The following is a 72,089-nucleotide window of genomic DNA, read 5'->3' as shown; positions in this document are numbered from 1 at the left end:
AATGCTTTTGTAAGAAGATATTTTGAGAAATATTTTGTTTTTACTATAGTTTCTCAACCTTGGCTCTTTTAACATTTGGGGATGGATGATTCTTGCTTGTGGAGGACTATCTGTGCATTGCCGATGTTTAGTGGCATTGCTGACCTTTACCTACAAAGTGCCCATAGCTCCTGCCCTCCCTGCCAAGAGGTGACAACCAAAAATGTCTTCAGTGTTTCCAAATAGTCACTGGGGTGGGACAAAGCCACCCCTGGTTGAGAGTCAGTGGTTTATACTAATGTGAAGCTTTCTACTCATGTTGAAGAGCATAGACTTTGGAGTCAGACATGTCTGAGTACCATTTATTACTGGATGCCTTACTTTACTTCAGTTGCCTGGTGTTTAAAATGAGGATAAAAATACCTGCATCACAGGGGATGCTGGAAGATTTTAAAGAAATAAAATTGATATAATGATGAAAATTCTTTGCATTTGTCCCTGTTGGCTGGGATGCTGATAGTGAGGCACAGATTTTCAGAGCAGCAAGATTACGATAATATAGGCTTAGTGAAACTACTAGGTATAATTTAATGCTTTTCATTTAGATCATATTTTAAATATGCATGTCTGAAGGCCAGATCATACTTCCGGATAATTAAGTGCCAAATGGCAAAACTGTTGAAATTGAGACAGAATTTTTGTCTCAAATTTGAGCATGAAATAATATATTGTTAAATAAAAATGGTTCAACTCTAAGGTGTAAACAAATGTAATTTCTAAATGTGGCAAAGGCAGCCAAAAAAGATCAGGAAGCCAGTGCTAGAAATTCAGCTGTTTTTCTTGCTGGTATTCCTGATGTATAAATCATATGGGATTTGTTGTTTTTCTACTTACATGATTTTTCTAAATTTTTAAACTATTTAGAGGGGAAAAAAGTCATCCTAAGATAACTGCAGAGAAAGTAGCATTTCCAGAGTTAATGAAGCACTGAGAAATAAATTTTAGTCCAGTTAACCAAGGACTAAGTTCTCGATCAGTATGCTTCTTGGGGTGTAGGACCCTCAACATTGCCAGTATGGGTCTTTATGGCACAGAACCTTTTGCATTCTAATTGTTCAGCATGCTCAGTATATCTTCTTGATGAGTTTGACCTTTATCCCCAGTTCTTAACTCTAATTTGCATATTGCATAGTAAATGCTGAATAAATTTTTGGAAGGGGCGTTATGGGCGTGTGTCATGTGTTTCGTAAGACGATTGGCCTGATTTCTTCCAAGAAGACAATATCAAGAGAAAAAGGGTGAGTGAGTACATGTGGTGATGGAAAATTCTGCATAGGGCTTAAAAAGATAACTTGTGCAAATAAAGACTAGGTGAACTGACTCACTAAGAGCCAACACAGAAACAACCTAGTTACTATACAAGCCCAGAGCAGTGGAGAAGCATTGGAGAAATACATTTCTAAAGCCCTCCTCAGAGATTCCGAGTAGATTCAGGTAAGGTCCGTGGGTCTGTGTCTCTCCCAGGTTATTTTCAATAATCACCCAAACTTGGGAACTTGTGAATTGTTTGGAAAACTGTGCAGATGACTGGTGTCCATGCTCCGTCACTTGTAGAATGTGTTTTCTTGAGCTTCACGAACTTTTGAGTCCACCTTCAGTGAGACCAAACTTATATATCTTGGCCTAATTTGAACATCAAAATAATATTTCAGAATTTAGGGAAACCTACTTGGGTAAATAAAGCAGCATATCTTAGAAGATTTAATTTTTAGTGAAAAAAATTGTTTTAGATGACATTAGGTCAGTTGTTTTCAAGCCTCTGAAAAAGATTAGTCTCCCGAACAGACCCGGTCATTTATGATTAATTCTGTGTATAGTTGTATTAGTTTGCTGGGGCTGCCATAACAAAGTACTACAAATTGGGTGACTTAAAAAACAGAAAGTTACTGTCTCACAGTTCTGGAGGCTAAAGATCTGAGAGCAAGGTTATGGTAGGATTGGTTCCTTTGCCAAAAAAGTTTGAAGTCTAGTTAGTGGATTTACAATATTGATTTCAGGCGTACAGCACTGTGCTTCAGTATTTTTTTAATAGATTATACTCCATTCAAAGTTATTATAAAACAATGGCTGTATATACATGTGCTGGATGATAAATACTTGTAAGCTTATTTTATACATAATAGTTGGTATCTCTCAATCCCATACTCCTCTCCTCCCCCTCTCTGCTGATAACCACAAGTTCTATATTTGTGAGTCTTTTTGTTTTGCATATATATTCACTTGTATTAGTTTTTTATTCCATGTGCAAGTGATATCATACAGTATTGATCTTTCTCTGACTTAATTCACCAAGTATAATATTCTCCAGGTCCACCCACATTGCTGCAAATGGCAGAATTTCATTCTTGTTAATGGATGAGCAGTATTCCATTATATATATATATATGTGAGATTATATATATATATAAATTATGAAATTTTATATATATGGATATAGATATATATGGTGGTGGTTTAGTTATGTCCCACTCTTTGTGACCGCATAGACTGTAGCCCACCAGGCTCCTCTCTCTGTGGGATTTCCCAGACAAGAATACTGGAGCAGGTTGCCATTTCCTTCTCCACATCTTAATCAATCATCTGTTGATGGGCACTTGGGTTGCTTCCATGTCTTGGCTATTGTAATAGTGCTGTTATGAACATTAGGGTACACTTATCTTTTCAAATTTGTGTTTTCATTTTGTTTGACTGTATACTCAGGGATGGAATTGTTGGATCACACGGCAATTCTGTTTTTAGTTTTTGAAGAACTTCCATACTATTTTTCATAGTCAGTTCAATCACTCTGTCGTGTATGATTCTTTGCAACCCCGTGGGCTGCTGCATGCCAGGCTTCCCTGTCCATCACAAAGTCCCAGAGCTTGCTTAAACTCATGTCCATCAAGTCGGTGATGCCATCCAATCATCTCATCCTCTTTCGTCCCCTTCTCCTCCTGCCTTCAGTTTCCCAGCATCAGGGTCTTTTCCAATGGGTTGATTCTTTGCATAAGGTGGCCAAAGTATTGGAGCTGCAGCTTCAGCATCAGTCCTTGCAATGAATATTCAAGGTTGATTTCCTTTAGAATTGCCTGATCTCCTTGCAGTGCAAGGGACTCTCAAGAGTCTTCTCCAACACCACAATTCAAAAGCATCAATTCTTCAGAGCTCAACTTTCTTTATAGTCCATCTCTCACTTCCATACACGACTACTGGAAAAACCATAGCTTTGCCTGTACGAACCTTTGTTGGCAAAGTAAGGTCTTTGCTTTTTAATATGCTGTCTAGGTTTACCACAGCTTTTTCTTCCAAGGAGCAAGCGTTTTTAATTTCTTGGCTGCAGTCATCATCTGCAATGATTTTGTAGCCCAGGAAAATAAAGTCTGTCAATGTTTCCATTGTTTCTCCATCTATTTGCCACGAAATGATGGGACTGGATGCCGTGATCTTCGTTTTTTGAATGTTGAGTTTTCAGCTAGCTTTTTCACTCCTCTTTCACTTTCATCAAGAGGCTCTTTAGTTCCTCTTTGCTTTCTGCCATATTGCATATCTGAGATTATTGATATTTCTCCCAGCAGTCTTAATTCCAGCTTGAGCTTCATCAAGCCTGGCATTTCATATGATGTACTCTGCATATAAGTTAAATAAGCAAGGTGACAATATACAGCCTTTTCCATGGTAGCTAAATATTTTCATTAGTAGCTGTATCAATTTACATTCCCATCAGCAGTATACAGGGGTTCCGTCTTCTCCACATCCTCACCAACATTGATTTGTAAGACTTTTCAGTGATAGCCATTCTGACAGGTGTGAGGTAATGTGGTTTTGATTTGCATTTTTGATCATTAGTGATGACCATCATATCATGTGTACCTTTTGGCCATTCATATGTTTTTGAAAAAGTATCTCTTCAGGTTTTCTGCCCCTTTTTAAAAAAATTATTTTTAATTGAAAAATAATTATTTTACAAAATTTTTGTTGGCTTCTGCCAAACATCAACATGAATCAACCATAAGTATATGTATGTCCCCTCCCTCTTGAACCTCCTTCCCATCTCCCTCCCCACCCCTCCCCTCTAGGTTGTTAGCCCCTGTTTGGGTTCCCTTAGTCATGCACCAAATTCCCATTGCCTGCCCATTTTTTAATCAGTTTGTTTGTCTTTGATATTGAGTTGCATGAACATTTTATATATTTTGGATATTAAACCTTTACCCATCTTATTGTTTGCACATTTCTCTCTTCTAGTAAGATGTCTTTTTGTTTTGTCGACAGTTTCCTTTGCTGTGCAAGAGCTTTTCAATTTAATTAGGTCCCATTTGTTCATTTCTGCTTTTGTTTCCTTTGTGTTAGGAGACAGACCCAACAAAATATTACAATTTGTTTCCAGGAGTATTCTCCCTGTGCTTTCTTTTAGGAGTTTAATGGTTTCTGGTCTATATTTAGGTCTCTAATTCATTTTTAGTTTAGTTTCTGTATGGTATGAGGATATGTTCTAATTTCATTCTTTTACATGTAGCAGTCCAGTTTTCCCACTTACTGGAAGTCCACTTATTGAAGAGACTGTCTTTTCTCCATTGTGTGTTCTTGCTGCCTTTGTCATAGATTAATTGGCCATAGGTGTGTGGGCTTATTCTGGGTATTCTGTCCTGTTCCATTTATCTGTTTCTGTGCCAGTACCATATTGTTTTGATTATCATAGCTTTGTAGTATAGTCTGAAGTCAGCATGCATGATTTCTTCAGCTTTGTTCTTTACTCTCAAGGTTGCTTTGGCTATTGGGGATCTTTTGTGGTTCCAAATAAGTCATAGGATTTTTGTTCTAGTTCTGTAAAAAATGTCATGTGTGAAATTATCCTTCAATTGAAAAATATAAAAATTTTTTTAAATGTCATGGGTATTTTGATAGGAATTGCATTGCATTGATAGATTGCCTTGGGTAATATGGACATTTTAACAATATTTTTCCAATCCATGAACATGGAATTTCTTTTCATTTAGTTGTGTTTTCCATTTCTTTCATCATTGTCTTATAGTTTCAGAGTATAGGTCTTTCATCACCTTGGTTAAGTTTATTTCCAGGTAATTTATTCTTTTTGATACAGTTGTAAATGGGATTCTTTTTCTTAAATTCTCTTTGTGATAATTGATTGTTAGAGTATAGAAAAACAACACAATTCTGTATATTAATCTTGCATCCTAAAACTTTGGTGAGTTTATTTCTGAGTTCTAATAGCTTTCTTGGTGGAGGAGGTTGGTTCCTTCTGATTGTGTGAGGGAAGTCCTCTCTCCATGGCTGGTAGATGGCTGTCTTCTCTCTGGGTCACTTCAGGTCACCGTCCCTCTGTGTATCTATCACTGTGTCCTAGTTTTCCCTTTTTATAAGGACACCACTCCTATTGGATGAAGACCCAACCCTAATGACCTTATTTGAACTAATCGTATCTTCAACAACCCTATTTTCAAATAAGGTAACATTCTCAGGTACTGGAGATTAGAACTGCAGCATAGGAATTTAGGGGCACACAATTCTATCCATAACAGCAATGATGATTGGAAATTGTGAAGCAGAACTAATGAAATAGTGAAAGCTGGACAGAATACATTCCCAGAAAGTTTTCCTTTTTTTCTTAGTTGTTAGTGGTATGGTAAAAGAAATATCAGCACCTAAGTAACTATGCCAATATAGTTTTTTCATAGTTTTCAGTCTCCCCAGTTCTTAACCCAGGAGTATACTATCTTTATTTCAAAGATGGAATGACCATAATACACTATTAACCTCACATCTGCTTGTCAGGTGAAAGAGTCATTGATGAAATGATTATGGTTTGTCTTCTTATGAATCTTTCTGACAAGGTGAAACTATTTTTCCAGGGAAATCGATTTTTAAAGTTCTGTATTTCAAGTTGCTAATACAGTTTTTTGTGAAGTGAACAGCTTTTTTTTTTTAATGTTTCAGATAGATAGTGCACATGAGAGAGAGTGAAATGTAAATCACCTTCTCATTCACGTTTTTCAGTTTCTGTCCTCAGTTTCCTTCAAGAAACATAACAGAATTTTTTGTTAATTTTTTAAATAAGTAGTTCACTAATGGGGTATAAAATTTATAAGGTATAAGAGCATGTAGTGAGAAGTATGATCAGTTTCTTATTTATCCGTCTAGAAATACTTTACACTTACAGAGATACATGTCTGTATTTTTAATACTTATTTTAAAAAACTAATAGTAAATGGATTGGCCATAGGGGTATGAGGGGATATTGAGTGGGAAATGAAAACATTGAATCCTGTTTCTATTAGAAATCATTGTAATCTATGCAGGATGATAGTAGGCAGGTGAATCCTGAGCCTGGATCTAAATAGAAAACTCAGGGCCAGAGATATAATTGTGGCAGTCACAAGCATGAAGACAAGAATAGAGCATGACAGAGGAATAATAAAGGTGGGGATTGGAGCTCTGACTCTTTGCGTGTTTGAAAGTTAAGCTAAGGAGTTCAGTTTTGAACATGTTGAAAGTCTGAGAAGTTTGTTCTGTGTACTAATGAAGTGTTGGATGGATGCATGGGTATGTGGATCTAGAGTGTGAGGGGTGGGCTGAAAATGGAAGTCATGTGTGTGAAAACTTTGGAGGTTACTCAGGAAGTGATGTAGGGGACGATGAGTGACCAAACCAGGCACTTCACTTATGGAACCGGTAAGAAAATGAAGGGGGGGAAAGTGTATGTGTGTGAAAGGTTTGATATTGTGGGAGTCCAATGCTGTCAGCCAGTGGAGAGCTAGTATTCCTGGAAACTTTGGAAGAGCTGTTTCAAACCAACTTTCTGTTCCTGTTGAGAAGGTTTTTCTGGTATTTTGAAGAGTTTCTGTTCCTCAATTTTGGATTTTTATTTTTTAGGGGATTGCTGCTTTAGTTGGAGAGAAAAGTACCCAGCAGGGATCCATTTATTGAACACATTTTATTTTGTTATTACAAGCAGTCAGTGTAGATGTGGGGTGGGGTGGGGCCCTCAGACAGGGTAATACTATAAAATGAGTTTGGAAGACAACTTGCCTGGTTCTGTCTGGGTAACCTTAGACAAAACATTTTACCTGTATTCTCCTTTTCCTTAACACTACAATGAGAATCATAGGAGCAACTTTGTGGAATTTTTCTGAGAATGATTAGTGCATCTGAGGCACTTAGGCTAGCACATCGGTGCTCTGTAAGCATTGGTTGCTGTCATCATGATGATTACTGTGTTGTAATAGCAGTATTTGCCTCATATCTTATGGGATTGGGTGACTGTATCCCTTTCCCCAAGACCGTTCTATCTTTGCCTGTTATCTCACTGTAAATACATACAGCAAAAGATGTTTTGCTCAAGAAAATGTCTCAGTTTGGACAGCAAGATCTACCATTACCCTGCCTTTGACATGTATGAAGTCATGGTGATGTAGTACTTGGCATAAAGAAAGGAAATGTCTGTGTTCTCTTTTTCTGACACTGTTCAATGAAAAGCAACACCAATATATTTACATATAATTAAATTTCCTTTATTTTTAGGTTATTCCTACAAGTCTAGAACATGCACCAGTACTACTATAACGCATGGCATTGTCCCATGTGTTACGTAGGAATATTTACCAATATGGAAAGTGTGAAGAAGTGTCAGTTCCAAAACAGGTTTAACTCATTACACCTTCTAAATTTGATTTCATCTGACTTGAATGGTGGAATATTTTGAAAAACTCTTTCCTTATTAAGATAGCATTGTAACAACAGTAAATGAGGTGAAAAATAATTTCACCTAAATGACGTCACTACCAAAAACCTTTCTGTTCTATTTCTCTTCTAGTATATTTAATATCGCTATTATTTTTAAAGTGAACGTCCTCTATTTGATTTCTTTCTCCTACTTGATATTGTATCATATTTGTATATCTTACCTGTTGTTAAAAGTATTTATATATATATATATATATATATATATATATATACATTTTAATAGCTGCATGATGTTTAAGATGATCCTATATAATTCATTTTTTTCCCCACTTTTGGACCTAGAAGTTGCTTCTGATTTTTTGGTTATATGTAATTTGATTTGCATTCCTAGAGTCTCTCCCATTCTTTGAGGTATTTCAGAGCACAAGTATTAAAACAGTGGGTTGTTAGGGCAAGTTAAGTTGTGGGATTTAAGTGAAAGTACTGTTTAGTTGTTTCTTATACAACTAAACTAGGTTATTTCACAAGCTTCTTTTTGTGAATGCAAAGCACAATTTGAGGAACCTGGTAAGGGGAAAAAGTGAAGTTCTGGCCTTTTTAAGCCAAAGGCATATGTATATATATACATTAAATCTGAAAGAAAAAAAAGGGAGGTGGGGTGAAATCACTCAGGAGAGAGTTGTGTGGGATGAGAAGAGGACCCGAGTCAGCCCTCTGGAGCACAACAGGCTGAAACAGAAACCATTCTGGGAATGAAGTCGTTCATAATGATGGACCAGTTCTGATGGAATGGTTGTCCCAACCCTTAGTTCTGTGGGTTGAAGCATGGATGAGAGCTGAGGAGGATCTAGAAACATAGTGAACATTCAAAACACACCCCACTCAGATTAAATCCTACCAAGTCCGAACAGTTCTTGTTTGTCTTCCCATGATATCCCCACCAGCTCTTGAGATGTCTGATTCATAAGATGCAATTTGAAAGCTATATTAGACTATTCTTTCAATATTCTTGGCCATGAACGGAAGCAGGAAGGCAGAGGAGACAGTAACTAGAGTGGGGTAAAGGTTAGTTACTTTGTGAGGCTGCGGAAAAGGAGTCTGGAAAGAGGAAGGGGTAAAAACGGAATGTGGGTAGGATTGAGTTGACGAAATCAAAGAGAACGTCTTCTGAGATTGAGGGGAAAAGTCAGTGAGGTTGGGAGCAGGTTTAATAGGATTGTGACTGTGGATGGAATATAATTAGATAGTCTCACTTTTCTCCAGGAAGTAAAGGTGAGGTCATACTCTGGGAGGGCTGGGGGTGGGTGGCTCGGTGGTAAGAGGTCTGAGGAAAAAGATGAAATTAGAAAGTTTTGGTTGAAGAATGGAAGACGGAGGAGGCTAACACACACAGAAAAGGGACCTCAGATCTGAGGGTGCAGATGTGGTTTCGGCCATGATGTGTTATGCCTAGCCTGTTTAGCATCTGGTACTAGAGCTGACTAAAATTAAGTATTCAGTGAAAGCGTGCTTGTATGATTTGTTTCAGTTCTGTTGCTTTTATAAAAAGAAATATCCTTTTCCATTCATTTACTACTTGCTCAGAGAGAACTGGAAGCATCTAACCTCAGTAAGACCTGAAGACGTGATTGTTGCTCAGTCACTAAGTTGTGTCCGACTCTTTGCAACCCCGTGGACTGCAGCACACCAGGCTTCCCTGCCCTTCACCAGCTCCTGGAGGTTGCTCAAACTCATGTCCATCAAGTCAGTGATGCCATCCAACCATCTCATCCTCTGTCTTCCCCTGCTCTTGCCCTCAATCTTTCCCAGCATCAGAGTCTTTTCTAATGAGTTGGCTCTTTGCATCAGGTGGCCAAAATATTGGAGCTTTCAGCATAAGTCCTTCCAGTGAATTTTGACTGCTTTAGATAGAAATAATCTATCCGATATTTGAAGTGAGTAGATCACTCAAGGTTAATCTTAAAACACTTCAGTGCATTCCCTTGCTCAAAAGTTTTCCTGGACAACAACTAACTTAAAGTCCACACTCTGCCTACCTTTAAACTTTCACAGCTAGCTCTCCACTGCAGCATTTACTCTATGCTTATGCTTGCATATATGTACATGTATATTGTGTGTCCAGTCGCTCAGCTGTGTCCAACTCTTTCCGACCCCATGGACTGAAGCCTGCCAGGCTCCTCTGTCCCTGAAATTCTCCAGGCAAGAATACTGGAGTGTGTTGCTATTTCCTCCTCCAGGGGATCTTTCTGACCCAGGGATCAAACCCAGGTCTCCTGCACTGCAGGCTGATCTTTACCACTGAGTCACCAAGGAAGCCCCAATGTGTGTTTTTTTAAAATAATGTTTTATGCACACTTACTAATTTAACAAATCCTCTCAGACCATCCTACGTCTATTTATCTATTATCTATCATTTATATGTCTATCTAAAATAATCTTATTTTCAAAACTCTATAATATTACTTCAGAGTGCTACACTGTAACTTACTTAACCAGTCTCCAATTGGCCACTTAAGTTGATCCCATTTTTTTTTTGATACAGTGAGTAAAATTATAAGTAGTATTTGTCTATATATCAGTTTTCTTATGTGCAAATATATCTTTAAACTTCTAGAAGGGAGAGGTATGAGTAAAGTCTCTTCTGATAAGCTGTTATTATAATATCTTCTTTAATTAGTATAGCAGCTTATGCTTGAAACGGATAAGAGTGCTTTACTTATCTCCTTCCAGTTCCTCAACAATACTCTTAGCCAACATTTTTTATCTTTCCTGATCTCTGAGAAGAAAATTTTGTCATGGCTTAAAATTCTATTTCTGTGTAGTTAATTGAGCATCTTTTCCTGTTTCAAAACCATTTGTGCTTTGGAGAACTATGTTCATATGCTTTGCCCATGTTTCTTTTATATCACAATTCTGCTTATTTGGTGTGTGTATTGTGTGTGTTAGTCACTCAGTCATGTCCGACTCTGCGACCCCATGGATTGTAGCCCACCAGGATCTTCTGTCCATGGGATTCTCCAGGCAAGAATACTGGAGTGGGTTGCCATTCCCTTCTCCAGGGGATCTTCCCAACCCAGGGATGGAACCCAGGTCTCCCACATTGCAGGCAGTTTCTTTACCGTCTGAGCTGGAGCTCTTAAATATTATAAAAAATAGCCATTTGTGATATGAAATGCACTTTTTTCCCCTCTTACCAGGTTATGCTTCTTCTTCCATTCTGCATGTGGTCTTACCTTTTTCTGACCTTGTAATCCCAATCTTCCTTCCTGCTACTGCTAAGTCACTTCAGTCGTGTCTGACTCTGCGATCCCATAGACGGCAGCCCACCATGCTCCGCTGTCCCTGGGATTCTCCAGGCAAGAACACTGGAGTGGGTTGCCATTTCCTTCTCCAATGCATCAAAGTGAAAAGGGAAAGTGAACCTGCTCAGTCGTGTCCGACTCTTAGCAGCCCCAAGGACTGCAGCCTACCAGGCTCCTCCGTCCACGTGACCTTCCAGGCAAGAGTACTGGAGTGGGGTGCCATTGCCTTCTAATCTTCCTTCCTAAGCTCCCCTAATTTTTTCCTTCTTGAGATTGTACCTTCTGAGGAAACTGAGGGTCCCCCTTCTTCACCTGTCTCCTCTCTGTAAGCAGATGTCAACACTTCTCAAAGACAGATAATGTTTACATCTAAATGATCAATGCATAGTAGATTCTCAGTTAAACTTTGTTGATGGAGTAGGAAATGGCAACGCACTCCAGTATTCTTGCCTGGAAAAGCCCAGAGAAGGAGGAACCTAGCGGGGTACAGACCATGGTATCACAAAGAGTTGGATACCACTGAGCAATTAAGCACATGCACTCAAACTTTGTTAATAATAATCGAAGCAGTTCTATGTTCGTATCAATTCATTGCCACAAGTGTACCCATCATTGTGTACTTCTTCATCATTTATCCTTGGTTTCTTCAAGTTTCTGGAGTTTTTGCCCAGAGCAGTTTTATGGAATCAGCACAAACTACTAATGGTGAAAATGAGTTATCTTGCACTTGAAAAAGATGTGCTGGTCGTGTGTTAGGTCAACTGTCACGTTGGCTACTGGCACTGTGTTCTTTTTATGTTGCTAAGTAGGACATTTTTCCTCATGGCGTCCCAGAACTGTCAACAGTGAGAACATTTCTGGAGAACAGTAGAGTGACCTTGCAATTCTGAGAGAAGACTCTGATGGTGAAGATCCAGTAGTCCCCCCTTACCCCTGGGGCATACAGTCGAAGACCCGCCTTGGACACCTGGATCTGCAGATAATACTGAACCCTGTGTTTACTGTGTTTTTCCTACACATACATACCTGTTACTGTTTTATTTACAAATAGGCACAGTAAGATAAATAACTAATAATACAGAACAGTTATAACAATATGCTATAATAAAATTTATGTGAATGTAATCCCTCTCAAAAATCTTATTTTACAAATTTAAAGCCTTTTCCATTTAATTAAATACCTGCCCCTCTCAGTGGCTATAACTTGGCAGTTTGAAGTGTGACAGCAAAACCACCACAGATTTTTTTTTTTTCCTTTTCACAATTTACGGATGAAACATTTATTCTTCCTGTAGATGTTAGCAACCTCAGCAGTTTTTTCTTATTAAGTAAAGTTTTACATTTTCACTTAAAGGAAGCACTTTATGACTTTTCTTGGGCATATTACAATTACCAGCATTGCTACACTTGGTAGAGCTATCATTAAATAACAAAGGGTTACCGGGACACGAATGTTCATCTGATGACTGAGAGGGTCGCTAAGTGACTAGCAGGTGGGGTACACAGGACAAAAGGATGCTTCATGTCCCTGGCAGGACGAACAGCGTGGTGCAATATTTCGTCACACTGCCCGAACAGTGTGCAGTTTAAAACTTATGAATTGTTTATTCATAACAGTAATATTAAATGGAAAAATGTTTGGACCATGGTTGACTGCAAGTAAGTGAAACCGTGGAAAGTGACACTATGCAGAGGACTACTGTGCCAATGATTTGAAACCTTTTGGACAATCAGCCCTCCATCATTCAGTCTCCACCAGCCTTTTGACCTCCCGATAAGGGGGAAGATGATTAATATGTTCACAGAAACAAGAGAACACAAAGCAAGATAATTACATGAAAGGAAATGTAATCTCTGCCTTGCCAACTTAAAGATACAGTCTGTTACATCCAAGACACTGGATAGTAGCCACCAGAACTTGATGAACACGTTTCTTGTAGGTTTGATTTTTTGGTGTGTGATTTTGTAGCATTTTAGTTTTCACATTATGGGCAAAAGATTTGTAATATAGTTAAGTGAACAAAATTCACATAGCAGTTAAATTTGGTAAAAGCTAAACAACCCCCAAGATATCCTTGGGCTATGCTATCTAATTCAGTATCATTTTATGAGGGCTTCCCTGGTGGCTCAGTGGTAAAGAATCCACCTGACAATGCAGGAGATTCAGGTTTGATCTCTGGGTCAGGCAGATCCCCTGGAATAGGAAATGCCAACTTGCTCCAGTATTCTTGCCTGGAAAATTCCATGGACAGAGGAACCTGGCGGGCTACAGTCCATGGGGTCACAAGGAATTGGATATGATTTAGCAACTAAGCACAAACATCATTTTATGAAAATATCAAGATTCAGAAAGGTCTGGATTTACCAAAGCAAACAGAAATGAAATTCAGGTCTCCTGATTCTATTTTTTTGGCTGTGTGGGCTTCTCTAATTGTGCACTGGTTTAGTTGTGACATGCATATGACATCTTAGTTCCCCAACTAGGGATCAAATCCTCTTCCCCTGAATTGCAAGGCAGATTCTCAACCACTGGACCACCAGGAAGTCCTGATATTAGATGACTGACTATATATTGATACATTTTAAATATTTAAAATGTTTATTGGATAGATCATTTGTAATGGTTTCCCACCTAAACTTTTTGATTGGTAATCCTAATCATGCCAGGGAGGGTAATTTTACAGTAAATCTGCATGCCAAATCCCTGTCAAAGAGCTTGCATTTTAATTTTTTCTGTCCAGATTTCACAGTGACTATTGAACATCCACAAGTGGTCTTTTCAGAATTATTTACAAAATAATTTGATCTTACCAGCTATCAATATCTGATTTTAAATATGGTCTCTATTAGCAATATTAGGAAACATGAAAAAATCATATTTCAATTTAACTCAGGTGAAAAAATTTAAGTTTACATTTGTCATGTTCCAGTCACTTTAGACAAAGTTTATAAATTTTAAATACTTTTATTTTTAATCAGTAAATTTTATTTCATGTCTTTATATGTGTTTGATGAATGATCAATAAGATTCAAAAATAATTTTTCATTGAATTTAGTGAAACAGTCCTATTTTTCTGTTGAAATTTTACAGCTTATTAACTCCGACTCGATGGACGTGAGTAAGTCTGAGTGAACTCTGGGAGATGGTGATGGACAGGGAGGCCTGGCGTGCTGCGATTCATGGGGTCGCAAAGAGTCGGACACGACTGAGCGACTGAACTGAACTGAACTTGATTCTTACCAAATTTATCATCTGTAGACTTTCTGTATGTAAATTAAACTGGCAGCTCTGAAACCAATTTGCTCATTTATTTCTGGACTTCAAAGGAATACCTCCCTCCCCTCAACCATCTCCAACAAAGGAGATATATATTTAAATAATGTGGCTAAGAAAAATTTCCTAAAGAGATCGGTAGCTTAATAGCTACTGATAAAGACTGCTTAAATCAATTAAGGTATATAAATATGAATACCATGAAAATATTAAAGATCATGTTTTAGGAAAAAAACAATGATATAAGAAAATGTTCCACATTTTCAAATTGTGAGACCATAAAATGAGTATATTTCATAACAACAAAACAGAAGTTTATAAAGTAAAAGCTCCCTCTTTTAAATATCTCCATCCACTAAAATAGTAACTCAGCTACTAGATACAATAATTTGCTAGATAAAATAGTTTACTCAGATGGAAATATTATAGTCATTTTGATCATCTCTTTCTTTGTGCTTTTAGGTACTTTTATTTTCCTAAAGGAACTATATATATATTTTTTAAATTAACAAAAATGATTCCAGTAAAGCAATGTATATAGTAACTTTGGCATACTTAACATTATCCATTACAAGTAGCAATTTCTGTACGTAGATGTCTAGGAAAAACAGTGATTTAAACTATAACCACGAATACTTTTCCTTGGAGAAGGGAGATTATTTACAATTACAACCTTTAGTTTGGAAGTTGGAAAAAGAACATCTGATGCCCTCTTGTGGCCAATAATTTTGATAAAGTGATTTTTCTTTTTCACTGAAATCCTGTCTAAACTAAGAATAATGCCATAGCTCAGTCAGTAAGGGGCTTCCCGGATAGCTCAGTTGGTAAACAATCCGCCTGCAATGCAGGAGACCCTGCCTGGTTCGATTCCTGGGTTGGGAAGATCCGTTGGAGAAGGGATAGGCTACCCACTCCAGTATTCCTGGGCTTCCCTTGTGGCTCAGCAGGTAAAGAAACTGCCTGGGTTAGAAAATGCCCTGGAGAAGGGAAAACGCTACCCACTCCAGTATTCTGGCCTAGAGAATTCCAGGGACTGTTTAGTCCATGGGGTTCCAAGAGTCAGTCACAACTGAGCAATTTTCACTTCATTTCAGTCAGTAAAGAATCTGCCTGCAGTGCAGGAGACCTGGGTTCAGCCCCTGGATTGGGAAGATACCCTGGAGAAGGAAATGTCAACCCATTCCAGTAGTCTTGTCTGGAGTATTCCATGGACTGAGGAGCCTGGTGGGCTACAGTCCCCGGTGTCGCCAAAGTTGGACACATCTCCACAGTTAACTAGCACTACTGAAGAGCACAGTAACACTGAAACCAGAAGTCTCTGAGGTTTAAATTTTCTGTTGAGATTGCAGACATTTTGAATTCCACATACCCTGAGAGCTATGTATCTTTATGATTTGTGCACTTTTCTGGTAGTCTATACTCAATAGAATTTATCACCAGGCAACAGGAATATCTGGAACAGCCAAGGACATCCAGTGTTTATTAGCAAGTGGTGATTTTTCTGATTAAATAATTTAGGACTAGAAATTTAAAGATGTGGATAATGAGAAAGTGTAATGATCTTAGTTTTTTAAAATATACCTCTGGGGAAAAAATCCAATTTTTTTTTTTAATCCAAATTTTTTTTATCTTTTTGTTTTTGTAGTTCAAGTACACTTACGAGACTGATGACACTACAGCGGTATAAATTTGAAGGACCACTGAAGAATCTGAAGTACTGTACTATTTGACTTTATTTTAGACCACTAATAAAGACTTAAACATGCTGAAGAAAAAAAGCACAAGGCAGAGTTTAGAGTATCTACAAGAACATTTCTGCTTTATGCAATGGCACTAGGCATATAAGCCAGATGTCTTATCAACATTTGTACAGGCCAAATTCTAGGCTAAGAAAATCCTATATATAGTGACTCTGATGACTGAAAGATGTTTCACTATATTTATATTTTCAATTAGCTACTAACATATTTTAGACTTTTTATATGAATCACTTGCTACTATAGCCTTTGGAAAGTTATGGTTAATAAAAAATTAATTTTTTAAAGAAAAATAGAAATTGCTACATTGCTTTTTCTTTGCTAAATATTTAATTAAACACACTGCAGTGAGATATCCCTTTCACTCTTCTCTGTTTGTACACAGAACAGAAGCACACATTGGCATGCCTCAAACTACTTTTCAAACTACTTTTTATTTGCAACTACATGATTTTACGCAATTCTTCTAAACAACATAAAATAGATTTCCATGTGTATAAATAACTTACATACTTTCCATAAATGCTCAAAGGTGCTAGAACAGATCATCCACTCCTACAGTATCCTCATAAGCAACAGAGCTGATGCACAATATATAAATACTCAAGTTTAATATTAAAAACTCAGGCACTTGACTAACTTTTATAAAGTTTCTCAAACTATATCAATATATCTAAAGTGCATATATATTTTTAAGAAAAGATTATTCTTAATAACTTCTCTATAAAAATAAGTTTGATGGTTTAGCCCATCTAACTTTACTACTTTAAGTATGAACTTTTAATGCGTAGTCAGGCTTATTCTACCTTCTCTCAACATGACACCAATAGACAAAAGCAGCTAGTGAGGTGCTAACATGTGAGGATTAATCCAGTGATTGCGGTCACAATGCATTCCAGGAGGAGGTACCCATGTTACTGGAATTGGGCGATATGGTTTATTCTTCCGTCCCTGATTTGGATAACCAAATGGAATGGGAGGAGGGTAGTGACTTTGATTGCCATTCCCACGATACATTATTGGCTTTTTTCTGGGCAACGGGTGCCACATTGGAAGAGGTGGGAATATCAATTCCGAAATCTGTAGGGAAAAGAAAATAGTAAATTAATAAAAAACAAACTCACCCACAACCCAAAGAGTAGCTCTAGGGGACATTCCCTACAGTCAAGTCTAAATATGTTAAAAACTTCAAATATAGTAAAAGTGATCAGTGTTTTTCAAATGAACGAAAATTAATAAACTCAAACACACCCCTCAAAAACCAGGTATTCTCTGGCTATATCAAGCAGAAAAGATGAAAACACAGAATGAGTAGAGGCCTATAAGGACATATCATGTTTAAGACCGCTGGTGTCCAAAGCTGGCTAAAGAGTCACCTATGAAGCTTTTAAACACAAAAATGTCATGCCCCAGTCCTGTTCTACTGAACAATCTTAACAAAATTTTAGGAAGAGAGGCCAGGTATTTTGATGACACTCTGCAGGTGATTCTAATGTAGCCAGTTTAGCATTTTGGAACAACAGTCTTAGATTATCCTGTAAGTCAAGTGGGACATCAAGTTCACATTATGCAAAATGTTTTCAGCAGTTTTGGACCTCTATGCTCAGAATACTGTGCCCTGTGACTATGAGTTTCAGAGTTCTCTGATTTCTAATCTGCTCTTAGCATAGGGATTAAAAAATTTATATTCTGTATATCAGCACTACATTTAGGATAGAAAATTCAAAAAGCACGAAGTTGTATATAGTGGGGAAAAAAGTCTCTCTCTATCTGATTACCAGCTACCTTCTCAGAGGCAGCAAACACTGATCAATTTTTTGATTATCTTTAGAGATATTCTATGAATATACTTGTGTGTACATCTATATACACATTAAATATCCACAATTCTGCATACTGCTTCTACACTCAATAAATACGTATCAGAGACATTCATATCAATATATAATGACTTTTTTCATAAATCTACAGCTAGACAGTAATGCAACGACTATGCCATAACTAAATTAAGTGGTATCTTGTTGATAGGACATTTCGGCTGCTCTCAGTCTTTTAAAAAAACGATGCACAAAAACAAACAAAACAATGCTGCAGTGAATAACCTTAGCATGCACAGTTAATTCTTGATTACCTACAATAATGGGGAAATGAAAAAATTTATTAAGAGTTCCAACTAATAATTGACCTATACTATCCCTAAACCAATAGCGAAGTGGAATGTTTTCATTTCTTTCTACATTGGGGTCCTGGTAAGCTTTTAAAACTGAGAAAGTAGACACAATTCTGGAATAATGATTCCCACAAGCAACCACTGTTCAAACTTCTATCACAGACTGAGTTTTCCCTGTTTGTGAACATCATATAAATGGAAGGTATATATTCTTTTGTGTCTAGCAATATTCTTTTTTGGGGGCTGTAACACATGACTTTTGGAATCTTAGTTTCCCAACCAGGAATCAAACTTGTGCCCTTGGCAGTGAAAACAAGAGTCCTTAACCACTGGACCACCAAAGAATTCCCTGGCAAAATTCTTTTGCTCAACAGAATGTTTTTTAGGTCCTTCCGTACTGTGTCTATTATGAAATGTTTTATTGCTATTATCCTACTGTATGAATGAATATATGACTATCTTCCCCCATTCACTTGTTAATGGATATTTGTTTTTTTTACTGTTATATAAAAAAAGCTGTTATAAACATTCTAGTAAGAGGCTTTGTAGATATGGTTCATTTCTCTTGTTAAATACTTAGGAATGGAACTGTTGGGTTATACGGCAGATGCATATTTAAGTGCCAAGCAGTTTTCAAAGTGGTTGTACCATTTTTTACACTTCAATCAACAGTTTATGAATCCAGCTTCTTCACATTCTTGTCAGCACTTGGTACTGTCAGATGTTTTAATTTTAGCCATTCTGAAAGTAGTGTTTCACTGTGGCTCAAATTTACAATTACCTGATAACAAATAAGATTGAGCACCTTTTTCATTTGCTTACTGGCCATTTATATAACTTCTTTTGTACAAGTGTTTTTTCACATCTTATACCCACTGTTGTTATTTGGATCATTTGTCTTTTATTGTTGATTTATAGGACTGATTTTTAAAGTATATTCTGAAAACAAGTTCTTTGACAAATATACGTATTGACAATATTTTGTTCCAGACTATACTTCTGCCCGTTCATTTTCTTTACGGCTTCTTTTGATAGGCAAAAAGTTTTAATTTTGATGAGGTCAAATTTATTAACATTTTTGGAAGAAATCTTTGCCTATCCTAAATAATAAAGGTATCTCCCTATGTTTTCTTCCAAGTGTCAGAGATTTAGCATTTATGTTTAGGCCTGTGACCCATTTAAAATTAGTTTTTTTTTTTTAATGTATGGTATAAGGTAGCAGTTAGGGTCACTTTTTAAAAAATAAATGAATTATCCAATCGTTTCAATACCAGTTCTTATAGATTTTTCCCCACTGAATTCCTTTGGCACTTATTAAAAAATTTTTTGTACATAAGGAGTCTACTATCTGTTCCAATAATATATTTGTGTATTTTTAAACCATTATCACAGGGATTCCCTAGTGGTTCAGTGGTAAAGAATTCACCTGCCAGTGTAGGAAAGACAGGTTGATTCTTGGGTAGGGAAGATGCCCTGGAGAAGGAAATCATAACCCACTCCACTATTCTTGCCTGGGAAATCCCATGGACAGTGGAGCCTGGTGGACTACAGTCCATGGGGTCACCAAAGAGTCAGACAAGACTTGGCAACTAAACAACAAACTATTAACACACTGTCTTAATAAACATAACGACTTGATATTAATGTGAGATCTCTGACTTGATTCTCCTTTCTTTGAATTTTATCTAGAAAAAAGCCTTTTGGGATTTTGATAGCAAGGTGAATCTGTAGACCAATTTGGGGAGAAATTATATAATCTTCATTCTTAGTGGAGAATTATCTTTGGAGGTTCCTTTCAGAAAACACAGACCCCTATCAGAGAACAAAAACCCCCAAGCTAGAAATTATTTTGTGTATACTTTGATAACCTCTTTTTTTAAGGTTCTTCTTGGTAAAGCCAGATTCAAGATGAAAAAAATAGGTAAAAAAGATCTTAAAGTGGACCATCTACTCCAACTTTCTACACAATGACTGTTAAGAGCTGAACTATGCTTCTTCATTATGAAATATTTTATAAGTGAATGTAATGTCAAAAAGAACTGTTATATTTTAAAAGCACATAAAAGATACTTCCATTTCTATGCTTTTCTGTTAGAATTTTATCCCAGTAGTCTTTCAACAAGGGGGAAAACAAGTACAATTTAATTTTAAAAGAAAATCTAAAAATTAACTTGTCAATTTACTTGTAAAAATCAGTAGCAATAAGTTCAATTTGGGATTCATATTCTTGCTTTACTGAGTAACAACAAATAAAATTCTGAGATAAAATTACCACACATCTCAATGAATTGCAGGTAATTTAACAATGGTAATTTGTAGCCAGGACATGGAAGCAACCTAGATGGCCATCAGCAGATGAATGGATAAGAAAGCTGTGGTACATATACACAATGGAGTATTCCTCAGCCATTAAAAAGAATACATTTGAATCAGTTCTAATGAGGTGGATGAAACTGGAGCCAATTATACAGAGTGAAGCCAGCCAGAAAGAAAAACACCAATACAGTATACTAACACATATATATGGAATTTAGAAAGATGGTAATGATAACCCTGTATGCGAGACAGCAAGAGAGACACAGATGTATAGAACAGACTTTTGGATTCTGTGGGAGAGGGAGAGGGTGGGATGATTTGGGAGAATGGCATTGAAACATGTATACTATCCTGTAAGAAACGAATCGCCAGTCTAGGTTCGATACAGGATACAGGATGCTTGGGGCTGGTGCACTGGGATGACCCAGAGGGATGATATGGGGAGGGTGGTGGGAGGGGGGTTCAGGATTGGGAACTCATGTACACCCATGGCAGATTCATGTCAATGTATGGCAAAACCAATACAGTATTGTAAAGTTAAATAAATAAATAAATAAATAAATAAATAAATAAAAGTTAAAAAAAACAATGGTAATTTGTAGTACATAATGCATCACACAGAGAGAAAAAATGTCCAAAATATTTATGTCAGTGGTCTTAAAATGATCCCTGAAATACAAATATTATGTTTACTTATCTATATAGGGACTCGCTTGGGAAGGATACAAAAATAACTGGTAATGAACACCTTCATGCAAGGGCACAAGACTGGTGGTTGGGGAAGAGGAGGACGTGTCACTGTTGTACTCTGGCTTTCCAGGTGACGCTAGTGGTAAAGAATCTGTCTGCCAGTGTAGGAGACGTTAAGAGATGTAGGTACAATCCCTGGGTTGGGAAGAGTCCCTGAAAAAGGGCATGGCAACCCCTCCAATATTCTTGCCTGGAGAATCCCATGGACAGAGGAGCCTGGTGGGCTACTGTTCATAGAGTTGCAGAGTTGGACACACTGAAGTGACTCAGCATGGACGCACATACTGTTTCAAGTTAATTTTTTTTAAAGGTTCAGTCTCTAATATTCGTGATACTCTTGATTTCTTACTCATTAAAGACTAAATTTTCATTTTAGGCCAAATCAAACCCTACCAGAAACCTGTTATGTTTAATTATATCTAATTAAGGCCAACTTAATAAAAATAGGTATATTTAAAAATAGACTCAAAATCAGAAAAAGTACATGTACAGAAGGCTCAACTCAAAAGATTTTTCTTTTTTTACTTGAAAATATTTCCTGTTGAAAAGTACTATTGTTAAGAATTTTTCAAACTATAATACATTAACTGTATGTGGGGTATAAGTAATAAATAAGTGAACAAAGTACACAGATGACTGCTGTGTGTTAGTTGCTCAGTTGTGTCCCACTCTTTGTGACCACACAGACCACAGCCTGCCAGGCTCCTCTGTCCATATAATTCTCTAGGCAAGAATACTGGAGTGTGTCGCCATTCCATTTTCCAGGGGATATTCCCAACCCAGGGATCGAATCCGGGTCTCCTGAATTGCAGGCAGATTCTTTACCAACTGAACCAGCAGGGAAGCTCTCATGCTTGCTATATAATTCTTTACATGTTAAGGCAAAGAAAGATACTGTTTGGGCTTGAATGAAAAATTAACTAAAGAAAATTTTATTGAGGTTTCTCTTTAACCACAGAGAGGGAGGAACATGAAAGTTAAACCTGAAGTTACAAATTGGAAGTGTTAAAAGGCTACAAAAAAAAAAGTGGCTGTTTCTGAAAGTACTAAGGATTTTAAAACATCAGGAATGTTTTATTTCCATGATTCTTCCTATTCTTTTTGAAATATATTTATCCTACTTATTGAATAGTAAAGCAGACCTTTGATAACATGACTCAAGATGCCTATTCTACTTCCCCTTAATGTGGAAAGGCAAGAACTGTGATCTAAAATCTCAACTCAGAAACCCTGGGCAATATGAGGACTACCCAGGATGACCTTGCAAGCCCTGCTCAGGACCTTCAGTATAGAGCCATCTCATGGTTACCTGGTACACAGGGCTGGGGGTCGCAGCCACAGAATTCGGTTTCACTTCCACTTCCTTACATGTTTCTTCATCTGAAGAAGAGGATCCTGAATGATAATCAGAGGTAACCTTATCAAGGGCCCTGGTAACTTTCTTGGAAATCTCATCCTTGTTCTCATCCTCATTTTCAAAGCTGGCAACAATGAATGCATTATTTTTCTCTCCATACCTAAGAATAAAAAAATCCAAAAACTTAGAAACCCTGAAATTATATCAACAAAGCAACAAAGTCCATAAAAACAACTAAACAGGTCTGGACATGCCACCAGTCCTGAGCCAAGAAGGAACCCTCCCAGAACTTGATTCTACATATATAGTATGTTAACCCAGCTCCATGCCAACAGGCAGGCCACAGTTTTCCAGTCTATTAACGTACCAAAAAAGTGACCTCATTCATTCTTTTTTCCGATTTTCTTTTCTACTGCCCCAAGAAAAATTCATGGATTACATTTTTGTATGCACCACTGAAATTGGCCATACATTAATGTATTGGCCATTTACATTAATACAGTAAAACTTTCTAATGAATTTTTAATTGACCTCTATATTAAGATCATAGTAATTCAAGTCAAAAATCAACTAGATATTTCTTATGGGATTTACTTTTACTGCAATTAAATTAAAAAAGGGGCCTGTGTTTCCTGTATCTACACTGACAAAAATGAGAACTGAGGCAACTGTTGAGGTTAAAGAGAAAAAGAAAATATAGCTACTGTTGAGGAAAATAAAAGGATTTTTCTTGAATTACACTGCTGATTTCACAGAGATTCCTATGATAAATGTTCATTTCCTTTAAATTAAGCAGTGTTTTTTATTCTTCCAAAACATTTTTAAAGCCTTGATCTAAGAAAAACTGTCAGGATATCTAACTTTGGCTATTGGTTACTAGAAAAAAAAAATCTGCGATCAGGGGAAAATAGCATAACACATAGTAAAACTAGGAGTTTTCATTGAGAGGACAGAGAAGAAACCCACAAATCTAATAAATTAGACATCATAAACACTATGAAACAATTTCTAGGAAGTGTTAGGACAAAGGAAATGAACTGTTAAGCAGTCTTACACAGCATGTAATTAAAGTTAAACAAATGATTCAAAGCTTACAAAATATAAGAATGACTTCAATAGAAAAATAAGGTTAACTATGATGTCAATTAATTTCAAGATAACTCATCTCAAATTATTTCTGAATCAGGATATTTACAGTTAAGTAAAAGGCCTAATTACAACAAAGTCTATGAAAGTTTAAATGGCAATCAAGTAGTCTCATAGGTGAGTTCTATTCCTTTCAGCTGTGCTATCTTCTATTCTCATGGGCTGAATGGGGCCATAAATACAATCTAAATACAGTATATAATCCCTTTTTCTATTCTTTTTCAGTCTATCTCATAAACCGCTACAGGATGGTGGAAAGAGCACAAGACATTATTTTTGGTTCTGCTCTGCCATATACTAGCTGTACCCAGGTTCAAGTTATTCAGTCTCTCCAGGCCTTAGTTTCTTATCTGCAGGATGAGGAAGCTGGAAGTAGTTGGATAGTGGTTGTTCTTCAACTGGTGATTCTTCTTAGAAAATGCCTGAACAACTGGGTGAGTTCTTTACAACACAGAATTCATGAACTACAATTTCAACTCAGGCAAAACAGAAAGGCAAGAAATCTGAGAAAAAACCCTACCTCAGTAGAAACAGAAACCTAAACCAAGGGCAGACATCTAAATGACTGAAGGATCAGCTTTATTAACTCAGATTTCTTTGAGACTTGAGCTCAGTTAGGTTTTGCCTTTTTCCCTTGGTAGTATTTTGGCATGAGGGCTCTCTTCAGGGTAAGTGAAGCAGCTTACTATATTACCGTAATATTAGAACATACAATTAATTCCTCAGAATTAGTAAGGGACAAGTTTTAAACTTTACAATTTAAAATTTAAACACACTGCTGAAACATTAAGACCAACTGAGTTAATTTGAAAAATATCAATAGTATCTAATGCTCTTTATCTTCCAGGAAAAGAAAGGATTACAGAAATTACAAACAAGTATAGACTACTGAGTAGATAATAACATGCCAGCTATTTGCAGGATTTCTCCTTATAGGAAAGATCTGTTTTCTATTTAGTATAATCTGAAGTATTTCATGAAGTGATAACCTTTCTAACTATACAACGCTTTTGCATTCTTCCAATATCTATCCTGATGGAATAATTCTATGAAAAATGTTCTGAGTAGATTTCAAATGTTTTTTAAAACCATAGTCTTTAGTATACAATGATTTATTATTTTTAATGACTCAGATTATTTATTCAACTATGTAACTGCTGTATCAGTTTTAGTTTTCAGAATATTCCCAGTTTGGATTCAAAAGCACTAATAAATGTCTCAATTTCCTTTATTAATTTATAGCAATCATCTCTACCCAATTACTAACACTTTGTTTCCCCTGGGATTTCTATCATCACTTAATGAACATTCTGAAGATAATTTCTAGTAACTGTGAAGAAACTCACATCATAGTCAATTTGAGGCAAAATTTTGATCATACAGAAAGCAATGCAAGGATTTTCTTATACTAGCAAGATGAGAAAGCTCAGTAATTTTTCATTATCTGGTATTATCAAATAATGAAGTATTCACTTAAGTAAAACAGAATGTCCATGTAACTAAAGCTCTCATCTTCAGGTGTCAAGATATGGTTTAGGCATTTCAAATCAATATGTCCAAAATGTTCATGTAATTCGCCAACTTCTTAAACATCCTTGGATACAGAAACTTTCCCCTAATGATTTAAGACTGTTGTATTAAATATTTCTTATTTGACAGTGTGATAATATATTTGGTTCAACTCTTGCTTTTTTGTTCCCACTTCTATGTTAGACTATTACTTTTTTTTGTAGATTTATGACAACAGTATCCTGGGGGACTGGTTGCAGGACCATCCCCTCCCCTTCCTCTCCCAATGCCAAAATCTATGGCTGCCCAAGTATTGTACCTTAAATAAAATGGCAAGGTATTTGCATACAACCTGCCCACACGCTCCCATACACTTTAAATTATCTCTAGATTACTTATCATATCTGCTGCTGCTGCTAAGTCACTTCAGTCGTGTCTGACTCTGTGTGATCTCATAGATGGCAGCCCACCAGGCTCCCCCATCCCTGGGATTCTCCAGGCAAGAATACTGGAGTGGGTTGCCATTTCCTTTTCCAATGCATGAAAGTGAAAAGTGAAAGTGAAGTCGCTCAGTCATGTCCGACTGTTAGCGACCCCATGGACTGCAGCCCACCAGGCTCCTCCATCCATGGGATTTTCCAGGCAAGAGTACTGGAGTGGGGTGAAATTGCCTTCTCTGCTTATCATATCTAATACAAGGTAAATATTATACAAATACTTTGAATATTATGTAAATAGTTGCAAAGCATGGCAAATTCAAGTTTTGCTTTTTAGAACTTATCTAATTTTTTGCCCTCAAATATTTTTGAACTAAAGTTGGTTGAATGCATGGATATGGAATCATCAGATATGAAAAGTCAACTGTATTTTGAACAATCCCCCTTCAAATGTCATGTAAGTCTTTATGGGCTTAAAAAACTACACAACTAACTTAAAGAACTGTGCATGAAGTAAGAGTAAATCAGGATCAAAGTGTAGGCCTTGAAAAGTAAGTATTTCAATATAGTCGACTTTGTGATAGCTATTTCTTGTATACTGAAAAGTCTTCTGCAGGGATTCAGTGGACCAAGTCTACAAAACAAAGTCTGACCCTGGCCGGAGGTAAGTCCTTCCTTAGTCCCAGACTCTAAAAATTGTCTGACCTTCTGAGTACAAAAATTGCTGCTATTCCTTTTTATGAGAAACAAGTACTAGAGAATCTACGTGCCCCCAGCTTCCCAAAGCAATAAGCTTACATAAGACACCAGTTTATATCAAGCAGCTCCAGGGTGGTCCAGAAAATTGTTGCAGAACAACCATGTATTTATCCAGCATGTCTTCATCACCACTTTCATTGATGAAGATCAAGTCACAGCCTATGACCACCTTTAGAACATATTAGGGTTACATCAAAAGCACCTCTACTACAATCAATGGGTGAACTGTACCTCTAAACCAAAAAGAAAACCCTAAAGAAACAGCTGTAGGAAATCACTCGCAGGGAGTTCCATGCATCTGTTCATTCTGTTCCTCCTGCCTGGAAACACCCACTTTGTCACCTAGTCAACTACAACTCCTTCCCCACTCAGCTCAAGTACCACCTACTCAATAAAATCAGTCCTCTGTATCCATGGGTTCTGCATCTGTGCATTCAGCCAACCACAGACCAAAAATATTTGGGGGGAAAAAAATCAGAAAGTTCATAAAAGAAAAACTTGAACTTTTTCAATTTAAGGCAACTATTTACATAGCATTTACATTAGGTATTATAAGTAATCTAGAGATGATTTAAAGTAAATGGGAGGGTATACATAGGTTATATGCAAATACTGCACTATTTTATATAAGGGACTTGGGCATCCGAGGATCTTAGTTCTGGCTGTGCATGTGCGTGTGTGTGCGTGTGTGTGGTGAGGAGTGTCCTGGAACTAATCCTTCACTGATATACCAAGGGGTGACTACAGTCTTCCATGAGGCAGTAACTTTCTCTTTTGTGCCACCAACCAGTGCATCTTGTACATATTTCTATCATAGCATAAATCTCACTCTGTTGTTATCTGTTTATTCTTTCTTCTCCCTTATTACACTTTAAACTACCTGAAAGAATAATGTCACTTTCATTTCCACAACTAAGAATGCCTGGTCTACAATGAATGCTTTTAGAGTAAATGAAGTTCAATTTCATACCTAACACACCTACCTTTTACAATTCTGCTCATTAGGAGACAAGAAATAATTTCCATTATGAAAATAAAACCATGAAAATTTCACTCAGCCACTTAAAAGCCAAAAAGCAGGGAGAGAGGCAACAGTGAAAACAAACAGCAACAGAGACCAACCAAAAGTAATTATCCAGTATTATTTGGGATTAACAACTTTCCTAGTTTGAAGACGGGAAAGACAAGGGCACCATCAATGGGAGATGGTAATAATTGACCTACAGGGACTCAAGGTATCTAAATTCTACAATAAACTTGGTAAATCTCTTCAAAAAAAAACTCTGCTCTATTATTTCTTAAGTTTCTTTAGTTGTAAAACAGGAGTGTAACCAGTCTTTTACTATCACCTCCAAGAAGTTTACAAAATTAACTTCTGAGAAAGCCAAACAACCAGCTCCTGGCCATTAAGATACGTGTACAGGCGGTACCTGAGAGAATTTCATAAAAATCAGTTCCAACATGGTAATCAGTTCAGTTGCCAAACTCACCTACAGCACACCTCACATGGGTCCACCCATAGAGTGAGTTCCTTTGGCAAGCCCAGGTCACTGTACAAGATGCAGCTGTTCTCACAGGCTTTCAGGACATCAGGATCAACTCTCTGAAACTTATTGACACGAATGCATCTACAAAAAAGTGGAGTAATGTTAATAGCTTTAAATAAAATTTAAATCAGAAACCTAGTTATATCTACGAGTATTTGCCAACATGAACTTAAAAAAATAAAACCCTGGTAAAGAACTCAGGAATACCTATCCTAAATAGATAACAAATCTGAACTAAAGGCAAAGAGGCAGCAGCAGCATCGCTACCCAGCCTGGTAGAAAGAAAAGGGCATCTGCATGATGAGCACAGGGAAATCAGTAGGACTGGCTCTACCTCATTTCAGATAGTAACTACTCAACCTCACATGTACTTCAATAAGCAAGGAGTATGTTAAGTGCATGAAATTACTTAGAACTTTGAATGCAAAAAATTAGCCAAATTCCTATATAACAAAATCTCCAGCTAACAAAAAGACCTCAACTAATGTTTTAAACAATATTCATAAATTTTTGTCACAAGTTTTGCTCTGTCGTTAAGTTTTGCTTAAGAAGGGTATCCTTTGCCTTACCTGTAACTGTTCTCTAAATACCAAATTAATCAAGGACACAGAACCATTTATATCATGTATTAAGAGTAAAATATAATCCAAAAGTGTTACTGGCTTATTTAAGTTGTGTTACTCGAGGGTTTTCTTATTTAGTTAGCAAAAAGGTGAAAAAATTCTAAACCAATAAAGACTGTTCTAGCACAGAGTTTATAGGATCTTAGTTCCCTGACCAGGGATCAAACCTGGGCCCAGAGCAGTAAAAGCACAGAGTCCTAACCACTGGACTACCAGGGAATTCTCATCTGTCCCATTTTTTCTTTTAACCTAAGAAGTACCAACCACGGCTACCTAACAGAATGCTCAAAGATGGCTCTCAGTATGAATGCAAAAATACCTGTTAAAGTAAGTATCCTGCTTGCATAGAGAAATTTTTAGTTACAATGAAAGTATTTACTGCCTACAGCTAAGAAATGAACCAAGAGAATCCAGGTTTTTGTACTAATCCTGATTTATAGGGTGAAAGTGTGAAACTAAAAGTGTTAAGTCTCTCGGTCATATCCAACTCTTTGTGATCCCCATGGACTGTAGCCCCCAGGTTCCTCTGTTCAAGAGATTCTTCAGGCAAAAATACTGGAGTGGGTAGCCATTCCCTTCTCCAGGGGGTCTTCCCATCCCAGGGATTGAACCTGGGTCTCCTGCATTGCAGGCAGATTCTTTACCATCCGAGCCACCAGAGAAGCCCACGATTTACAGGGTGACTTTAGATTAAATCATTTTACTTCTTTTTCAGACCCAAAGCTTTAAAATATAGAAAATATAAGTTAATTGACAAATATTGATAATACTACTAACTATAATACTGTAACATCAAGAGAATAATGTGTTTATATTTAGTCAATTTCCATTTTCATTTAAAACAGTGAAAAAGTTCTCATTAGATAATAGCTAATATGTATTTCTAAGTAATAATAATAATAACCCTTTTTGAAGGTTTACCATGCAATGGAGAGTTTTCTAAATACTTTGTATGTATGGCCATACCTCGGACATTGTGGATTGGTTAAAGACCAGAGCAATAAAGCGAGTATCACAATAAAACCAGTCACAAATTTTTGATTTCTCAGTGTATATAAAAGTTATATTTATACCACACTGTAGTCTATTAAGTATGCAACAGCATTACATCTAAAACACAATATACATAGCTTTATGCTAAAAAATGCTAACCATCACCTGAGCCTTCATCAAGTCTCTGTAATAGTAACATCAAAGATCCCTTATTACAGATCACCAAAACAAATATAATAACGAAAAAGTATGAAATACTGTAAAGAATTACCAAAATGTGACAGAGACGCAAAGTGAGCAAATGCAATTGCAAATGTGGCGCTGACAGACTTGCTCAATGCATGCTTGCACAAACCTTCAATTTATAAAAACATCTGTGATATGAAATAAAGCAAAGTACAATAAAACAAAGTATGTCTATATTAACTCTTTTAATTTTCACATTGATCCTGTGAGTTACATACTGTTTTCTCCATTGCAAGAAAGAAAGGAGGCAGAGAGAGTTTGAGTAACTTGCCCAACATTACCTGGCAAGAAAGTGGTGAATGCAGAGTTCAGATCCAGACCAGATGCCAAAGTTCATCTTATTAAACAACCCAATTAGGCCTATATTTATCATAACATCACCATTAACAATTTAGCAAATTCAGAGTAAAAATTAAAAACTAGATTAAAACATGTAAGAAAATCTTTGTTCCTTTCTATGAGATGGTCTTATGTTATAGATTCTAATGTTGTGTAGGTTGATTGAAAAGTCCCATGTGCTCAGGATCAAAATCAGTTAAGGGTAAGGAGATAGATCTTACATGTATATACGTATGTGTTTTTTAACATACAGTGAAGATGTAGGCTCTAAGCTTAAAAAATATATATGTAAATATAAAGGCTTAGAGACTCTGCTTCAACAAAATCTGCATACCATACATATTTCTATGCTATTTTTTTTCACTCTAGATACTGTGACTACTCACCCATTAGCCACTCTTCAAAAACAAGATTTGAAAAGTTGCATAAAAATAGTCTATCATTTACTTGACAGTGTAGTGCTTTCCAATTTTTTTGCAATTATAAAGTGCAAGAAATATCCATATTCATACATATTTGTCTGCATTTCTGATTATGCTTCTAGAATAGATTTTAGGAGACTCAGTTTTCAAAGACTATGAATATTTTTACAGATCTCCGTAATGTTGCCAAATTGCCCTTATTTGTATATGCTGCAGAGAAACATACTAATTTATAAAAACTTTAGAAGAAAAAGAACACCTCCAACCTACTCTATGAAGAGTCTAATAACTTAGGTTAATTCTATAGTCTACTCATTTTTATAAAAGAAACAACCCACTATTAACTCTAATAGTTTTCTACTTCAAAGATGGCTTCAAAATGACTCAATAATGATAGTTCTGATTACATGCCAATTTAATCCTGTTTGGCTAACTTTTTTCCTTAAGTTTTTGAAATTAATGGAAATGAAATTGTACACTGTCTGATCTTTAAGCATTTACTCGACAGTGTCTCCTTTTTCAGTAACAGTACAGTGGCTTGGCACTACCAAAAGCCTTAGTCCAATGTCAATTATATCAGTGTAAAAAGCCTCAAGAGCTCTAATTCACAAAAGCTGTTCACTTTATCAGAAATGAAGATGTGCAGGAAAAAATTAAGAGAATCAAGTGAGAGGATAAAAAACAATAACTTGAATTACATCCACATTTCTACTTTCACTCACCATATCTTCCAGTATACTAGGAAACCTCTTTGGATAAAAATGAGAGAGAAATATATCAATTACTTGATTCTTTGCAACAGATCACATGCTTACCTTGCTTTTCACAAATGAGAACTAAACAAGTCATATTTTCACCTCCTTTGCACACTCTGAATAGTCATACACTTGACAAGAGCTCAGTGACTGAAAGAAAATTCTTTTTACTGTCAAGCGCTGATTTGTGGAGGAATCTTTAGGGGCAGCAATATGCAAAAATAAAAGAATTTGTATTCATGACAGTCACAACTGTTCCACTTTTATTTTTTCGGTCACATCCACAAATGGGACACAGTTTGACAGCTGAGTTTAGTAGAACATTCTCAACTTAGGTTCCCAAATACTCACATAAATACTAAAGACAGAACATGCCAGGACATGTTTTACAGGAGTCTGCTCTTCTTTAAACTGTATATGGAACTTATAAACAGGAGTACAAAAGACAGCTGGGAGTGAGAATTGCCTTCACTCTCAGAGACAAGGCAGTGGTCAGACTGTGGTGTAACAGAAAGCTCCTAAGAATTTAGAGTGAGTTAGACCTGAATTTAAATTCCAGAGCTAGTATTTACCATTTGTGAATCATAGGTAAGTTACCTTCATCTATAAAATGGTTACACTGGCTTCTACTACAACGAATTATGCACAGTACAAATGAAATCATTCCTGTGTCAAGAACATGAGTGAGTGAAGTCGCTCAGTTGTATCCTACTCTTTGCGACCCCATGGACTGTAGCCTACCAGGCTTCTCCGTCCATGGGATTCTCCAGGCATGAGTACTGGAGTGGGTTGCCATTTCCTTCTCCAGTGTCAAGAACATATCAGGTGTCTTAATAATCTTATTTCTCATTTGCCAGAAAACTTTTAATATGTTGCATGTAATTTACTTTTAGATACAAGGAACTCATTTCTCTCAACTCTTTCCATGCCCTTTTCTAAGTGATAGTTTTAGGGGTCCTCTACAATTGTGAAAATCCTCAACTACCTGTGACACACAAAGGAAAACACTCAGGAGTCACACTACGACCACAAGACTAATTCCCAGGAGTCTACAGATTGGCCTCTCAAGTCCTGGCAGTAGGAGTCACAACAACAAATGCTTGTATTTTAAAGTGAACAAGGAAAAAATACATGAGCCACCCCTGAGCGGGGTATGATGCAGCTAAACTGTGCAAAGACATGGACAGGACACCATCACTCCTCTGGACTGGCAATTATTTGAGGACCTGATGATCATCCTCTTCACTCAGTTCAATTCAAATGTCCAGTTCAATTCTAATGTCCAAGCCTACCTGTAGGCTTGTCCTTTTGATGGTTTTTCTGGATACCAGTGATTTTTATATTTTTCTTGAAGTATCAGGGTCAATTTCTCAGCAAACCTCTCGACTGCTTCTTTTTTCAATTTATCATGTTTTCGAACTAGTCTTGTGAAAAAGAAGACTACAGCAGCGATTTCGTTCTTCATTTTCTCCTGCAAAGATAAAATAGTTTTTCTCAAAAAACTGAAACATCAAAATTTGAAGATAAAGCTCTGTGAAATATACCTCCTTTAGAGCCCCCTTTCCTCCTCCCAATTTTATCTCGTGTTTCATTGGCTGATATCTGGAGCAGGAACAGTCATTAATTTATGCCATAAAGACCTTATTATTAAATACTGCTTAAGAATTTTATCACCTTTGTATGGAGTTCACTAAAGAGAGCACACCAAGTTGTTCCTGTCAGCTAAAATAAAAACCAGAGATATTACTCAAAGAGAAGCACTACAATGATACCACTATATAGCTTTTATTACATGCATAAATATTTAAGTACAATAACTCAACTTTAAAATTCTAAGAAATAACTTGTACTTTAAACATAAAAAAAATTCCACTTTAAAATCCAGTATTGTAGAGCCAATACAGAAAACAATTTAGCAGTTCCTAAAAAGGTCATATATATATGGCTACCATATGACCCAGCAATTCTACTCCTAGCTCTATACCCCAGGAAAATGAAGCCATATGTTCACACAAAAACTTGTCCACAAATGTCCACAGCAACATTATTCATAATAACCAAAAAGCAGAAACAAACTAAATGTGGAGCAACTGATATATGCATAAATAAAATGTGGAATATTATTCAGCAACAGAAATGACAAACTGATAGGTGCTACAACATGTATGAACCTTGAATACATTATGCTAAGGGAAAGACACCAAAAGACCAAATACTGTATAACACTAATTATATGAAATGTCCAGAATAAGCAAATCTATATAAACAGGAAATAGGTTAGTGGCCTAGGGGTAGGAGAATGGGGAAGAAGGAGTGATGTCAGTGAGTGTAAGATTGCCTTTTGAAATGATGAAAATGTCCCAAAATTGACTGTGGTGATGGCTGTACAACTTAGTGAATATACTAATACCAATGAACTGTACATATTAAATGTGCGGATTATACAGTGTGTGAACTATATTTCAACAAACCTGTCATACACGAAGAAAAAGATCCACCATCGAGCTTCTATAAGCATTCTTTCAGGACCAGAGACATATTTACCTTTAGGTAAATATGACCAAAAAACCCAGCTCTATCAAAGCATATTTAAGAAAGTGGAAATCTAGGGTCATTCATGGAAAATCAAACTAAAAGGAATAATTAGAGATTCAGCTGCATTTTGGAACTGCCTCAAGAAGGATTCTTTATAAATGTCAGATCTGATTTATCATTGATTAATCCATAAAAGCAAAAACCTTGTACTGGATATCTTGTACTGGGATTGTTTCAATGTATGTTCTGTCTTTACCCGATGAGCTCATTCATTTGGCTGCTGTAACTTGGAGTTATCAGATGCTGCATTTACTAAGCAACACCACCTTTTCAGAACCAATTATTAAAGACATACAGCCCTTGCTATGTTTGGTGTAAAAACTGACTAACCTACCTATAGTTCTTTCAGGTTTAAAAAGTAAAGCTGATTCTGTTAGCTTCCTTTTTCTTTTACCAAACTTCCTCTTAAAGTCTGTCTTCATGATTCCTTTCCTCCTTGTGCAAATTCAAACAAGGGATGTCAGTGTGAAATAAATTCTGTATGGTATTTGAGAAGTATGCTGGCAGCCATAGCTACCCTGCTCCTAGATGGGAAGACATGCAAACCTCCCTCCTGGAACCCTAGAATGAGTTTCTTCTATGGCCAGCAGCACATAACCCCAGCCCTCTCCAACTGCTGTGCAGCCTCCTGTTGAAAAACGTCAGCCATTTCCACGTATAAAGCTATATTTATACTCCACCACGTTATGATAGAAAAGAAAACCCACTGAAATTTAATATAGGCTTTGGGATGAAACTTGCTGATGGAACTACATCAGCCTCCACCCCACCAAAAAAAAATAAGGAATCACGCTAAAGAAATACACTCCATCCCCAACTAACTCATTTTCTTCATTCAATTTGCCAACTCTGCTCTACATATCTGAGTGTGGGGTTTTGTTTTCCTTTCCCGCTCCCCTCCCCCCTACCCCCGCCCGCTCGGCCCTCTGTTTCACATCGGAAAATAAAAGGAAGAAAGGAAGGAAAGAACCACTTAGTGGTGGCTTTGGGTTGTAACACAAGATGAGTCATATGGATTTTTTTTTTTTTTTTTTCACTTTTGAAGGAATAGTGCCTGAATTGCTGACAATTTAACCCACCCTCACAGGTCAGTATTTCAGGAGGATCCAAAGGGTACCCCCCAGAGGGGAGAGTTATAAAGTCAGGAAGCAGAACGCAGCAGGGCCCAGAAGACCCGAGTTACGCAAGGGAAGTTGTCTCGAGTAAGGGGCCGCAAACCCTCCACCCACACTCGGGGCGAAAAGCTCCCATTTTAAATCTCGCACGGTGACGTCATCCGGGGACGTAGTCACCGCGGCTGCTCCTCAAGTTCTACTTTGTTCCACAGTCTCCTCGGCTCCGGCGGCGGGCCGAGAACCCCAAGGAAAACCCAGCCCTGCCTGCCAGGAGTTTATAACTTTGTACTTTTTCCTCCCTTGTAACGAGAGGCGAGTGGCGCCCGTTTCTGGAAACAAGTATTTTTCCGGACAGACTTTCCCAAGGTTGAGGGAATCCCAGCGGCGGGGGGTGGGTGAGGAGCCCCGGACGAGCCCCGCGGCGCCACAAAGCGGGCTCCGGACCCCGAGAGGCAGGATTCCCGCGGCGCTGGGAGGTGGGCTTATCAAGCCCGGCAACCCGCGGCCCGGCACTGGCACGGGGCTCTTGAGGAGCGCTAGGTGAGGGGGCACCCCACGTATCCACCCACTCCTGGAAGAACCGCCCGCGAGCGCGTCCAACTTCTGCAATCGCGGTTTTTCCCGAGTTAAGGGGGCAGGGCCCAGAGCCCCGTTCCCTTCCTCCCCCGTGAACAGTCGCGCAGGGTCCGCCGCCCCCGAGCAGGTTCCAGCCTTCGGAGGCCCGGGTTCGAGAACTCGACTGCCCTCAGGCGCGACCTCCCTCCATCCCCGAGACAGCAAGCCGGGTCTCCGGCTCCAGAAAACCCACGGCCGCGCGAGGAAGGCTGTCGCCCACCCCGAGCGGAAGGTAACGCGCTGTGGAAACGTGGCAGGAGCCTCTAGGCGGCGTCTCCGCCGTCGCGATGCCCCTGAGGGTCTCGCGGAAACCCTCGAGGACCGCCCCCTTCAGTCCCCAGCCCTCCCTTCGCGCCGGGCCGGAGCCAATGCAAGCCTGTTCGACCCCGCACTCCTCGCGGTCCCCCCACGGACTGCCCGCCCGCGAGCCTTCGACGTGGCCTCCAGGGCGCCCGGACCACCCTCCTCCCGCTGCCCTCAGCCCCGCCATGTCCGCCTCCTCCTGGCCCAGTCCCCTCACCGCCGCCGCCTCCACTCTGGGGCCACAGATTCCGCGACCCCGACAGTCCCCGGGCCGGGAACCGAACGCACCGCCTTAGCGGACCGGCGCTCGGTGGTAATGAGCGCAGCAAGCCTCGTCAGGCTTGTGAGGCTCCCGCGTCGTCGGGCTGCCAAGCGCGCGCGGAGAGGGCGGGCTGGCTAGCGCGCGAGAGCTAGAGAACGCGGCTCAGAAGCGACGCGCGGGGGGCTCGCGGGCCGGAAGAGGGGCGGGGCGATGACCCGGGAAAGGGATGGCGCCGCTCAGGACTGGCTCGCGCTCCTAGGGGGAGGAGTCTGAGGCGGGGCCTCGCCTAGGCCACGCCCCCGGGGTCCCTGCCTCACGGTGCGGGCGGCGAAGCACCCTCAGTCGTATCACGCGCGCCGCAGACCCTCCGGTCCGAAGACAAGGGCAACAACGCCATCGGCTTCTCCCTTCCGGAAAGAATGGCACTGAGGGTCTAGCGCCAGCCCGACCCACCTGCTGCAGCCCCTTCGGGGGTCGTGTGGGCCACTTCCCCTCTGCTGCTGGGGCCTCTGCTTCTCCCTCTCGTGTCCTTGTCGCTCTGCGCCCTGACACCCCGTGGCAGGGAGGGCGAGTTTTAGACCCTGCTCTGTAGAGGCCCAGCTCTCTAGTCCCCGGGCTTGGGGGGCGCTGGTGGGGGGTGCGAGTAGAGGGCGTTTACACAGATCAGACGAAAGGCAGACGTTGCTTTGATGGACAGAACCTCTTCATTGGTTTGATAATTAGGGGCACGTCAGCTGTGCAGCCTCCTGATGACATTTCAGTTTGTTTCAAAGTCCTAGTTGGGCCCCTCCCTGAGCGGCGGGTAGCTCCCTGAGAGCAGGGACTGCCGCCTGCTGACCTTTGTGTCCCAACCGGACACAAAAGAGGGTCTCCTGCACAAAAGAGGGTCTCCAGGGATATTAGCTGAATGAAACCTTGAGAGTCCAAGCTTTCTATTTCCCAGACACGTCTAGTCAAGGACTTCCACATACAAAGTTTAATCTTTGAGCAAATACACATGTGAAAAATGTATATTAACTTTCTGGGGAAAAAAAAAAGAAACATCTTTCTAACGTTTCTTATTGGCGTCATGGTATTCGTTTTTTGAAAGCACTTTAATACATTTAACAGGCCAGAAAAATACAAGATATTTCTACTTTTTTTCTTTTAACTGAAAGCTAGCTTTCACTGTTTCTAGACAAAGCACAATGCAAATTGCTCAAGAACTTATTAAGTTATATGTTGACCAGATATTTCACTGCCTGCTAGGCCTGGGATCATGTTCTCAGCCCAGTTCTATGAATATTTTAAGTTTGCATTACTGATGGTGAGTGTAGCCTGTTTGCAATTCAAAATGCTAATTTTTAGCAGTAAAAAAAATATGCAATTCCCAAACCAGTACAATAAAACTGTGTGTGTGTGTGTGTGTGTTTGTATAAAGTATACTGTTCTAACTGAAGCTACTCACCGGTCAATTTAAGAGGATACTTAAATTCACACCCTAGTCTATTCTAGGAGATATGAAGGTGTTTTCATTCTAATCTCTCAACTATCTGATTGAGGTTATTTTACTGTTGAATACTTTTCTCTCTACAATTTAATAAAATAGCTAGGCAGTGACAAACACTACTCAGAACTTGTCCAGAAATTTATATAGCTCAAGATTAGTATGTTGATGTTTTTTAATAAATCCGTGATTCATATGGTCCAGTCTTAGAGCACTGCTGCTGCTGCTGCTGCTGCTGCTAAGTCGCTTCAGTCGTGTCCGACTCTATATTCAAAACACACAGGAATACCTGAAACCCAATTTCAAAATCCAAAAAATTCTCATAGCCTTGAAACTGGGAAGCACATAATTAACAAACTATCTTAAACACTTCTCTCTCATCAACTGTTCTCACACAAAGTAACTGATTGTGTGCCTCTTTTTTAAAACACCCTACTCTTCTTCAGTCCTGGCTGTGTGCTTTAGATCTTTCTCCCTCAGCTCTTTCCTCTTAATTCAGAGTCACACAAGCCCAAAAGAATTGGTCTCAATGCAGGTCCCTACTCTAGGAGGCTGGAACAGGGGAGCAGAGCTGATACAAACAATTAGCCATTCATATGGGTTTTTTCCTTTCACAGTTGATTTCTTTTCTCAGTTCACTCTAAATGTTCACTAAATCATGTATTCATAGATGTAGTTTTCTTTTAGCACAAGCTGTTTCCTTTGAGAATGAGCCACCTAAATGAGCCTAGGGCAAGGGCTCTATAATCATACATATAAAGTCACAGAGATCATGACTCAACAATCACCAGAATTTCAAATCTGTTATTCCTTTGAGCTCAGAGAAATTCAGCATTGAAAGCACAACAGTCTCAGGTACCATCTTCTCAATCCACATTTCAAGTTTGGATCTGAATACAAAACTGTCCACTTTTAAAGTGGACAGAGAGAGTTCTGTTATATAACATTAGGGGAAAGTGTGCAGCCTTTGAGGGCCTTTGGAGGTCTACCAAGTGGGATTTAAGACTTTTTAATTCTAAAAACACTTCAACATATTACTTCAAAAATTTCCAGGACCTAACCACTTGGATGAATTAAAAGAAACTAAATCTGCTTTCTTTGCTTCAACTTCTTAAATATCCATAAACTGGCAGTAGTTTAAAACAACATAAGCATAAAGAAAATTTGTAATCTTCATTATTTTCCCCATTACATCATGCAATAAAACTGACTTCCAAGAGTCACAACACAAACTCTCCTGATGAATGAGGCAATGGAAACTGGGCAAACCAACATCTTATTTTAAGTTGCATTAACTCTTAAAACCCTCCTCTCTGTCCCAAATATGGCCTATCTTTTTTGGAAAAACAGGTTTTGATCAAGCTTCTCAGTTTATTAGAAGTTGGTTGTTGTGTTATTGTTTAGTTGCTTAATTTGTGTCCCACTCTTTTGAGAGCCCATGGACTGCAGCCCACCAGGCTCCTCTGTCCATGGGATACCCCAAGCAAGAATCCTGGATTCCTGCCATTTCCTTCTCCAGGGGATTTTCCCAACTCAGGGATCTAATGGATTGAACCTGTCTCCTGCATTGCAGGTGGATTCTTTACCACTGAGCCACCAGGGAAACCCATGGAAACTGCTTAGGATTTGTCAGTTCCTATGAATTGGCTTAAGGAAATCTGTGTGCTTAGTCATTCAGTCGTGTCCGACTCTCTGTGACCCCATGAACAGTAGCCCACCAGGTTTCTCTGTTCATGGGATTCTCCAGGCAAGAATACTGGAGTGGGTTGACATTTCCTTCTCCATAAGAAAATCTCTAGGACATAATATTTAGGTAGGCTGCATACTCTGGACTCAAATAGAGGTTCATACTGGAAACTTCTGGTACAGGATTTCCCTGCTTGCCAGGAGAGGTGCCAGTGTTGTTGGATTCCTTGCACAATACTCTCTTGTTCTTCACACCAGCAGAATTTACTATTAGTAAGTGGTATATAAACTCCTGCTGCTGCTGCTGCTGCTAAGTCGCTTCAGTCATGTCCGACTCTGTGCCACCCCATGGACGGCAGCCCACCAGGCTCCGCCGTCCCTGGGATTCTCCAGGCAAGAACACTGGAGCGGGTTGCCATTTCCTTCTCCAGTGCATGAAAGTGAAAAGTGAAAGTCGCTCAGTCGTGTCCGACTCTTAGCGACCCCATGGACTGCAGCCCACCAGGCTCCTCCGTCCATAGGGTTTTCCAGGCAAGAGTACTTGAGTGGGGTGCCATTGCCTTCTCCATATAAATTCCTACCGCTATTCAATATAACAAAAGTAAGAATATAGATGTATTCATTAAGCAAAACATTCAGAAATACTGTGAAAGAAAGAACTGTTTAGAAACACAATTGTATTAGTCAGGGTTCTCCAGAGAAACAGAACCAAGAGGATGCGTATATGGTGAAAGAGATTACTTTAAAGGAATTGGCTCATGTGATTGTGGGAGCTGGCAAGTCTGAAATCTGTAGGCCAGGCCAGCAGGAAACACAAAAGAGTCAGAGCTGCTGGCTTGCGTCCAGAGTCCATAGGAAGGATTTTTATGTTAACCTGTTGAGGAAGGAGTAATAATCCTTCTACTCTGGTGAAAGTGACAGTGAAGTTGCTCAGTTGTGTCTGACTGTTTGCGACCCCATGGACTGTAGTGTACCAGGCTTCTCCCTCCATGGGATTTTCCAGGCAAGAGTACTGGCATTGGTTGCCATTTCCTTCTCCAGGGGATCTTCCCAACCCAGGGATCGAACCCTGGTCTCCCGCATTCCAGGCAGACGCTTTAGCCTCTGAGCCACCAGGGAAGCCTAGATCTCATTTATTTGCTCTTAAGGCCTTCAAATAATTGAGGCCCACCCATGTTATTGAGGGTAATCTTTTCTTGAACTCCTAATTATAAATGTTAACTAACATCTATAAAATACCATTAACAGCAATATCTAGGCTAGTGTTTGAGCAAACAACTGGGCACCACAGTCTGACCAAGTTGACACATAAAATTAACTATCACAGCTACCTTCATTCAATAGTATTTCCTCACTAGCTATAAAACTATAAATTCCCTTAGTGAACATTGTAAAGCTTCCTTTTAATAAGAAAACGAATCCCCTAATTTTCATTTTTCTTTGCTCTTTTCAGTCAGTTGTGTGGTGATGGGGATGGGTGGGGGTGAGGGAGAGAGGATTGGATGTTTGTCTTCAGGTGCTTGAGTCTGCTTAGTGATGTCACATATCTATGCTAGAGTATTGGGGACAGGACCGTGTGTCCATTCAAGAGGATCTAAAGATGAGCAAATGAGTTGCTCACAATCTAGTGGAAGACAGAGATGTAAACAATCCACCTGACATGTTAACATATGCAGAGTACATCATGAGAAAAGCTGGGCTGGAGGAAGCACAAGCTGGAACCAAGATTGCTGGGAGAAATATCAATAACCTCAGATATGCAGATGACACCACCCTAATGGCAGAAAGTGAAGAGGAACTAAAAGGCCTCTTGATGAAAGTGAAAGAGGAGAGTGAAAAAGTTGGCTTAAAGCTCAACTTTCAGAAAACTAAGATCATGGCATCTGGTCCCATCACTTCATGGCAAATGGATGGGGAAACAGTGGAAACAGTGGCTGACTTTATTTCTGCGGGCTCTAAAATCACTACAGATGGTGATTGCAGCCATGAAATTAAAAGATGTTTACTCCTTGGAAGGAAAGTTATGACCAACCTAGACAGCATATTAAAAAGCAGAGACATTACTTTGCCACCTAAGGTCCGTCTAGTCAAGGCTATGGTTTTTCTAGTAGTCATGTATGGATGTGAGAGTTGGTCTGTGAAGAAAGCTGAGCACCGAAGAGTTGATGCTTTTGAACTGTGGTGTTGGAGAAGACTCTTGAGAGTCCCTTGGACTGCAAGGAGATCCAACCAGTCCATCCTAAAGGAAATCAGTCCTGGGTGTTCATTGGAAGGCCTGATGTTGAAGCTGAAACTCTAATACTTTGGCAACCTGATGTGAAGAGCTGACTCATTTGAGAAGACCCTGATGCTGGAAAAGATTGAGGGCAGGAGGAGAAGGGGGTGACAGAGGATGAGATGGCTGGATGGCATCACTGACTCAGTGGACATGGGTTTGGGTGGACTCCGGGAGCTGGTGATGGACAGGGAGGCCTGGCGTGCTGCAGTTCATGGGGTCGCAAAGAGTTGGACGACTGAGTGACTGAACTGGAACTGGACATGTTACAAGTTGTATTATGCTGCTGCTGCTGCTGCTGTTGCTGCTGCTGCTAAGTCGCTTCAGTCGTGTCCGACTCTGTGCGACCCCATAGACGGCAGCCCACCAGGCTCCCCCATCCCTGGGATTCTCCAGGAAAGAACACTGGAGCGGGTTGCCGTTTCCCTCTCCAGTACATAAAAGTGAAAAGTTGAAAGTGAAGTCGCTCAGTCATGTCTGACTCTCAGTGACCCCATGGTCTGCAGCCCACCAGGCTCCTCTGTCCATGGGATTTGCCAGGCAAGAGTACTGGAGTGGGTTGCCATTGCCTTCTCCAACAAGTTGTATTATAAAGTCCCACAAAAAGTATATAGGCAATAGTGATGTAGGTATATAAAAGGGTGTGGATGTGATTGGGACCCTATCTGAAAGGAAGTTTCACAGACTTGGAAGGCAGCATTGCAAACCTTCCTTGCTACTTTTTCAGTTCAGGTGGGTGGAAGGGGAGAGACCATAAGCATAAAGAAATTGCTCCCAAGGCAGAGTCACTCCTCTGATGCAGCAACATCAGTTGCACCACAAAGATAGCTAGAATTAGTCAAATTCACGCAGCATGTCCTGACACTTGATGGCTTAATTAGGATGATTATGGGTGAACTTTTAAAATCTGCTTTGTCAGCAGATGATCCTGTGAGATGTTACCATAAGGAGCATGTTCCCATCCCTCACCCAGCCCAGGAGAAGCTCCAAACATGGAGCTAAAGTTAGTACATTAATAGTTTGTGGTGTGGTTGATGAAAATATTTTGTAATTGTGTTTACAGGAGTACTTTAGGTATTTTAGTACTTTAGAAAATTGCAACAGGTCAGGTTTTTTTTCTGTTCAGTTCAGTTCAGTTCAGTTCAGTTGCTCAGTCGTGTCCGACTCTTTGCGACCCCATGAATCGCAGCACACCAGGCCTCCCTGTTCATCACCAACTCCCGGAGTTCACTCAGACTCACGTCCATCGAGTCAGTGATGGCATCCAGCCATCTCATCCTCTGTCATCCCCTTCTCCTCCTGCCCCCAATCCCTCCCAGCTTCTGAGTCTTTTCCAATGAGTCAACTCTTCGCATGAGGTGGCCAAAGTACTGGAGTTTCAGCTTTAGCATCATTCCTTCCAAAGAAATCCCAGGGCTGATCTCCTTCAGAATGGATTGGTTGGATCTCCTTGCAGTCCAAGGGACTCTCAAGAGTCTTCTCCAACACCACAATTCAAAAGCATCAATTCTTCAGTGCTCAGCCTTCTTCACAGTCCAACTCTCACATCCATACATGACCACAGGAAAAACCATAGCCTTGACTAGACGGACCTCAGTTGGCAAAGTAATGTCTCTGCTTTTTAATATACTATCTAGGTTGGTCATAACTTTTCTTCCAAGGAGTAAGCGTCATTTAATTTCATGGCTGCAGTCACCATCTGCAGTGATTTTGGAGCCCCAAAAAATAAAGTCTGACACTGTTTCCACTCTTTCCCTATCTATTTTCCATGAAGTGATGGGACCAGATGCTATGATCTTAGTTTTCTGAATGTTGAGCATTAAGCCAACTTTTTCACTCTCCTCTTTCACTTTCATCAAGAGGCCTTTTAGTTCCTCTTCACTTTCTGCCATAAGGGTGGTGTCATCTGCATATCTGAGGTTATTGATATTTCTCCTAGCAGTCTTGATTCCAGCTTGTGTTTCTTCCAGTCCTGTGTTTCTCATGATGTACTCTGCATATAAGTTTTTTTTCTGTTAGGTTGTTGCAAAAGTAACTGCAGTATGCATTGTTGAACTTTGCCATTTGATATTGGAATATATTCTTAAATGTGGTTATATTTTATATCATTTTAATGCTCATTTCTCACTTTATTTTTTTTTCCTAATGACCTTACTTGATGCTTATTTTATATTTATTTTAGACTATAGAAATGATGTTATACAAAAAGCAAATTCAAGTGATTTATTTAATTCAGGTTCAAAATGTGTCATAAAATAGCAGAGACAACTTGCAACATAAACAGCCATTTGGCCCAGGAACTGCTAATGAATGAACAGTGCAGTGGGGTTCAAGAAGTTTGCAAAGGAGATCAGAGCCTTGAAGATGAGGAATGCAATGGCTGGCCACAGGAATTTGACAACTATGAATTGAGAGGGATCCTCTTACAACTACCTTAAAAGTTGCTGAAGAACTCAGTGTCGACCATTCTATGGTCATTTGGTTTTTGAAGCAAATTGAAAAGGTGAAAAAGCTCGATAAGTGGGTATCTCATGAGCTGACTCCAAATTTTAAAAAAAATTGTCCATTTGAAGTTTTATCTTCTCTTAGTCTCTGCAATGACAATGAACCATTTCTCAATTGGATTTTGATACGTGATGGAAAGTGGGCTGTATACGACGACTGGCGATGACCAGCTCAATGGTTGGACAGAGAAGAAGCTCCAAAGCACTTCCCAAAACCAAACTTGTCCCCAAAAAAAGGTCGTGGTCACTGTTCAGTGGTCTGCTGCCTGTGCAATCCACTCTAACTTTCTGAATCCCACCAAAACCATTACATCTGAGAAGTATCCTCAGCAAATCGATGAGCTGCACCAAAAACTGGAGCTGGCATTGGTCAAGAAAAGGCCCAGTTCTCCACAACAATGCCTGATCGCATGTGGCACAACTAGTGCTTCAAAAGCTGAATGAGTTGGGCTATGAAGTTTTGCCTCATCCACCATATTCACCTGACCTTGTGCCAACAACTACCACTTCTTCAAGCATCCTGACAACCTTTTGCAGGGAAAGTGCTTCCACAACCAGCAGGAGGCAGAAAATGCTTTCCAAGAATTCACTGAATCCCGAAGCATGAATTTTTATGCTACAGGAATGAACAAACTTATTTCTCATTGGCAAAAATGTGTTGATTGTAATGGTTCTATTTTGAGCCTAGTTATAAAGATTTAAAACTCATGGTCCGAAACCACAATTACTTTTTCCCCAAACTAATATCTTGTAGGAAGATTGCAACAACTTTTTGTGATACAAAAAGTTTTATGTGTAGGACATACACATATGTATTTACACACAGATATGTATTTGTATATTTGTAATACTTAGATATCTATATAACATATATGTATAAATAAAAGCTTTGTCTCTGAGAGAGAGAATAAGACAGAAAATGAGAGAGTCATGATACAAAGAGAAAGATTTATAACAGAGTTGAGGTGGTTTTTTTTTTTTTAAGTGTTTTTATACTAGCCTAGTATGAAGGCTAGCCTAGCTGAAGCTGAAGCTCCAATACTTTGGCCACCTGGTGCAAAAAGTCAACTCATTAGAAAAGACACCAATGCTGGGAAAGACTGAAAGCAGGAGGAAAAGGGGACAACAGAGGACAAGATGGTTGGATAGCATCACCGACTCAATGGACATGAGTCTGGGCAAACTCAGGGAGATGGTGAAGGACAGGGAAGGCTGGTGTGTTACAGTTCATGAGATTGCAAAGAGCTGGACATGACTGAGCAACTGAACAACAAAATACTAGCCTAAGGGCTTTCCAGGGGGCTCAGTGATAAAGAATCTGTTTGCCAAGCAAAAGATGCAGGTTAGATCCCTGTGTCAAAAAGATCCCCCAGAGAAGGAAATGGCAACGCACTCTAGTATTCTTGCCTGGAAAATCCAATGGACAGAGGAGCCTGGCAGGCTACTGTCCATGGAGTTGCAAAGGGTCAGATATGATTTAGTGACTGCTGCTGCTGCTGCTAAGTCACTTCAGTCGTGTCCGACTCTGTGTGACCCCATAGATGGCAGCCTACCAGGCTCCCTGGTCCCTGGGATTCTCCAGGCAAGACTTAGTGACTAAACAACAACAAATACCAGCCTAAAGTGCTCACAAATACTTTTTTTTTTTTTTTCCAGAAGGAAAAAGTTGGTGAGAGTAAACTAGCTATGACCCATATCATGACTAACAACTGACACACAATGGTGGCAGTATGTGTGGAAGAAAACAAAGAGTAGGACAAAGCTGCTGGGTTGGTAATTTTCTGTTTTTGTTTTTTTGCAGACATGTAAACACTGAATTCTCATAGTGCTGAGGTACCAAAAATGAATTGAAAAACAATACCCCTCACCAGATGTTTAGCATGTTATATAAAAACGGACTTAATTCTAGGATGTTAAAATGCCTCAGAGCAATGGGGTAATATAATTTACTAGGTTTTTGATATGGGTGTGTAGCTTATGTTGATTTCACTGGGCTTTTTCAACTCTTTGTTCTGTGTTTAACTTAGAAGACCTAACTAAAATTAAGTGATGACTGTGTATTTGGGGTTTTCTGTGATAATATGGGTTTTATTCAATTTTCCTATTTTTTAAGACAGGGAATTCGTAAAACATGTAACTAAATATTTTAAAAATATTTTAGTTTTGGGGGTTATTCTTATATTTGTATTTATAAATTTAAAAATAGGAGAGAGTTTTAAAAAGGGGGCTTCCCTGGTGGCTCAGATGGTAAAGGATCTGCCTGCAATGCTGGAGACCTGGGTTCAGTCCCTGGGTCAGGAAGATCCCCTGGAGAAGGGAATGGCAATCCACTCCAGTATTCTGGCCTGGAGAATCCCATGGACAGAGGAGCCTGGCAGGCTCCAGTCTGTGGGGTCACAAAGAGTCAGATACATGACTGAGCGACTTTCACTTTGACTTTCTCAGCCAGGAAGAACCATTCTTCTCTCTTTGTACTCTTTTCCATGGCATTTGAACTCAGCATCTTAAGACTTTGGACGCTGTTGATGGGAGAGAGCTCCCTAATGAATATCCAGCTCCAGATAGTCCTCTGAACTCTAGACTTTTGCATCTAACAGTTCAATGAACATCTCCACTTGGAGTCTGATTGGCCTTTCATATATATGTTCCAGGATGAACTCTTCTCTGCCCCTGGTCCCCAATCCCCCTTAGACTCGCTCCTCCTGCATTGTTAGTCATCTCAGTACTACACTTCTACCCTTGCCTCAGGCCAGTGGTTTTGGAATCAACAATGACTCCTCTCTCGAAAGCATGCCGTAGGCCACGTGTGCGTGCATGTATGCTTGGTCATGTCTGACTCTTTGTGACCCTTTGGACTGTAGCCCACCAGACTCCTCTGTCCATGGGATTTTTCAGACTAGAATACTAGAGTGAGTTGCCGTTTCTATGAGCCAATCTTCTTGACTCATCCTTTGATTTTCTACTTTTTTTGAGCCCACTCGGATGGCAATTATATATACTTCAGTGTAATGTACCCTGACTCTGAAGTCTTCTCTCTCTTACAGTTTCCCCAGGTTTATATGGTTGTGTCAACTACTACAGCATCCATCTAACTGGATTCTTATACAGGATAGTTCAAAGTGATCCTTTCACAACGTAAGTTTGATTATGTTATGCCTGCCCCAGTCCCCCTTTGACTTCTCATTTCACCCACAGTAAAAGACAAAGGGCTTACTACAATGGTCTACAAGGCCCGCAGGAGCTACCCTCATGTTTACCTTCTTCTAATCCACGCTTTCTAACGCTTGTTTCATCTCCTAGTATGTTCCCCCTCATTTCTTTTTCTTTTTTTTGAACTACGTAATTCTTCTTTTAAAAAAATTATTTATTTTGGTTTGCTAAGTCTTTTGTTGTGTTTGGGCTTTCTTAGTTGCAGTGAGTGAGGACTCCTCACTGTTCTCATTTTGGTGGCTTCTCTTGTTGTGGAGCACAAACTCTAGGTGCACCGGCTGCAGTAGTTGCAGCACAGGGGCTCATTAGCTGTGACCTGAGGATCGTAGAGTGTGTGGGCTCGGGTAGTCGTGGCGCAGGGCCTTAGCAGCTCCACAGCATGTGGAATCTCCCTGGACCAGGGATCGATCCTGTGTGCTCTGCATTAGCAGGTGGATTCCCATCCACTATACCACCAGGGAAGTCTTCCCCATCATTTCAATCCATTGTTGTGGTCTACGAGTTTTCAATTGCTGCTTATGGCCCCAAAGGGGGGTGGGAGGTGGGGGGATAGGGGGGTGGGGGGGTAGGGGGGTTGGGGGGGTGGGCCAGGGGCATGCTTCCCAGGTGGCTCAGTGGCAAAATACATAATTATGTGGGACTCACCTGGATAAACCAGGATAATCTATTTTAGGATCTCACACTTTAATTCCATCTGCAATGTTCCTTTGCCATATAATATAGCAAATTCACCCCAGTGGCTCAGTAGTAAAGAATCTGCCTGCAGTTCAGCAGATGCAGTTTCCATCCCTGGGTCAGGAAGATCCCCTGGAGAAGGAAGGGCAACCCATTCCAGTATTATTGCTTGGGAAATTCCATGGACAGAGGAGCCTGGCAAGTGACAGTCCATAGGGTCACAAAGAATGGGACACAACTTAGCAAGTGAACAACAACAACATAGCAGATTTACAGGTTCTGGGAGTTAAGACTTGGACCTCTTTGGGGAACTAGCATTCTGTTTACAGAGGGCCTCTTGGATAAGCATGCTTCCATCTCATGGCTCATACGTGCTGTCCTGTTACCTGGAACAGTCCTCCTCAGATAATTACACAACACATTCTATCACTTTGTCCAGGTCTCTCAGTGAAAGATCTGTTATCACCATATCCTATCAGCTTCTCTGATCAGCCTTTAAAAGAAACCTCTCCTTACTCGTTTTTTCTCTTTGACCTGCTTTTTTTATTTTTTCCTTTCTCTCACCAGTACCTGACAAAAGACTATAACCATTAACTTCTCTGTTTTCTCCCTCACTCGGCCACGTCCTTTGAGATCAGGGACTTTGATTTATTTACCATTGGATTCCCACTTCCTACAGCAGTTCCTGGCACATGGTAAAATGTTCAATACATATTTGTTGTATTAATGAAAATCACTAAACAGACCCAGAGACCACTCCATTAATCATCTCTGAGAAAAATTAGTCAAGTAACTCTGAATTGGCCTACTAATAGAATAATGTAAAAAAAAATCTTATTCATGAGAATATCATTAGTTTGTCAAATGCCTTGCTGAAATCATTAATGGCAACTTCCCTAGCATCTCCCCATCTATCATAAAAGGAAACAAGGAGCTTGGTATTTGTGTTCTTGGTGTACCTGAACTAGCTCAAAAATTTTATTCTCTTCCATTTCTAAGAGCTGACAAGCTTTTTAATAATCTGTTCTAAAATCTTGAAAGAGCTCAAGTCTGTAGTTTTCATAATTCCTTTTTTTCCTTCTTTCAAAATCAGAATATCTCTCATTTGAAAATTCTTTAAAAAATGTTTTTATTTTATTTATTTTTGGCTGCACTGTGTCTCTCACTGTGGCACAAGGGGCTTTTTGTTGCTGTGTGCAGACTATTTCTTGTGGTACACTGGCTTCTCGTTGTGGTAGCTTCTCTTGTTGTGGAGCACAGACTCTAGGCCCGTGCTCAGTAAGTCACAACTAAGTTGTAGAGTCAGTTGCCTCGTGCAAATAGGATCCTAATTCCTGGGCCAGGGATCGAACCTGTGCCCTATGCATTATCAGGCAGATTCTTAAGCACTGAATCACCAGGGAAGTCCCTCATTTGCAAATTCTTGATACTTGTCTTAAATATTCCCTCAAGATGATTGACAGTGTACTCTCAATCTATCAATGACTCTATAATTAGAGATATGAATCCCTTTAATATTACCATTTCTTCTTTTGCTTAACCTCCAACCATCCCACCCCCCTCCTCGGTTATGTTTCTTTTGTTTATTCTTATTAAGGTTGCTTTGCTTGGAGCAAAGAATCAGCACAAAATGAAACTTTAAGGTTTTGCTGTCTGTCACCAGCTGCAGCTGAGCAAAGATCTGAACATTTTCTCTGGACTTACCTAAACAGCTGCTTGAGAAGTTCTGACACATTCTGACAGTTAACCTTCCCCTCACCACTGCTGAGGGTTGCAGTGACTATCTTTTTTACTTGTAGCTGATCCACCAGACAGCACCTGGTGCAATCTCTTTGGTTTCCTATGGATTTTCTTCTTTCCTTTCCTCTTGGGTAATATTTTTAATAATATGGGCATAATATTTTGGTTTCCCCTTCTTCCTGAGCCATTTCCTGGTTTAGATCTGTGTCACCACAAGTATACCTACCCTTCTGAATTAAAACAGATTAAAAAAAATTTTTTTTTTGAAACCAAGCACAAGCAAAATGTGCTGTATGCAATGGAGCAATTATTTTGTCAAGGTGTGCTCCCTGGACTACCTGCATTAGGATCATGGGATAGGGAGTGGGCTGCTTATTACAATATAGATTATCAATTGTGTGTGCGCTCAGTCATGTCTGACTCTTTGTGACCCAGGCTCCTGGGCTTCTCTGTCCAAGGGACTTTCCAGGCAGGAATACTGGAGTGGGTTGCCATTCCCTCCTCCAGGGGATCTTCCCAACCCAGGAACTGGACCTGAATCTCCTACATTGGCAGGCAGATTATTTATCCCCAAGCCACCTGGGAAGCCAGAATTGGAAAGAGATGGATGGCAGGCTTGGTAATCAGCATTTTAAACAAGTTTCTGAGGTTATATTCTTCAGAGTTTGAGAACTTTATTTGTCAAAGATATGCAGGGGCATAAATTCTTGCTATTAAGGAGGTAATGCTATATTTAAGATGAGGTGTAAAAATAATATATGTCAAATGAATGGCCTAGAGAGTAAGTGCATTCACTTGAGTCAGCAAATCCAGCTGTCAAGGATGGGGTGGGGGTGGTCAGGTTGGCTTCATGAAAGAGGCATTTATTACTCATAAGAGATACTCAAGAATTGTTTGTTGAATTAATGACCGATCTGTCCTGAAAGGTGAAGAAACCATAACTTTTCTTTAATGGTGAACGAATTCAGGATCCTCTTGTATATCATTTTTATGCAGATAAGGAAACTGAGTTCTAGAGAAGTTATTTGACAATCGCCCCATGTCACACAACATGGTAGTACTGAAAAAGACTGAAATAGAGGTTTTCTAATTCCAGAATTTGGACTGGGATAAGAGTAAGGGGAAGGCATTCTGAGAGCTGGAGTTAATTTAGTTCAGTGTGTAGAGAGGAAGGGCAGAGGCTTTGATTGAGAGTTTAATAATGACAGACAAGCCTGAGAAGGTAGATTGGAATCAGATGGTGAGCAACTTTGAATACTAGAATAATGGATGTATCAATAGATACTGGATACCTGCTGAAAATTTTAGGATGAGGTAAAAGCAATTTATTAGGAAGATTTATCTATAATTGCTACAAAGATGAGAAGGATGAAAGGCCAGGATGACGCAGTGAGAAGGAGCCAGATTCATGGTCCGTGATGAGAAAATTCAGACCCGGTTTGATAGAAAATGGATGTGACCAAATTTAAAGAATGAATCAATAAGACATGGAAACTAGTTAAAATCTGGTCTACTTCAGTAGTTTCCTTCTTTTTCTAGTTGACTAACTTTTCAGTTGCAGTTTCTAAGAAGCTAGGGATTCACTTTTTGTCATTCCAATATAGGGCCCAACTTTTTTATTTTAAATAAATAAATAGTCAAATCTAAGTTTTACAGTTAGGAGACAATAAAAGCACTGTTTTGAAATACCAATTCAGGGAATTCTCTGGCTGTCCAGTGGTTGGGATTCCATGCTTTCACTGATGAGGGTCCAGGTTCAGTCCCTGGTGGGAGAACCAGGATCCTGCAGGTAGCATGGCATGGCCGAAAAAAGAAAGAAAAAGGAAAAAACATACCAGGTCATTCAGCAAACCTTTAAAAGAAGCATCTCTTTGTTCGGCACTGTACCAGTCTGGGAGCTTAGAAATACATGATTTATGGTCTCTGTATTAGAGTCCTCCACTGGATCAGAACCAATAGGGTGTGTGTGTGTGTGTGTGTGTGTGTGTGTGTGTGTGTGTGTAAATAAAGATTTATTTTAAGGAACTGGCTCATGCAATTATGGAGACAGAGAGGTCCCAAGATCTTTGGAATGAGTCAGCAAGCTGGAGCCCCAACTGTATTTCTAGTTCCATGGTTAGCGGACTGGAGACCCAATAAGTCTCCAAATATTCAATTTGAGTCTAAAGGCAGAAAAAAACTGACGTTGTTGTTTAAAAGCAGGAATCCTCTGTAACTTCGGGGAGGGTCAAAATTTTTGTTCCATTCTGGTCTTGAACTGATTGAATAAACCTCACCCACATTATGGAAGACAATCTGGTTTGCTCAGTCTACTGATTTAAATGTTAATCTCATTCAAAAACACCCTCACAGAAATACCCAGAATAACATTTAATCAAATCATCGGTCATTTGGTGGCCCCATCACGTGGCCACATAAAATTAGCCATCACGACTGCTGTCTTCAAGGAGGTTACACTTTTTTGGGGAGAAGACAGACAAGTAAATAATAACACACCATTTTAATGCTCCAATGTATGTACTTTAAAAGCACTATGACAACAAAGGGAGGAGGATGAATTTTGCCTATAGAGAAAGAGAAATCAATGAAGTTATACGACAAATAGGAAAACACCTGGACAGACCATTTGTTCATGGATATCAGGCTCTCTGAGCACAGCAGTATTAACCCACAATACTCCAAATTGTCCCAGGTGGGAAATAAATACACTTTTGAAGTTTAGATGTAGCCAGGAGATTGTAAGAGCTAGATTCCAGGAAGAAATCAAGGCAACCACAAAACGTATTGAGCTAGTTCTTAAATGGAGAAAAAACGCCAATGAAAATTTCTAAGATGCAGGATTAGTGAGAAGTTCTAAAAACAGGAATATGTTATTTTTTACATTTAAATTAAAAAATTGCGTGAAATTTAAACACATACAAAAGGGACTACCACAGCAAAGTTCCCTATCCATCAAGTTTATAACAGTTATAAAGATTGTCCCATACTCAATCTGTTTTCTCTCTCTGCTGAATATTTGAAAACAAATCTCAGAAATGCCATCATTTCAATTACATATACTTCAATAAAAGCGTCTCTAAAAATATGGACATTTTATAAACCTTAGCAATTTTTAAAAAGACAATGCAATTTTGACACCTAACAAAATTAATAATAATTCTTTAATATCATTTGAATATTGTCAAACATCCAGTTCATATTAAAATGTTCTATTGTCTCCAACATTACATTTGAATGCACTGACTCATGAATCTTTTTTATTTAGAGAGGACCCACTTCTTTTTCTTTTTCTTTGTTTCTCATGCTATTGTCATATTGAAGAAATTCAGTCTGTTGTCATTTAAAATATCCCACATGCTGAGTTTATTCTAATATTTATTTATAATTTATTCACTATATTGTTCTTCAATATAATCCTCTATCTTTTGCTCCGTGTGTATGTGTGTTAGTCGCTCAGTCATGTCTAAATCTTTGCGACCCCACGGACTGTAACCCGCCAGGCTTCTCTGTTGATGAGATTCTCCAGGCAAGAACACTGGAGTGGATTGCCATTCCCTTCTCTAGAGGATTTTCCCAACCCAGGGATCGAACCCTGGTCTCCTGCATTGCAGGCAGACCCTTTACGGTTTAAGCTACAGGGAAATCTTTTGCTCTGCACCTTCAGGCATTTCTAGTCCCCACTCTGCTTTAAGTCAGAGGTTCTTATGGGAGCAGTAGACTTGGAGAGATGCTTTCCAAAGGAGGATAGTGGATCATGGAAAAGGGAACGGCTGAGTAGAAAGTGAAATGGCAAAAAGACAAAGGAGGGGCTTTCTGGTGGTCCAGTGGCTAAGACTCCATTCTCCCAGTGCAGGGGGCCTGAGTACGATCCTTGCTCAGGGAACTAGATCCCGCATGCCACAATTAACAGTTCACATGCAACAACTAAAACATCCAAAATCCCACAACTAAGTCCCGGCACACCCAAATAAGTTATAAATAAATAGGGATAAATATCAAAATAGAAAGAAGACAAAGGAAGCAGAAATGGAAAGAGAGATGATGAAGAGAAACATAAAGCCTTGCCACAGCTCCCCTACACCTACCAAAGGAAGTAAATGAAATTTGAAGCAATGGAGACATCAAGTATAGATATTAAAATAATTATAAAAAGATCACTATTACACAAGGAGTAAATGATGTAAATGATGTAAATCTGAATAGTAAAATGTGTTAAGTCTACTAAATAGATTACTGTTACTGTTACATTGGCATTGTGGGTTCTTTGGCTGAAATACACAGCTAACAATTTTTTCTTAAGGAAAGATTATGACACTTATTGTAGAATAATGTAGAATTCAGTGGTAAATGGTTTAGTATAGCTTTACAGTTTGTAGCTTTTATAGTCTTAGACTATAAAATAAAAGAGTTGGACTGAAAATATCTTGCTCTTACCCAGTTTCATCACCCCACTGCTTTCCACACTCTTGCTTTTTGTTGGCCAGCACACTCCTTCATTTTAAGCCAAGTATTTGAAAGTGTCATGTAAAAGTTCTCCTGCAGCCAGGCAGCAGCTGACTTTATTTTTACTCAAGTGTGAGATAGCACTCACAGATGTCAGCTTGTATTCTTTTTTAATGAAATAACCTTTGTGAATTCCAAATACACTAAAACACTGCCAGAATTATTTAGAAACTTAGTGTACAGTGATCAATGCAGACTCCAGCAACACCTCAAATATATCAAATATCCATTCTCATAGAGATCAGGTGAGATCAACATGACAGGAGTAACAATTTTAGCTTTTTTATAAAAATTCACTCACTATTATTTTCATTTTGTACATTTCTCTCTGTTGCTTCCATCTAAGATAGAGTGAAGCCGAAGACATTTATTTGTTCTGCCTATTAAGATGACAGTGATATCTCACACTATTTAAAAAACATCTGAATTTGAAACTTTTCAACAGGAAGAAGCAAACATGTTTGAGAATTTGTGTATAAATAACTATTTACTTATTTATTTCCAGTTTCATTACCACATAGTAAGAGATTCAGAATGGACCATTTGAAGTTGACAAAATTCACACATCTCTTCAAAGGTGAAGGGTTTTGCAGTCTGTAGGTTAAAATTGGGGCCTGAGTTTAAAAGTCTATGAAATACAAAGTTTAAGGGTTCAGAAGGAAATCTAAGAAAATACAACACAAGTTAAGAGCCTTAGGAAAGATCAAGGATGGGAAGAAATATAAAAACAACAGATAAGGAAAGCAAACAGAATAACAGAGTTGCATATTGGTGTGGAGGCTCAGCTAAAAGGAGATTAAGACACACTGGTCAAGGTTTCCCAAGGGTGATATTTAGGAGACACAAGCCAAGTTGGCAACTTCATTGGTCGTTAGTAGTTTCACTTCTATTTAAAACTAAAGGAAGAGACTTGGATCAAAGCCCATGCCAGGAGGTATGAAGGGTTTGAAGGAGGGAGTTTAGATTCTAGTTAGAGCTATGGTTAAGATGGTCCCAAGGTTTAAGTCTAATTCTTTAAAACTGTGCTAAGGTAAATGTATACCATGAGACCACATCTGGAATTTTCCTTAACTATATGAAGTTTGTATCTCAGAATAGCCTCACACATAGTAGTAAAGGTTAGCAATTTGAGACTTCCCTGGTGGTCCAGTACCTAAGTCTCCATATTCCCAATGTAGGGGCCTGAGTTCGATCCTTGGTCAGGGAACTAGAGACCACATGCAGTATCTAAGAGACCTCGCAGCCACAATAAATAAATGCATATATATATATATTTATTTAAGATTAGTAGGGCTTTTGGACCAAAAGTTCTCTTCTAGGATAAAGTGAACAGAACAGGAAGGAACATTTCTAAAGGTCATGAACCCAGGAGTATGATCTTCAGAAGAGAGATTTCACTTCTCTTAAAATCTACATGGACTTCTCTGGTGGCTCAGATGGTAAAGAATCCGCCTTCAGCATAGTAGACCTGGGTTGGGTCTCTGGGTGGGAAAGATCCCCAGGAGAAGGGAATGGCAACCCACTTCAGTATTCTTGTCTGGGGAATTCCACGGACAGAGGAGCCTGATGGATTATTGTCCATGAGGTCACAAAGAGCCGGATACGACTGAGCAACTAAGCACAAAACTTTATGTAATGGTGGAGCCCTATATGGGACCTGCCATCTGGGAACTGCCTAGAGCAGAATAAGATAGGGGGTACCTCGTTCTAACACAGCAAAAAGACAAAGTATTTTTTAAGACTGAAAAAGTTTGCTCATGTTGCATATCTTTTAAAAAATTATGAGTTTTTATTAATACAGTAAAAAGAGAGAACCTAAATAGGGCTCTTTTCAAACTAAGATCCAAATAGGCACAGTAACTTTTCCAGTAAGTCAAAGATCAGAAATACCAGAGGGAAGGACTAGTGGCTAAGACCAGTCCACTGGCTAAGACTCTGAACTCCCAATGCAGGGGGCCTGGGTTCGATCCCTGGTCAGGGAACTAGATCCCACAGGCCACAACTAAGAATTTGCATGCAGCCACTAAAAGATCCTGTGGGTCCCAATTAAGACCCAGCATAGCCAAATAAGTAAATATTTTTTAAAATATCAGAGGAAGCTTTTCAGATATAGCTAGAGAAAAGTCAGTTGGTGAATTGAACTACTTATTGTTATTTAGAATCTTGAAATTTTTTGGTTCACTTATATATCCTCCAATACTCAAGTTTTCTCTAGAAATCAGTAAAGAGAAATAACAGTGGTATTTCAGGCATGTAATGTGTCAAAGATGGAGGACTATAGAAAGAAGAAAAAATGTTACCCATAATCAATGATGACAACATGCTAAATGTCTCCTTTACTATTTCTGGGTGGTGAAAGGGAAAACCATTTCATAGCCTCTGATTCCTTGAACACAACCACAGCGATCTCCAGAGTAATATTCTACAATAAAAATATGTAAATTACAAGGAATTGGAGGCTATGGAGACGATATGAATGGAAATTAACTCAAAAACACAGAAAGGCTTAAATAGAAATTTTAGCATAGATCTGGAAAAAGGCTCTTAGAAATTATTTCCTTTAGTAGCTTCCTTTATGAAAAAATTTTTATTTTATATTGAAGTACAGTTGAGTAACAGTATTGTGTTAGTTTCAAGTGTACAGCAAAGCAATTCAGTTACACATACATCTATTCTTTTTCAAATTCCTTTCCCATTTTGGTTATTAAAGAGTATGAGCAGAATTCCCTGTGCTATATATTAGGTCCTTGTTGGTTATGCGTTTTAAATATAGCAGTGTGCACATGTCAATCCCAAACTACCAAGCTATTCCTCATTCCCCACCTTTCCCCTCTGGTAGCCATAAGTTCTTTCTCTAAGTCTGTGAGTCTATTTTGTAAATAAACTTGTTTGTATCATTTTTTTAAAGAGTCCACACATAAGCAATATCATGTGATATTTATCTTTGTCTGACTTACTTCACTTAGTATGGTAATCTCCAGGTCCGTCCATGTTGCTCCAAATGCAATTATTTCTTTCTTTTTCATGGAGTAACCTCCGTTTGAAAATATCAAGACTCCTCTGATCCAGAGGAGTAAAGTGACCTGCCCAAGGTCGGATAAGTGATAAACTCAGTATTAAAATTTTAGGTCAGCAGATTCCCAGATTAGTGCATTTTCTGGAGCTTCTGAAAACTGATATTATTACTCTTTGCTGCATTAAAGCATAATTAATAAGCATCAAATATTTATAAAATGTCTTCTGTGTCATAGTAAATTTTCTTTTTATTTATCAGTAAGTTTACTCCTGATTTAATTTATTTAGTAAACTAGACTTTTCTCTCTGCTCATCATATACTTCACTTACCACACTTCCACCCCATCCCATTCCCCTCACCTGGCTGAAGGATGGAGTTATTTGTAAATAAAATGACTTGTTTCTTCCTTTCCAGTCTGTTTGTTTTTATTCCTTTATGATCTTAGAGCCTTCAGTGCAATGGTGGGAGTGGACATATTTGCCTTGTTACCCATCTTAGGAGGGATATGTTCAGTCTTTCACCGTTTGTATAACACTAGCTATAGGATTTTCATATATGCCTCTTATAAGGTTGAGGAAGTTCCATTCTGTTTTTCTGAAGTAATATGCAGACTGCAATAGTAATTGCCAGGTTGGCACAATTTTGAGTAATTAAAACATTATATCTCAATTATGTTTTTTAACTTTGATGTACATCATCTTTTCAATAGGATTTTCATCAGTAATAAGAGCTGAGTCAGTTGTGGCTCCTTTCTTGCCTTGGACAGAAAACTCAACGTTGGCTGAAGTGAAAAGGAGAGGGTATTTGATCACGTGACCGAAAGGCACTGGGACTTTCGGTGTCCCTAGGTCCAGTTTCTCTTGCCCAGGCTCTCTGCTCTTCTCTCTGACACAATTCTTAGATATCTTCTCTTCTTATGATGTTAAAAGTGCTGTAGGACTCTTTGTGATCCTATGGACTGCAGCCTGCCAGGCTCCTCTGTCCATGGGGATTCTCCAGGCAAGAATACTGAAGTGGGTTGCCATGCCCTTCTCCAGGGAATCTTCCTGAGTCAGGAATCTTATCGGGGTCTCCTGCATTGCAGATGGATTCTTTACCAGCTGAGCTACCAGGGAAGCCCAACAGCACTTACATTCCCACTTTCAATCTTCACAACTGCCAAAGAGAAAGGTTCTATAGTTTTCCCCACTTTATAGATGAGGAACCTTAAAGATTTTGAGAGGTTTAGTAATTTGCCCAAATACAGACAGTAAATGGCAGAACCAGGAATCCAACTAGGCTGACTACAGAGCTGGTAGGCTTTATTACTATGTTAAACTTATTTCAGTTCAGTTTAGTTCAGTCGCTCAGTCGTGTCCGACTCTCTGCAACCCCATGAATCGCAGCATGCCAGGCCTCCCTGTCCATCACCAACTCCTGGAGTTCACTCAGACTCATGTCCATCGAGTCCGTGATGCCATCCAGCCATCTCATCCTCGGTCGTCCCCTTCTCCTCCTGCCCCCAATCCCTCCCAGCATCAGAGTCTTTTCCAATGAGTCAACTCTTCTCATGAGGTGGCCAAAGTACTAGAGCTTCAGCTTTAGCATCATTCCTTCCAAAGAAATCCCAGGGCTGATCTCCTTCAGAATGGACTGGTTGGATCTCCTTGCAGTCCAAGGGACTCTCAAGAGTCTTCTCCAACAGCACTGTTCGAAAGCATCAATTCTTCGGCGCTCTGCTAAGGGCTTCTCTAGTGACTCAGATGGTGAAGAACCTGCCTGCAATGCGGGAGATGCAAGAGATGCAGTTTCAATTCTGGGTCAGGAAGATCCCCTGGAGAAGGGAATGGCTACCTACTCCAATATTCTTCCCTGGAAAATTCCATGGACAAGGAATTCTTCCTGGGAGGCTACAGTCCAGGGGGTCTCTATACAGTCAGTTAACTGAGCAAGTTTCACTTTCAATTATTATTTATTAATTTTTTTCAAAGAGTGCATGATGACTCTCAACCTAAATGAAATTATAACAAATTAGTAAAATAAGCATAAGTAAAGGTTTCTTCTATTAATTAAAATTAGAATACTAATAAACCAAAGATATAAATGATACTTTTAGTCTCCAAAATTTGCTTTATGCTCTTGTTCTTCCAAAGGCTGGCCCTTGGTAATAAATTCTTTGAATAAAATATACCCCAAGATGTTCTTTGAAATGATTTTATCAAATGTCTCATAAACCATAGATGGTTCCTTGCTATGGACTGAATGTTTATGTTTTCTCCAAATCAGATGTTGAAGCCTGAATCCCCAGTGTTATGGAATTTGGACGTGGGGCCTTTGGGAGGTAATTAGGTCATAAGGGTAGGGCCCTTATGAATGAGATTAGTGCCCTTAGAACGATAGACCTGAGAAGGGTCATTGCTTTCTCTCTCTGCCATGTAAGAACATGACCATCTACAAACCAGAAAGTGGGCTCTCACCAGACTCCAAATCTATCGGCATTGATCTTGGACTTCTCAAGAAATAAATTTCTCTTGTTTACAATCAAACAAACAACAAAGAAGGGGGCTAAGCAGCCCCAAGGCCTTATATTTTCTCAGCCTTTAGGGCTCTAGAATAGAGTAACTGACTCTGTCCAGAAGTTTCATCAAAAGTCTTACTATATTTTCAGCCTGATTTGGGTTGCTTGCCCATTTTAGAATGAATTGGTCTAGCCTGAGGAATATGATGAGCTGATTGGTTCTGGACCATGTAGAGTGTACCACCTGGAGTTGGGGTGGGGCCAGCATCAACAAAACTGTGTGGTCTGAGATTGGCAGAGGTATTTCCCTGAAGAGAAACAGGGATGTGGTTAACAAACTTGGAATGGATTATGAATAGCCAGAATCAGTAATAGTCCACTGTATTAATATTTATTCAGCATACAATATGTGCATAGTACTTTAAACTCCTCCTCAAAGCAACCCTTAGCGATGATTGTTATTCCAGCTTTCCAAATAAGGAGACTGAAGTGCAGAGGTGTCACAAAGATCCAAATTCATATGGTCAAATTGTCCCTCTTCAAAGACTGAGCAATTAAGTCCTCTGCCTGACTGCTTCTCAGTTAACTCACAGCCAAGAAATAAAAGAGCACAAGGGAAATCTAGCCAGAGAACCCACAAAAGGAGAAAAGTATTTTTATAAAACATACTTAAGGGAGATACATTATGACTATAGGAAATATTTTAATAGTTTTTCTTTTTAATACACTTTATTTTTTATTTTTTAAACACTATTTTTTAGAGCAGTTTTAAGTTCACAGAAAAATTGATGGGAAAGTACACAGATTCCCCATATACTCCCAGCCTCCCTAGTATCAACATCCCCCCCCAAAAGTGATACATCTGTGGCAATCAATGAACCTACAATGACACGTTATCACCCAAAGTTCCTGGCTTACAGTAGGGTTCACTTGCGGTTTTGGCAAGTGTACCCATCATTACACTATTATACATGATGGTTTCAGTGCCCTAAAATTCCTAGGCAGAGCACATTTCTGGGACTGGTTCCAAGACCAATACCAAAATTTGCAGATGCTCAAGTCCATTATATAAAATGCTATAACTATTTGCATATAATACTTTACTTTTCCCCATTCTTTGAATCATCTCTGCTGCTGCTGCTAAGTCACTTCAGTCGTGTCCGACTCTGTGTGACTCCATAGATGGCAGCCCACCAGGCTCCCCCGACCCTGGGATTCTCCAGGCAAGAACGCTGGAGTGAGTTGCCATTTCCTTCTCCAATGCATGAAAGTGAAAAGTGAAAGTGAAGTCACTCAGTCGTATCCAAATCACCTCTAGATTACTTATAATACCTAATACAATGAACATGATATGTAAATACTTTCTGGCACAGATCTCAAGTTTTGCTTTGGGGAATTTTTTGGCATTTTTTTCAAATTTTTTTTAATCCATGATTGGTTGAATCCACAAATGCGGAACCCATGGTTATGGAGGGCTAGTTTTACTGTTCAAAAGACAATATCAGTTCAGTTCAGTCTCTCAGTCACGTGTGACTCTTTGTGACCCCAGGGACTGCAGCACACCAGGCTTCCCCGTCCTTTACCATCTCCCTGACCTTGCTCAAACTCGTGTCCATTGAGTCAGTGATGCCATCCAACCATCTCATCCTCTGTTGTCCCCTTCTCCTCCCACCTTCAATCTTTCCCAGCATCAGGGTCTTTTCAAATGAGTCAGCTCTTCACATCAGGAGGTCAAAGTATTGGAGTTTTGCTTCAGCATCAGTCCTGGCAATGAATATTCAGGACTGATTTCCTTTAGGATGGACTGGCTTGATCTCCTTGCAGTCCAAGGGACTCTCAAGGGTCTTCTCCAACACAACAGTTCCAAAGCATCAGTTCTTCAGTGCTCAGCCTTCTTTATGGTCCAACTCTCACATTCATACATGACTACTGGAAAAACCATAGCTTTGACTATACGGACCTTTGTTAGCAAAGTAATGTCTCTGCTTTTTAATATACTGTCTAGGTTTGTCATAGTTTTTCTTCCAAGGAGCAAGCATCTTTTAATTTCATGGCTGCAGTCACCATCTGCAGTGATTTTGGAGCCCAAGAAAGAAAGTCTCTCATTGTTTCTGTTGTTTCCCCATCTGTTTGCCATGAGGTGATGGGACCAGATGCCATTATTTTCATTTTCTGAATGTTGAGTTTTAAGCCCATTTTTTCACTCTTCTCTTTCACTTTCTTCAAGAGGCTTTTTAGTTCTTCTTTGCTTTCTGCCATAAGGGCCGTGTTATCTGCATATCTGAGGTTATTGATATTTCTCCTGGCAATCTTGATTTCAGCTTGAGCTTCATCTGGTACGGCATTTCACATAGGGTACTCTGCCTATAAGTTAAATAATCAGGGTGACAATTGACAATATACAGCCTTGATGTACTCCTTTCTCAATTTGGAAACAGTCCATTGTTCTATGTCCAGTTCTAGCTATTGCTTCTTGACCTGTATACATGTTTCTCAGGAGGCAGCTATGATGGTCTGGTATTCCCATCTCTTGAAGAATTTTCCAGTTTGTTGAGATCCACATGGTCAAAGACTTTAGTGTAGTCATTGAAACAGAAGTAGATGTTTTTCTGGAATTCTCTTGCTTTTCCTATGATCCAACAGATGTTGGCAATTTGATCTCTGGTTCCTTTGCCTTTTCTAAATCCAGCTTGAACATCTGGAAGTTCATAGTTCACATATTGTTGAAGCTTAGCTTGGAGAACTTTAGGCATCACTTTGCTAGTGTGTGAGATGAGTGCAATTGTGCGGTAGTATGAACATTCTTTGGCATTGCATTTTTGGGGGATTGGAATGTAAACTGATCTTTTCCACCTCATTAGAGGGCCTTTAAATAGGTAATTAGCTAAGACAGTATGTTATGGACCCTTCTGAGTTAGTCCCCAAGAAGGTCCTTCTGCCAGGTGTCGGGGGTTCTAGCCAGTAGAAAAAATTTGGCTCAAAAGCAAAGGAAAGCTTTGCTCTCTGATTAGAAAATGGAGAGGTGGGAGCCTGCTCTAGAGCAAACAAGCTCCTTGTTTGCTTTATAGGGATCAGTGGATAGGGCTTGCTTTATAGGGATCCCTGTCAGCTGGCAGGGGAGGGGGCGGAGTTCTCTTAAAGCAGGCATAGCTGTGCTGCTCTAGCTCTGGATTCCAGTGCTGGGCTCAGCTAACAGCACTGCTGTCATCTTGAATTGCTGTGTTGTGTGTGGCTTCTGCACACAGTATGAGGTGTTGGTGCAGCTGTTTCTCACCAAGAACTCTGGTCTGAAGGGTCACATGCAAGGCCTCTGCATATGACACTGTATGAGCAAGCTCCAAGACTAGCACCAAGGAAGAAAAAGGTTAGACCATTTTATTACCTAGATTCTATTTTTATTTCCTGGAAACTGTTAATGGATTTCACTGGTGGTAGTTATATATCAACATTTATTTTTTTACTCATTTATTTTTATTTGTCCCTGTAAATGAAGCTTCATAGCTGCAGAAAACTTATCAGTTTGGTCATTGCTGTATCTCTCCATCTAGTCCTGTGCCTGGTGTTTCATCATAACTGGAAGAGCTGGGTACTATTATCCTTCTCACTTCACTGATAGGAATTGAAGTCCAAGGCCCATAGGTGGGAAACGACACAGTCAGGCCTGGAACCCAAGGGCTTAGACTCCAGAAGCGATGCTCTGATTTATCGTGCTCTAAATGATTTGGTAAAAGAGGAGAAGCATACACTAATTTGGCCTGTTGCATGTGATAGGGAAGGACTTTGTTAGTGGTAAGGCCTTTTGAGTAGGGCCTTGAGTGTTGGGGACCACTTTCTAGGATGGTGATGAGAAAAAGGATATTGCAGGTGGTGGAGAAAATGACAAGGGTTCTTGGTCTTTCTCAATCAATAGAAATCGACTGAAGGCCAAACAAGAAATTCAGGCAAGGCTTTACTGGGGCCCCTGCTGCAGCAGGTGGGAGCAGGAACAAACAAGGAGTTCCCTTGCTTACTCGCCCACTGAAGGGGCCAAGCTCATTCCTTATATGGGGTGAGGGTAAGGGTGTGTCCAGGGTTCAGGCTGGAGGAGTAGCTCAGCTGGTTTGCCCTTCCCTCTGGTGGTGTCCAGGGGCTTCCCTGACTCAGATGATAAAGACTATACCTGCAATGTGGGAGACCTGGGTTCAATCCCTGGGTTGGGAAGATCCCCCGGAGAAGGAAATGACTACCCACTCCAGTATTCTTGCCTGGAGAATCCCATGGACAGAAGAGCCTGGCAGGCTACAGTCCATGGGATCCCAAAGAGTCAGACACGACTGAGCAACTTTGACTTTCACTTCACTGGTGGTGTTGAGTGCAGGGGGCAGGCACAGTACCTTTCTTTTGCTCCTGACATTCAGTTTTTGTTCCAGGCTCTTTAGAAGTGGCAGGTGGGGTTTTTGGTCTCTTTGTATCTTTTGTACAGAATTTGCACCAACTGGACATGCATGCAGTTATGTTTAGTCCCATACAGTTTCTTTAAATTTTGTTGCTGAAGGAGAGATGTGTCCAGATGCAAGCACTGCAGCATTGCAGCAAAGGGTGCCTGGTTGCAACCTGTCTCAGTGGGAAGAGTGTGAACAAAATCAGGATCAGGAAAGCACTGGAACATTCTGCGAATAGTGAGTAATTGTAGAATAGGGTTGGGGGCGGGGGGAATTAGAAAGGTGGGAAAGGTGGATTGCATCATTCTGTAGAGGGTTAGAAGACATCAGTGTTATTTCATTTTGTTTGTTAAGTGGAGGTGCTGTGTTTCAGGAAGAGACAGCTGCACACGATAAGTGTAAGAAGGCAGCTGTTGGTTTTGAACAAATCACACAAATACTTAGAATCCTATTTTACTTATTTGTAAAATGGAAATATAAATACCTTGTTCATATTTTTCATTTTTATTTTTCTCAAGAGGCTTAAATAGGATTATCTTATGGAATTACCCTGTAAACTTTAGTTTATACAGTACACAAAGGTTAGTGAAGATTTTCATCATATGGTCCCTGACTGAAGAAAGTGTAGAAGTTAGCAGGTGGGCAATAGTAGAGATCTGAGTGAAAAATGACCAGAGTCTATAAGATGATAAAATAATTAGATACTATTGTCTAACAAGATTAAGTTTAAATGAGTTTATGTTTGTAAAGCTTTTAGAAGAATACCTGGCTCATAACTCACCATAAGTGATTATCTTTCTATCATTCTATGTTTTTTAAGTAATAGGAAGGCAAAAGATGTTTAAGGGATGGAACCAATTACAATTATATGCTTTATTGTGTGAAGGTCTGTTGCAGAGAAAATGGAATCAGAAATAACAGCAATAAAAAATTATAACCTCAGGTGCCTAGGAGAGTGTTAATTAATTGTTATAAGGAAGAAAGAACAGAGAAGAGATGAAGACTTCCTTTGAACATAGTACATTGTTCACTAAAAATTTATAGTGGATATACAAAAGCTCTGAAAATGGGGGCATGGTGTAAAGGATGGAATGAACTCGTGGTCAGAGGAGTAAATTGGGGGATTTTTGTTTAGAATGGTTACTTGGACCTTGGGATCATATCAAGAATAGAGTGAACAAAGGTTAGAGAGAAAGGCCAAGGGCAGAAACGTAGAGCAATGGTTCTGAAGCTTTACCGTGTATACGAATCACCTTGGCATGTTATTGAACTACAGACTCTGCCTCGGTAGGTCTACAGTGGGGCCTGAGATGCTGTTCATCTGACAAGCTCCCAGGATGCAGAGGTATTGCTAGTCCATGGGCACAGCCTGAGGTACTGAGATGAGGTCAGAAAATTGAGAGCCAGAAGAGAGAAGCAGAGAGAAAGAAAGGGAGAGACAGGGAGCAAAAATAAAATTATTGAGAATGCAATTCTGCAATGCAATGTAAAAGGGGGGAAAGAATGTTTCAAAGTAAGAGAGTGCTCCTTAGTGCAAGGACAATAAATGAGGCTTAATTTTGACAAGTAATCCAGCATATGTAAATAAGAGCATAGCTTCAGCAGGTAAATGTTGGAAGTCACATTACAGGGAAGAGGTAGAAACACTAAGAGTGATTTTAAACCATCTAATAGAAATCAATAACCTCAGATATGCAGATGACACCACCATTATGGCAGAAAGTGAAGAGGAACTAAAAGGCCTCTTGATGAAAGTGAAAGAAGAGAGTGAAAAAGTTGGCTTAAAGCTCAGCATTCAGAAAATGAAGATCATGATGGAGAAACAGTGGAAACAGTGTCAGACTTTATTTTTTGGGGCTCCAAGATCACTGCAGATGGTGACTGCAGCCATGAAATTAAAAGATGCTTGCTCCTTGGAAGAAAAGTTATGACCAACCTAGACAGCATATTCAAAAGCAGAGACATTACTTTGCCGACTAAGGTCCGTCTAGTCAAGGCTATGGTTTTTCCAGTGGTCATGTATGGATGTGAGAGTTGGACTGTGAAGAAAGCTGAGCGCCGAAGAATTGATGCTTTTGAACTGTGGTGTTGGAGAAGACTCTTGAGAGTCCCTTGGGCTGCAAGGAGATCCAACCAGTCCATTCTGAAGGAGATCAGCCCTGGGATTTCTTTGGAAGGAATGATGCTAAAGCTGAAACCCCAGTACTTTGGCCACCTCATGCAAAGAGGTGACTCATTGGAAAAGACTCTGATGCTGGGAGGGATTGGGGGCAGGAGAAGAAGGGGGCGACAGAGGATGAGATGGCTGGATGGCTTCACTGACTCGATGGACGTGAGTCTGAGTGAACTCTGGGAGTTGGTGATGGACAGGGAGGCCTGGCGTGCTGCCATTCATGGGGTCGCAAAGAGTCGGACACGACTGAGCAACTGAACTGAACTGAACTGAATAGAAAAGTTAAACAGAGAAAGAAAAATTGGAGTGTGATAGTAGCTTTAATGCAACTGTAATTGTAAGGGCAGCATTGCTTTAAAGATGAGGAAAACTCATAAGTAGGCTTAGAGGAAAGAGGCAATAGAGCAGAAATGCTTGACTAGAGAAAGAGAGGGAGACAGAATATGTATCAGAGGGAAAGAAAGGGGAGGGAGAAGAGGTTAAATCTAATCACAGGCAAAAGTCAGACATGAAAAGAGAACAGACGAAAACATAGAGACAGTTTGAGGCAGAGGAGAGACTAGGGGAATAGATAACATTAATATCAGATGGTTTAATCTATGAGGGGATACAGAGCTAAGGCAAGTGAAAAGATTTGGAGCAGCCTCTGTGGCTGGCCTGACAAGGAACAAAAAGAGGGGAGTAAGGATGGCCAAGCAAAATGAGCACACACTGAGGTTAGATCGCATGAATGTGTAGTGGGGGCCAACGGGCACCATTCACCAATGTTCTTAAGCAATGCACGGCAACAGCACACCGTGGCACAGTAGAGGTGTGCGCTTCCGCAGGTGGTGGGAGCTGGGCATGTGGGTCCATGTGAAGAATGTGTTCATTCTGGTATTTTTAATCTTTGCCTTGAGGTTAGATAAAGAGCCAGGTGAAGCTGAGAGAGGACGGGATCATGAGTCAAAGCAACCTGAGGCATGGGGGATGAGTACTAGACTCAGAGCCAGGAGACTGGGTTTCCTACCTTGCCTTCACTTTCCAGAGAGCAGACCTTGAATAATCTCCCTTAGTTTTTCATCTTTACAAAGGTGTTGAAGTAAATTAGCACTCTATCTTGGCTATACATACAATTGCCTGGGGAAGTTTAAGAGATCCTATCTTATCTGTTGTTGTTTGTTTGTTTCTAAAGCATATCCAGTAACTTTTCCTCCTAGCTCTGTTAAGACAGAGCTGCTTCCCTGGTGGTTCAGCTGGTAAAGAATCTGCGTTCAATATGGGAGATCTGGGTTTGATCCCTGGGTTGGGAAGATCCCCTGGAGAAGGAAACGGCTACCCACTCCAGTATTGTGGCCTGGAGAATTCCATGGACTGTATAGTCCATGGGGTCGCAAAGAGTGGCATGACTGAGTGACTTTAACTTCACTCTTAAGATATGATTGACATGTAGCCTGTGTAAGTTTAAGGTATATAAAGGATGATTTGATAAACATATATATTGTGTAATGATTACCATGTTTGTTAATAAGATTAGTGAATATATCTGTCATCTCACATAGCTACTTTTTTTTTTTTTGTATGTGGTAAGAACTGACTCATTGGAAAAGACTTTGATGCTGGGAGGGATTGGGGGCAGGAGGAGAAGGGGACGACAGAGGATGAGATGGCTGGATGGCATCACTGACTCGATGGACGTGAGTCTGAGTGAACTCCGGGAGTTGGTGATGGACAGGGAGGCCTGGCGTGCTGCGGTTCATGGGGTTGCAAAGAGTCGGACCCAAATGAGCAACTGAACTGAACTGAACTGAAAAACTGTTAAGTTCTCTTAGCAACTTGTAAGTATACAATGCGGTATTGTTAACTGTAGTCGCCATGCTGGACATTAGATTCCCAGGACTTACTCATCCTATAACTGGACGTTTGTGAATTTGACCAGCTTCACCCGTTTGCACCCCTAACCTCCACCCTTGGCAACCACCAGTCTCCTCTGTTTCTAGGAGTTTTGTTTTTTAAATTCCACCTTTAAGTTCAGTTATAGGGGTGATTGGAATGTTGGAAAAATAGGCCAGAAGGTGAAATGTCAGGTTGATGATGCAGCCGAGGGAAAGGCCCCCATGTGGGTGGTCATTGCTACTTAGGGTTGAGTTTTCTGACTGCACAGAAACCATTGTTTACTGAATTTCTATCAGGGACACTGTGTAGAGAGCCTGTTGAAAAAATGCCAGAGCCTGATAGTTGAGAGCACATGGGTTCCAGCCATTGCCAGTCGCAGCACTTATACACTGGGTCACCAGCTAACACTTTTGGGTCACCTGGGACTCTTGCCCAAACTGACATTGATGAAATCATAGAACTTTGTGAACTGCTAATTTCTTTCATACCTCTCATGACTGTTGCCCTCAGATCTAGAATTCGGGCACATCAGGCATTGCTTTCTAATTTTCTTCTCCTTTATGCTCTGTGTGTTTTTTTTTTTTTTCCTCTGAGTCATCTTCTCATCGTCTCATCCCCCTGATGACCTCTCTCACAACCCTTTCTCTTGCTCCCCTGAAATCGTATTCCATTTCCACAAAATCCTCAGTCTCTTCTCAGAACTCGCTGTGTTCTTGTCCTAATGTAAACTTGGCTTTTCCTTGATGTCATCACCTCTCAGGCAGCTTTCCCTAAAGATGCTAGCCATTTTCTCTTCATTTGCATCTCTGAAATAGTGGGTGATATTGACCTAGACCCAAGGTTTGTAACTTTCAAACCTCAACTCCCTAATCATATCCAAAAAGCCCCTCTCTCTGAGTTATCTGATATGATGCACAACACTAACCCCCGCTACCTTGCCTCAAGTCATGAGGTCAATTCCATGATTCATGAGGACTGTACAAGTGGCTACTCATCAAAAAGTGACAAATGAAAATTATCTTCTCCTCATGTCTTTCAGTATCCCAGTACCCCTCTCTGGAAGCAATTATTATCACCAAATTTTGAATACTCTTCCAGAAATATTTTATGAAAAATAATCATATGTATATATATGAATATACATGCATATTTATAAATTACTTGTTTTTAGAAATAGACAATGCTAAGATATTATATTCACTGTTCTAAAACCTTTCTTTTTTTGCTTAACAAAATATTTTATGTTTATTTTTCGTTGAAGTATAGTTGATTTACAGTATTAGTTTCAGGTAAATGACAAAGTGATTCAATATTTTTGTAGACAGTACTCCATTTAAAATTAATAAAATAATTACTGTATTCCCTTTTCAATATATTCTCATTGCTTATCAATTATTTTTTGTAACTTTAACCTTTTTATTTTGTATTGGGTTGTAGCTGATTAACAATGATGTGGTAGTTTCAAGTGAACAATGAAGGGATTTGGCCATACATATACATGTATCCATTCTACCCCAAACCCCTCCCATCCAGGCTACCACATAACATTGAGCAGAGTTCCATGTGCTGTTCAGTAGATCTTCGCTGGTTATCCATTTTAAATATAGCAGTGTGTTCATGACCTCCCCCAAATCCCTGATTCTCCATTCCCTCCAGCAACCATGAGTTCATTTTCTGTCTGTCCATGGACTGTAGCCCACCAGGCTTCTCTGTCCATGGGGTTTTCCAGGCAAGAATACTGGAGTGGGTTACCATTCCCTGCTTCAGGGGATCGTCCCCACCCAGGGATGGAACCCAGGTCTCACACATTGCAGGTAGACACTTTACCCTCTGATCCACCAGAGAAACCCCAATTTTTTTTTTAAACATAGTATAGTAGTTTTTAATCTCTTAGTCTCATACCCCTACTTGCTCCTCTCCTACGCTTGTTGCCTATACTACCTTTCTTCCACCTTTCACTACAGTATCCCAGAGCTTCTCATTGTCTGTGAGACCCTTTTCCATTTCTGGAAGCATAGAACTCTCACATCCCACTCCCTCATCACAATCTTCTATTCTTCTAGGTCTTTGCTCTCTTAGTTTGACTATAAATTTATGCTAGTTTAGTCAAGATCTCTGATTTATTGACTGAAATAAACATGCACAATTATATCTGAAATTAAAAAAAAAAGAGATACAAATGAAATTATTTACAAAACATAAAGAGACCCACCAAAATATAAAACAAACTTATGTGTACCAAAGGGGAAAGCAGTGGAAGAGCAATAAATTAGGAGATTGTGGTTAATATATACATGTTACTATATAAAAAATAGATAACCAACAGCTCAGTTCAGTTCAGTCCCTCAGTCGTGTCCAACTCTTTGTGATGCCATGGATTAGCATTCCAAGCCTCCCTGTCCATCACCAACTCCTGGAGTTTACTCAAACTCATGTCCATTGAGTCAGTGATGCCATCCAACCATCTCATCCTCTGTCATCCCCTTCTCCTCCCGCCTTCCATCTTTCCCAGCATCAGGGTCCTTTCCAATGAGTCAGTTCTTCCCTTCAGGTGGCCAAAGTATTGGAGTTTCAGCTTCAGCATCAGTCCTTCCAATGAATATTCCGGACTGATTTCCTTTAGGATGGACTGATTGGATAACCTTGCTGTCCAAGGGACTCTCAAGAGTCTTCTCCAACAGTTCAAAAGCATCAATTCTTTAGCACTCAGCTTTCTTTATGGCCCAACTCTCACATCCATACATGACCACTGGAAAAACCATAGCCTTGACTAGACGGACCTTTGTTGGCAAAGTAATGTCTTTGCTTTTTAATAAGCTCTCTAGATTGATCATAACTTTTCTACTAAGGAGCAAGCGTCTTTTAATTTCATGGCTGCAATCACCATCTGCAGTGATTTTGGAGACCCCCAAAATAAAGTATGACACTGTTTCCACTGTTTCCCCATCTATTTCCCTTGAAGTGATGGGACCAGATGCCATGATCTTCGTTTTCTGAATGTTGAGCTTTAAGCCAACTTTTTCACTCTCCTCTTTCACTTTCATCAAGAGGCTCTTTAGTTCTTCTTCACTTTCTGCCATAAGGGTGGTGTCATCTGCCTATCTCAGGTTATTGATATTTCTCCCGGCAATCTTGACTCCAGCTTGTGCTTCTTCCAGCCCAGCATTTTTCATGATGTACTCTGCATATAAGTTAAATAAACAGGGTGACAATATACTGCCTTGACGTACTCCTTTCCCTATTTGGAACCAGTCTCTTATTCCATGACCACTTCTAACTGTTGTTCTTGACCTGCATACAGATTTCTGAGGAGGCAGGTCAGGTGGTCTGGTATTCCCTTCTCTTTCAGAATTTTCCACAGTTTATTGTGATCCACACAGTCAAAGGCTTTGGCATAGTCAATAAAGAAGAAGTAGATGTTCTTCTGGAACTCTCTTGCTTTTTCGATGATCCAATGGATGTTGGCAACTTGATCTCTGGATCCTCTGCCTTTTCTAAATCCAGCTTGAACATCTGGAATTTTATAGTTCACGTACTGTTGGAGCCTGGCTTGGAAAATTTTGAGAATTCCTTTGCTAGCGTATGAGATGAGTGCAATTGTGCTGTCATTTGAGGATTCTTTGGCATTGCCTTTCTTTGGGATTGGAATGAAAATTGACCTTTCCCAGTCATGTGGCCACTGCTGAGTTTTCCAAATATGCTGGCATATTGAGTGCAGCA

At 39.6% G+C, this 72,089-nt stretch overlaps 1 protein-coding gene across 2 annotated transcripts; it reads right to left on the bottom strand.

Moving 5' to 3' along the window:
• Positions 1–15,939: 15,939 nt before the first annotated feature.
• Positions 15,940–36,453, bottom strand: BTG3 (BTG anti-proliferation factor 3). 2 transcript variants are annotated; one of them, XM_068970365.1, is made up of 5 exons: positions 36,335–36,453; positions 32,711–32,889; positions 27,984–28,121; positions 22,595–22,802; positions 15,940–17,129 (listed from the first exon to the last, which is right to left on the bottom strand). In XM_068970365.1, exons 2-5 carry the CDS (start codon positions 32,881–32,883, stop codon positions 16,890–16,892), a joined length of 759 nt encoding a protein of 252 aa, XP_068826466.1. In that variant the 5' UTR covers positions 32,884–32,889; positions 36,335–36,453; the 3' UTR covers positions 15,940–16,889. The 2 variants fall into 2 exon arrangements, with proteins under 2 accessions (XP_068826466.1, XP_068826460.1); XM_068970359.1 differs by having other exon boundaries at positions 36,264–36,428.
• Positions 36,454–72,089: the final 35,636 nt, after the last annotated feature.

This window comes from Capricornis sumatraensis, chromosome 1 (assembly GCF_032405125.1).
Source record: "Capricornis sumatraensis isolate serow.1 chromosome 1, serow.2, whole genome shotgun sequence".
In the NCBI taxonomy this organism is placed as follows: Eukaryota; Metazoa; Chordata; class Mammalia; order Artiodactyla; family Bovidae; genus Capricornis; species Capricornis sumatraensis.
The sequence above is the reverse complement of the archived record's forward strand: the minus strand, read 5'-3'. Positions and strand labels throughout refer to the sequence as shown.

Excerpts from the sequence above, each read along its gene's own strand:
- BTG3 (XM_068970365.1), bottom strand. The coding sequence starts at position 32,883 with ATGAAGAACGAAATCGCTGCTGTAGTCTTCTTTTTCACAAGACTAGTT. Across the intron at positions 28,122-32,710 it reads TCAAAAGGACAAGCCTACAG|ATGCATTCGTGTCAATAAGT; the intron begins GTAGGCTTGGAC and ends ACTTTTTTGTAG. Across the intron at positions 22,803-27,983 it reads CCATGTGAGGTGTGCTGTAG|GTATGGAGAGAAAAATAATG; the intron begins GTGAGTTTGGCA and ends TTTTATTCTTAG.